General features: G+C 48.7%; 6 protein-coding genes and 1 long non-coding RNA gene across 19 annotated transcripts in view; 5 read left to right on the forward strand and 2 right to left on the reverse strand.

Annotated features, from left to right (window-relative positions):
- Positions 1-464: 464 nt before the first annotated feature.
- Positions 465-2005, forward strand: LOC122363790 (the record flags this gene model as incomplete). The annotated part of the gene is made up of 4 exons (XM_043333439.1): positions 465-575; positions 968-1105; positions 1343-1516; positions 1970-2005. Coding segments are annotated over 4 exons (459 nt in total), but the record flags the coding sequence as incomplete, so codon positions are not given.
- On the forward strand, positions 1987-5792 carry LOC122363764 (metalloendopeptidase OMA1, mitochondrial-like). The gene is made up of 5 exons (XM_043333384.1): positions 1987-2076; positions 2392-2594; positions 2947-3123; positions 4983-5107; positions 5717-5792. The coding sequence occupies exons 2-5, from the start codon at positions 2511-2513 to the stop codon at positions 5727-5729; spliced, it is 399 nt and encodes a 132-aa protein (XP_043189319.1). The 5' UTR covers positions 1987-2076; positions 2392-2510; the 3' UTR covers positions 5730-5792.
- Positions 5793-6770: 978 nt separating this feature from the next.
- LOC122363766 (transcriptional adapter 3-B-like) lies at positions 6771-15811 on the reverse strand. Its single transcript, XM_043333386.1, has 10 exons — positions 15805-15811; positions 14391-14553; positions 13613-13776; positions 12876-13004; positions 12505-12657; positions 11976-12142; positions 11580-11683; positions 11179-11327; positions 10738-10884; positions 6771-8021 (listed from the first exon to the last, which is right to left on the reverse strand). Exons 2-10 carry the CDS (start codon positions 14548-14550, stop codon positions 7890-7892), a joined length of 1305 nt encoding a protein of 434 aa, XP_043189321.1. The 5' UTR covers positions 14551-14553; positions 15805-15811; the 3' UTR covers positions 6771-7889.
- A 922-nt stretch (positions 15812-16733) lies between these two features.
- On the forward strand, positions 16734-41607 carry LOC122363767 (transmembrane protein 258-like). 3 transcript variants are annotated; one of them, XM_043333387.1, is made up of 4 exons: positions 16734-16889; positions 18715-18834; positions 40646-40771; positions 41425-41607. In XM_043333387.1, the coding sequence occupies exons 1-3, from the start codon at positions 16887-16889 to the stop codon at positions 40763-40765; spliced, it is 243 nt and encodes an 80-aa protein (XP_043189322.1). In that variant the 5' UTR covers positions 16734-16886; the 3' UTR covers positions 40766-40771; positions 41425-41607. The 3 variants fall into 3 exon arrangements, with proteins under 3 accessions (XP_043189322.1, XP_043189324.1, XP_043189323.1); XM_043333389.1 differs by lacking the exon at positions 16734-16889 and adding an exon at positions 16909-16914; XM_043333388.1 differs by lacking the exon at positions 16734-16889 and adding an exon at positions 18302-18358.
- Positions 21512-38871, forward strand: LOC122363769. Of its 6 annotated transcripts, none has more exons than XR_006253420.1 (3): positions 21512-21581; positions 35264-35843; positions 38376-38871. It is a non-coding gene; the product is annotated as an uncharacterized LOC122363769 (long non-coding RNA). The 6 variants fall into 6 exon arrangements; XR_006253419.1 differs by having other exon boundaries at positions 21517-21581; positions 35267-35843; XR_006253423.1 differs by lacking the exon at positions 21512-21581 and adding an exon at positions 21605-21627.
- A 157-nt stretch (positions 41608-41764) lies between the features above and the next one.
- LOC122363770 (ganglioside GM2 activator-like) lies at positions 41765-44903 on the reverse strand. Its single transcript, XM_043333392.1, has 4 exons — positions 44398-44903; positions 43233-43394; positions 42521-42700; positions 41765-42204 (listed from the first exon to the last, which is right to left on the reverse strand). Exons 1-4 carry the CDS (start codon positions 44566-44568, stop codon positions 42049-42051), a joined length of 669 nt encoding a protein of 222 aa, XP_043189327.1. The 5' UTR covers positions 44569-44903; the 3' UTR covers positions 41765-42048.
- A 9875-nt stretch (positions 44904-54778) lies between these two features.
- LOC122363771 (zinc finger X-linked protein ZXDB-like) overlaps positions 54779-69041 on the forward strand; it is an 18552-nt gene continuing 4289 nt past the window's right edge. The window contains exons 1-13 of one of the 6 annotated variants that reach the window (XM_043333393.1): positions 54779-54875; positions 56134-56965; positions 57133-57323; positions 57435-57521; positions 57801-57973; positions 58258-58441; positions 58678-58855; positions 59237-59406; positions 60900-61023; positions 62423-62547; positions 63246-63359; positions 63691-63886; positions 69027-69041. The exon at positions 69027-69041 is cut by the window's right edge and continues 47 nt beyond it. In XM_043333393.1, coding sequence (XP_043189328.1) covers positions 56155-56965; positions 57133-57323; positions 57435-57521; positions 57801-57973; positions 58258-58441; positions 58678-58855; positions 59237-59406; positions 60900-61023; positions 62423-62547; positions 63246-63359; positions 63691-63886; positions 69027-69041 — 2368 coding nt within the window. In that variant the 5' untranslated portion in view covers positions 54779-54875; positions 56134-56154. Of the gene's footprint in view, positions 54876-56133; positions 56967-57132; positions 57324-57434; positions 57522-57800; positions 57974-58257; positions 58442-58677; positions 58856-59236; positions 59407-60899; positions 61024-62422; positions 62548-63245; positions 63360-63690; positions 63887-69026 lie in introns of all 6 variants that reach the window. The other 5 variants (XM_043333398.1, XM_043333394.1, XM_043333395.1 and 2 more) reach the window with 5 other exon arrangements.

Here is a 69041-nt window from a genome sequence, read left to right on the forward strand (position 1 = left end):
CCATCCAACCTTTTCTCTTTACATAGACTGAGACCAGCATCATGGATTCCTTTGATTGCCATTGACTGAGTGATATGAGACAATAGACACATCATGATATCCTTATGTGTTGTGAATCTGGACTTCTGGAGAGTGTTTTCTATATTGTGCAATAGCCAGTAACATATTATACCGCTACTTTGTAAGTCATGACGTACAGTTTGAATGAATTACACTAGCTTCTACAACACCTATGTGTTACAGGTCCTTATTTTCCAGCGGCTCAGTCCCGTTCATCAGCACTCAGTATGCTGAGTGTGGCCCGGGGCCTGGCGGCGCGGACCGGTCGGCTGACGGCCTGCAGCGGCGACCGGTGCGTGCTCGGGCGGCCGGGCGGTGCCAGAGGGCGGCCGCGCTGCGCACCTCGGCACCCCGGCCGGCGCCGCTGCCGCCGGCGTGTGTGGTGTGCTGCGACCCATCCCAAGCTGGCGCCGTGCTCTTCGGCAGGGCGTACCGAAAGTGGTGGCAGGCGCTGCCCAAGAACAAGCGGGCCGTGTTTATGGCCAGTGTGCGCAGAAATCGCCGCAAAATCGCCGGTGAGCACTGACTGGACGTTTATGTTCACCAACTCTCGTTTTATTAGCAACTGGAATGTATGAAGTATTTGACGTTTCTATCTGACGGTATATGTGCTACTCCTAACTGTCCTAATCCTAACTACCTACTGTGTATAACATACGCCGAGCACTTTGAGTAACCGATGTCAGACCGCCAGAAATACGAGAAGAAATCGTGACACAACACGCCCTTTTCCGAGAGCCCGCCGTCCGGTTTCGCGTGTATCCCAAGGTCGTGCTCTTGCGGCACCGGCTTATGCCTCGTCGTTCGCGGTCGCCGGACCGTTTAACACGGCTGCCAAGGTGACGCGACCGACCACCAAGGTGACACGGTCTACCCGGCCCGGTGTGACCCCGGCTTTACCCGACAGCCGCGTCGGCGCTGGTGGGAGACTGTCGCTCAACTACTACTACTCGCACCTTCAGACCACGCCCGTCCGGGACGTACCCGATTCGTAGCCTTCACGCCCGAGCAAATCGTGAAAATCTCGCAGGAAGGCTTTGAAATGGTGCGTACTGCAATAGGCAATGTGCTGGGCATTTGCTGTACGATGTATCATTTGCATATCGTGAATGATGATGTATGGTGCCTAAATGTCGTCAAATCTCGATTTTTCTCCTGGTAAATGCTGCATTCACAATCTTAATATTTCCGTCGTCAAGCTGCTCGTCGGCCTCTGCTTCCTGTTCGAACTGTGTTCCCCTCCCAGTGCACAACGCTCACTCTGTCCCCTCCACCCTCTCAGATGATCGAGGAGCACGCGATGGACACCCTACCTCCGGACCACGGCTTTTACCGGACCGTGGTACGCGTGGCGAACCGTCTCCTGTCTGCCAACAGAGACCTGGCAGAGATGCAGCGGGACTGGGCCGTCACTGTGGTGGCAGACGACGCGCACGTCAACGCCTATGCCATGGAGGTGAGCGGCCCCCCGAGATAAAGATAACTTAACTTACTCCTATATGACTTAACTTTGGCTCAGCGTGGACCAGAGGACATAGCGCAGAGATTGAGAAATCAGGCATAACAGAACGTCCTGCGGTAATAAGATGGTTGAGGTGTAATTTGAGACTGTTTCTGAGCTCCAGCGTGGTCTCGTTTATGTGCGCTTCTATGTGTGAGTTATAGTGCTGCTTTATATTTTAATGGTGGCTGCCAGCCAGTCTCAAATATTAAGCTGGTATTGCCTCACTTCATGTCTATTGTCTATCCCACCACTTGCACCCATCATTTCATCTCAAAGATTACCTGTGGTAACCTGAGCTGATTGTGTCGTTGGTTTGCAATAGGTGTAATGATCGCTGTATCGTGTTAAATAGCTGCGATTTCACAACATCTTGATGCCTGTGGATAATCGATATGTTTGTTGCAGTGTGGCAACATAGTTTGTTTACGGGAATGCTGCTGATGTGCGACAATGACGATCAGCTGGGCTGTGTTTTGGGCCACGAGATGGCGCACACCGTCCTGGGGCACTCGGTAAGCTATGCTCCTGAAGCCGCACCACTCCCCAAACGCAATCGATGTCCAGTCAGCTGTCGAACAATTAAGCTGTCGAAAATTAACAAACAGTCGAACAATTAAGAGTTCGACTGTTTGCATTGAGCCAGCTGGTTTAGTTATAACTATTTAAATGAAAATAACAATGTATGGTATTTGCTAAGATATTATTTATATAAGTAATATTTTGTCTGGTCCGCTCGCCTGAAGGTGGCTCTCGCTTCTCAGTGACTTCATACCAAGGTATTGCACCAATTCTGACCCCCTGTACTTACGTCTTGGCCTCCGTTTCAGGGTGAGCGTTTGAGCAAGGCGCACCTGCTGGACCTGTTGATATCCTGCCGCTGGCCGCCATCTGGGCCTTCCTGCCCAACGACGGCATCAGCGTGTTCGCGCACTGGTTCTTCCGGCAGATGGTCACACTGCTGGGCGACCTGCCGCACAGTCGCGCTCTGGAGACGGAGGCGGACGAAGTCGGCCTTCATCTGGCTGCTAGGGAGTGGGAGAAGTGGGGGAGGGTACTTTAGAGGGCGTGGCTCAGAAGTGAAGGGATTGGAGTAACCCTGATGGTGTTTCAGTGCAAATGAGGCAGACGGGGCTAGACGCATGCTTTAGTGAGGTGTGCCCTAGACGACGCAAGGGAAGGGTGGGAAGGGTGGGTGCCAACAGCGGTGATGTTGGACTTCAGCTGTGAAATGCGATAATAGATGTTTTGTTATGTGTGCGGGAGGATTTTACACTTCACTTTATTTTTGGCGTTTGCACTGGGACACTGGAGCAAAAGCACTGCCCAGAGCCCCGCCCGAACCATATGTAATTGACGTTAGAGTATCCTCATCCCTACGTCAGGCGTGTTTTGACGTGCGAGAGGCGAGTGCGTTCTGGGCCAAGATGTCGATGAAGAAGGAGCTGGCCGGAGAGGCGGACGTGCTGGATTGGCTCTCCACGCATCCCGCCGACGCCTCGCGACGGGAGGGGATCGACCAGCGGATACCGGAGCTGGAGCGGGTCCGGGCGCTCTGCCGGGTGAGATATGTGACTGGGCGCAGAGTACGGAGATTGGAACATCGTGTTATTTTATTTCTCACTCTCTGGCCTTGTTCAAGCCACGTGTCATCTTGAGCCACAGGGACTGGCCAGTGAAAATCGGTTTCATTTTCCTTGCTTTCCTACCTAAAGGTGGAGACAAAAGTGCTCCAAGTAATTATCGACCGATTAGTCTGACATCGGTTCCCTGCAAGATCCTAGAGGGATTCGTGAAAAGTAATATCATACCACATGATGATTAATAATTTGTTTTGTGACAACCAACATGGCTTTGTCCCAGGGAGGTCATGTACAACACAGCTTATGGAAACTTTGGAAGAATGGACACTATTGTTGGATGAAGGAGGAGCAGTCGACGTAGCCTACATGGATTTTCGTAAAGCATTTGATTGTGTCCCTCATAAGAGACTGCTCAACAAACTCAAAGCTTATGGCATCAAGGGAGATTTACTGAAGTGGATTGAGAATTTTTTGACTGATAGAAGGCAACGAGTTGTGGTGAATGATAAGAAATCATCTTGGTGTACTATCTTAAGTGGGATTCCCCAAGGCTCGGTACTGGGTCCGGTACTTTTTGTGTTGTTTATAAATGACTTACCAGAAGAACTAGATTCAAATGTGAAGATCTACGCAGATGACACAAAGATATACCGACGTGTTAACTCTGAGACCGATCATGATGCAATGCAGGCTGACTTAAACAAGGTCAAAGAATGGTCCGAGAAGTGGCAACTTCATTTCAATGAGAAAAATGTAAAATCATGCATCTTGGTAAGCAAAAGGAGTTGCAACCTTATACGCTAGGACAATCAGCCATGGCTGTTACGGAAGAAGAAAAGGATCTGGGTGTTATAATGGACAAAGAATTGAAATTTCACTCTCACACTGCAAAAGTGGCGAAGAAGGCCAATCAAGTTCTGGGGTTGATAAAAAAGGCATTTTCAGCCAGAAATAAAACAATGATTTTGCCACTATATAAAACATTGGTGCGGCCGCTCCTAGAATACGGAAATGTGATCTGGGGCCCTACATATGAAACCGACAAAGCAAAAAGAGAAAGTGCAAAGAAGGGCAACCCGCCTGGTTACTGAGGTGAAACATCTGTCGTATGAAGAAAGACTGCATGCGCTAAATATTCCGTCATTGAGTCATCGGCGGTACCGGGGGATATGATACAGGTGTTCAAAATTATGAAAGGAATGGAACGGGTGAGAGTCGAACACTTCTTCCATGACTACAGATACACGAACCCGCGGCCATAGTCATAAAGTGAAGAAACCAAGGGCAAGACTAGCAACCAGACAGCACTTTTTCTCAAGCAGGACGGTCAACAGTTGGAATGCCCTGCCACAATCCTTGGTAGACTCTCAAAATGTAAACCAATTTAAGAATAGGTTTGACGAAATTCAAACAAACAGCTCACTGTACTCAACTAGTAGCCAGTAAAGTTATGGCACGAGAGTGGACCAGTTGGGTTCACTTATAAAGTCAAGAGCAGGACCAACAGGGCTTATTAGTCCTCTTTACCTGAACATCAAGTACATCAAGTACATCAAGTACCTCCAACCGTGTTCTTCAATGCGGCCTTCATCTCGCCGATGAAGGTATGATTGCTGTGATCCTAAGTGTTCCACTAATTGAGAACGATAAAATCTCGGTTATCTCGTTCATGACGACGGCCTCTACACTATCCCGCTATCCGCATGCTGGCTTACTCCCAAGTGACCTTGACCTAACCCTTCGTCTTCACCCGAATTTGAAGAAATTTTCCTTTGACCTTTGGTGACCCTTGCTCGCATGACCTTGTGACCTGACGTGCCCCGATGGTCTGTTTCCAGTGTCACCCGATGCCGGAGCGGGACCCGAGAGCTGTTGTGGAGGAATTCCGTAAAATGCTGCTGGAGCAGGCCGCAGCCAGACGACCGCACCCGAAGAGCGTGCCTCTTGAACTACCTCGCGCCGGGTGGGTGTCCCCGATTTAGTGATCACTTTCATCCGATCAGCGGTCACTTTCAGTTATCTGATAAGGATTGTGCAATGTGCATCTCTAAAATTAGCTCATCAGCTCATCGCCTTCTCATCAATCGTTCCTTTCACTCCCTACCAATCACTTGTTAATGCCAACTATCCATTAATGAGGTTGGTATTTTCTTCAATAAACACGTTTTATGTAACCCCCCAGTTATGAGTGTTCGTTTTTCAACGAATGGATGGGTGGGAGATTTATCTGAGTCGGATTATGATCGGTTCGTCCAGCAGCCGAGCTTTTGGAGAAAGTGACAAGGGAAACCCGAACGAAAAACTAGTGTGAGGACGCAGCTCGTGTCAGGTGTTGCTAGGATCAAGTATCAGTTGTCAGGGCCAACGGCACAGCTGTGACTAGTGGTCCAGAATTTATCCTTGTGCTGCCTGTCGCATGTCGTTTACGTTAATGTGGCGACTATGCCGTACTGCATTTATGATTTTCATTCAGATCTTGTTTCGAACGAGGGCTGTGGGGAAGTAAGGATTGCGATAGCCTCCGTGCGGTACTTTCCGCGTGGACAATAATTTGACTTGGTTTCTGTTTCAGCTCCGGTGGATAGCTAACTACAATTATGACTGTGTTCAACCGAAACATACCCTGCACCTGCCAGCAAGCGCAGAGGAACTCGGTCACTGCCTTACTTTGTGAGTACGAGACGAAGAGAATCAGGTTGGAAAAGCGGCTTGCCACGGAGTTCCTATGATTCGGCTTCCCGTACGAATACATACCTCCAATATCGCTGGGCTCAAATTTCACGCTGCACGAGTCTGTGGCGCGTCGAAAACTGCATTTAATTCGACCGTACTGTGCTCATTGTTCTCCCTCGAAACTACCATCCAGAGTAGCTCAGGACATATAATGCCACGACTGAGTGTCGCCAGTCCTTTCGCAGATGTGATAGTGCAATCTGGTGCGTGTAGTAGATGGTGATTGGTGCAGCTGCTGGACTGTGCTTTGTTGGTGATTGGATGAACCTGGTGATAACGTTTTAGTCTATTTTATAGACGTGGTGTGACGCTTTAAGAAGTGAGTGCGGTTATAGTGAATTTGAGGTAATGAAGGTCGTTGTTAAAGTTGTTGAGACCGAGATTTACTGTTTGTTGAAGACCCTGTGCGAAACACGTATTGTGAGTGCGATTCTAACTAGGTTGACTGGTCACAACCACTCCATGAACGGATGAATTGTGTGCTATTTAACGTTTGATTTGGAATGAATTATTTTAGCCTGTTTGAATAAACCGTGTAAGAATCTTGCATTCTGTCGAACTCGAGCCTGCTACCGAGCCCAGATTTCCTCTGAATCCATCGTCCCAGATTCTTCGATTCATCTCAGCCCTAAAAAATGATGGCTCTATCAGGTGGATTCTCTGATTAAGACTTGGGATGCTTGGGCAGTTAATCTTGACTCTTTTAAGAAGGCTGAAACACATCGTGAGCATTGCTCTTACGTCCTTTTAAACTGGCATGATAAATTGTCAAAAAATATATATGATGAATGATGATAGTGCTTCACGTTCAAACGAAAAATATCTTGAATAGAGAGAACAACAAGGTATGATGGCAGCCAGGTTCAGGATGATCAGAAAGGAGATGACCAAAAACATTTCCATACAATGTATTCAGAAATTACATATTCGTACAAATAACTAAAAAACGACGAGCTATGCAAACAAAGAACCGAATACAAACGTTCGGACAGAACCATGAATACAACCAGCAAAACTTACTCCCAAAGTATGAACACTGGACATGGAAGAGGAAATTCGAATTGCACACAGCTTTCCACCGCGAGCAGTTTTCCATTTACACTTGTACACCAGCTTCCATCAACCTAAACATTAGGCGAGTCAACCGTTTAGCGAAGTAATGAGATCAAAACTGTAAGGGTTCTGATATGGTACCGCTGATTGTTAGTGATGACGAAACAGCGGGCGACGTTGCTAGATTAACGTCAGGCGACTCGTGTTCCAAAGGCGAGGTTCCGTGCCGTGGTGGCTATGAAAGAACAAAGCTTGCATGTCAAGTCAAAGAAGCGAGCGATGGCGACGCTCCAGACATGGTATCGCTCTCTGTGTGTGGCGAGGAAGACCAGAGAGGCATTATGTGGCAGAGACAAGCTGCCACCGTCATCCAAGCCAAGTACCGTGCTCTTCTGGCCATAGATCGGCCCTTTTGGCCTTTTGACCGCCGAGAGGAGTCCCAGCGTCAAAAGCAAGCAGCAGTCGTTATTCAGAACCGTTTCAGAAATCTGAGCGGTGTTGACCATGCGAGACACACGTGAGGCCTTCCTACTGCAGAAACAGGCGGCCGGGTCACTCTGCAAACTCGAGATGCCTATATCTTCTTAACATGTTTTTAAATAAAAGATACTCATGTAAAGAAGAGAAATATGTGAGGATATTTACAGACCGCCACAGATGCTGAACCGGTTCGCCAGAGCAACATAAAAAAACGGTACAAAAATACTGTCCGGTATAGAAGAACGTGTAGTCTTGGTCAATCAGTTTTGTCTTGATTTGCGCCAGACCGTCATGCCGCGCTCTGCGCTATGGACGCCTAACAATAACCTATCGTACAACCTTGGTTAGAGTACTTCACATTGTCTGCGTGGCGGCTGGAGACTGCTGCCGCCAGTGGCTAGCCTTTCCACCCGCACAGATTCGGACCTGGCCGGATTTATGCGGGTCCCGTGATGAGTAGAAACGCCCTAGCTGCACGTTTACAGCGCGTCCATCATTTTTATGATGGCGTCTCGCTCTTTGAGCGCCTTCCAGGCCGCCTCCCGCTCCTTCTTTGAGGGTGACTTCTTGCGCTGTCGAGCGGCCGCCACTGCTTGGTACGCCTCCTGCACCTGAAGAAGAGTAAAAAGGGAGATGGTGAGCGCGGGGGAATGTGGGGAGCTGGGGACGAAAAGGCTGGGAAGGTGGGGAAATGCGCAAGGGGGCGGTCCGGTGGGGGCAGAATATGGGAGGGCGCCCAGAACTATTGGAGATAAACTGAACAGGGGAGGAAGAGGCGATGGGGGAAGAATGCGACGATAGATTTATTACTATGGGTCAATCAGCACGCAATAGCGAGGGTGCTGGTGTGGTTACAAATAGTCACTGGTAGCACAAGAAATGACGTAAGTTGCACAGTGTAACTGTTTATAAAAAATCAAACTGGAATCCGGACGCATTACGGATATACCGCACATGGTACATCATAGCTACATGACGCGTTGTTACTTCAATCGCTAAAACAACGGTTCGGCGCTACAGTTCTCTCAACACCATCAAATCTCAGAACTGAAACAACCACAATCAACCACAGGACACGGGGCAAATCCCCTTCAAATCTCTCCTCCCTTCCGACCCCATCCCAACTCCCAGCCTCCCTCCCTAAGTTTCTCAGCTCCAAAAACCGAAACCGGACCACACCGCATCCTTTCGACCGGTCTCACCAGACCACGAGGGTAGGGACGGGGCCAATGGGGGCGCACGTGACTAATCCTCCGACCTGCACGTGTGCAGGTGGTTACCAGCATCGGACGCGTCACCGCTGCCTGAGCGGCGCTGGGTGAACGCGAGCGAGAGCGAGAACCGGGCTAGCGGAGCAGGTGATAGCGGGTTGTTGCCTGCCAGTGAGATGGACAGTTATGCCCGCGATGACAAGAAATGTTTGTGTATTAGCCATGCAATATGAACCTATGATATGAAGCGACTAGAAAGAGGCTGCAGTGAGTCGGGGAATTTATTTCACACCGCGGGTTCCTTCATGTTTAAAATGTAACTGGAAATATTGTGCAATGCACTGATAATGAGTTTCGCACTACGTTCGAAAAATTCGAAAACTGTTCAGTGTTCAACACCTACATCGAAATTCATGAATGGATTACTTTTCGAAATTTCTGATTTCTTGGCATGGTATCGATTTAATCATTTAAATCTGCAATTAAAATAAATCAGGGTTAATTCTATTTGCGTTAAAAAGCGCACAGGGGATTCAACTATTGGCGCTTGGGGCTCGCACACATCACAAATTATCCTTAATCCCACAATTCCATGCCGCTTGTTTATCTAAGAGGCATTACGTAAGTGCCTGCTACAGAGTAAGTCAACATTTGGGCTTAGTGCGATAAGCGATTATAGGTATTAGTGTTTATCCTGTAAAAAAAGCTGCAAGGGTACCGCCAGGCTTAGCGATCTTAGTCCAGTCTTAGCAATAAACCTCTCTCTTCTGGTGTAACATGTTTTGCTACACCACATATTTTAGTGACACTTAAATACAACTATTAATTTCAATGTTTACATAAGAGCAACATGAAGTGCCTTGCTTAACCTCTCAAATGTCTGTCGCGAAATCTAGGAGAAAGAACGATATCGATTTTATTCGTCCTTCCCTCCAACGGGCTTATGTAGCCCATCGGGGGGCGGGGGGGGGGGGGGGGCTCCTGCTCCTTCTCCTACCCAATGAGTTTTTCCTAATACCTCGTAGCTTAAAATTACTGGAATACGAAAACTGCCGAGACAAAACCAAGACTTTTCCATGGTAATGGCATGAATATTGAATAAGCGACCATGAAAGAATAAAACACGCCTTTCAAGCGCTAAGCCAAAACGCAAAGCACCTGAGATCCAATCCATTGGAAGATGGCACAAGCCAAATCCTATCTTATCAACAGTGGAAGGCAGGTGAGGAAATCCCGAAACCAAATCCGGTTGAACAAGCTTTCAGAAGGCGTCAATCCACCGATCTCCTCTTTTTACAGCAGAGAATAAAATTGAATGGTCGCCTGACTTAGTAAAGAAAGGCAAAAGTAAAACTAGCGATATAGGTATCCGTATTAGGCGGTAGATGGACCACTGCACTATCTCCTTACAACCGTCATAAGCAACATGACTTCGCTAGCATGGATGCGTCACCAATCGTTGCAGCAGATGGAACCATATTTTACCGGTTTCAGCATTTGTCCAATCCGTAATCAAACCCTTTTAGCCTGACCAACTTTTAGGTCCTCTGCGCGCCCAATATCTAACCATATCTTACAAGAATGAATGTCAAATGAAATAGTCAAGTGCCAATATTGACCACTCAATGATGCAGCAAATGCCATCCAGTCCGGCTCAAAACCAGCATAACCTCCGAATTAGGCTGGCTGAGAGCTCCGGAAAGACCGGCACATCGCCGAGCCCAGTGTTGATGTGGTCGGTATGCGGTGTAGCGAGCTCCTGTAGTAAATACCCCAGCTGGTGCTACCATCTAACGACGAGAGGTGGAAACTGCATTTCAGACACCGCGACCGACATTCCAGAAGGCGAAAATCTCGTCACCAGACTTCGCAAATCGAAGTTCAAGCCCAGCTCGTTTCTGTTCCGCAATACATGTGCCTCCTCCTCCCCTTATGAAACGTTCTCATTTGCGCCAACGGTTTCTTTTCATCTCTTACTCGTGTTTTAGATGCCCGCTCCCCAGGTCTCACGTCCTGAACATCCCCTCCCCCTCCTGCAGCCACCCATGTAATTATCAGAGGCCGCTCTCCTTCCACAGGTCACTCCTCCCACTTCTCAACACTCTCTCTCCCCCACCTGTGCATCAGTGGCCGCCAGCTTCTCCCGCAGCTCCTGTCGCTGAAGTTCCGCTTTCGCCAGTCGCAGCAGCCGCTCCAGCTGACTGGCGTTATGGGCTGAGAGGGTTCGCAGGCGCGCCTGACACCGCTCCAGTTCAGCCAGCACCTGGGATAGCGGGAGGGGACGGTTAGATGGCGACACTGGAGCCTTATGTCGCACCAGTTCAGCTAGAACCTAGTAACGGGAGGGACGATCAGATGGCGCCACTAGAGCCGGAAATTACTATAATCAAGTAGATGAGACGCAGCAATACAACAGAATAATATTGGTAATTCGTTAAATGGCTTCAAATTATTTATCTAGCCCAACCACACAACTCTATACCTAGCTAATTCACACGCCACTCCACCAACTAGCAGCAGCACCGCTCGGCACTCGCTCGGCGGCCCCCTCCCTCACCTGATCATCAGCGACGGCGCTGGGCCCGTCGGAGTCATCCACCAAGCCCTGGTTCTGTAGCTCCTTACGTAGCCGTCGCTCCAGCTGACCGGGAGTGCTGAGCTGCACGGAGGACGATAGGCCCGGCCGCGCCACCACCGAATCCGTCTCTGGGGAGGGTAAAACGTCAGAATATGACTGTATAAGAAACCTTTGGACAGTCAAATAGGAAAATATAGCGTTCAGGAGCCAACAACGAACTAACTGATTACTGAAGTGAAACTGAAACAACGAAACGAAATGCGAACTAACAAGGCCAAAACTAACTGATTTCAGAAGCATTGTCATTTAAACTCCACTACACGAACAGCATCATCACCCAAATTATTACCGTAGGGGCATTACATAGGAAAGATTCTCACCTTTGCCTTCAGTCTCGGTGGCATCCTCAGCGTTGGAGTTCTCCTCTACGAGACCGGAGACCAGGCGCTGGGTGAGGGCGCCCAGTCCGGCCGCCTCGTCATCACTGTGGGTTAGAGGTGAATGAGTGGGTCAAAGCAGTCACCATTACCAGTACTGACATCACTCAGAGGGATCGTTGTCACAGACCCGAATGATGAGAAGTCTGAACGTAAATTTCACCAGTGTTTCCGAAAAAAAAAACTGAGCGGATAAGCTACAGCATACAAGAATCGCACAATCTAACACGCTCAAAAGACGCGAAAGACAAAAGACTCGAATTAACAACACGGAAACAGACCATATCTGTCGACCACCATGGAATAAGGATCAACCCAGCCAGACCCACCACTGCTCACCCTTTTCCCTTCGCCTTCGCTCCGCTCTGCGAGTCGGTGTCGTCTCCCGACTCGCCGTCGGCCGTGCCGTCCTCCTCTGCCCAGCGCAGGGTGTAGTGTTTGCCCAGCGGAGGAGCGCTGAGGTATTCCTCCATGTCCTCCTCCTCGGCACTGAGACGCTCCAGCATCTGAGCAGGAGCGGCGAACAGTCAGACCGCTGGGGATCGTCACAACGGGAGCGGACTACCGAAACTCTACGGTCGTACGGAGATCACTCAGTATGAAAATTTGAATGAACAAAGTTATGTTATCGTTAAGTTATATGTTAAATTGTATTGTCAAGTTAGGTAGAAATAATGTCTTGGTATCACCTCTTCAAAAGGTTGGGACTAAATTTTGAAAAAGTGACGATAATTTGGGCTCCCGGCTTTAAATGCGCATGTGTCCAAAATTTATTGATTTTTGATGTCTTTAACATGATGGGTAGCTATTGAAAAGTTGAGCAACAAACTTTCCGTCGTTTTCAAAGAAAAAAATCGCAGACAGTTACCTCCACGTCTTTGGCAGTGATGGGTCCGCAGTACTGCTCCATCGCCGCCCAGAACTTGTTGGGCACGTCATTCTTGACGGGCGGCGAGGGCAGGCACGGGTCGGCCTTGATTTGCGGCAGGATGTCTGCACTGTGTTCCGGAGGATGACTCGGCTGTGGAAACCAGCAAGGACACGGTTCGGTTAGCGATGCTTATTTTTTGTTCACCAGCTGATCAATAAGTGTAAGCGCATTTGCCAGGGACTACAAACATCACTTTAAGATAAACTTTGTTGAAACGCATAGCTTAAACGTATCAAGATTTGATGTGAGTTGTCGATAGCACATAAGAAGGACACGGACAGAACAATGACAGCTGTTTTCGTACATACCCCGGATGAGATGCGGATTTTGGTCGGTTTCAGCGGTGTGGCGTCCTTGGCGCGGCCCAGCGAGTCCTTGAACTTCTTCGCGGGCCGGTCCACGCTCCTACTGAGCTTCCCAGGAGAGCTGGGCGCCACCTGAAACAACTCACGTGAGCTGGCTATCGAAGGGCTAATACTAGGTAGGTAACTTACAGGATATATGGTTGCTTGCAGCCCCCGTTCACGAGCTCCAGAATTCCTTTACCGTGACGTCACCACGGCGGCAGAATCTCCATTACCCATAGGCATGCATGCAAATTTCATCATTTTTCGGGCGAGTTGGAGAAAAGATCAAGGCTTATATGTCATCAAAAGATGTACCAATGTAACAATGAATTCGCCTCATTACGATAAATGGGACTGAAACTAAAAAGTAGGACCATATCGAGCCAAAATCTGCAACTCAAATGACCCATTCATTTGAATGTGAAGGATTTCCTCTGATTACGTCACCACGGCGCCTTTATTTCCCTAGTGAACCAACCTGAGTAGTAAAGGAATCTTGGTTGCTTGTACCTACTAGGTGCAGTAGTCAGTAGGTAATCACACCGCCTTTTGTCCCTTATGGTAATGAAGCATAAAATTAAAGTTTCGTAATAAAAAACAATATTGCTGAATCAATAACCACCAACGAATTGAAACACCAGGAATGATCGCACTGTATCGAAAATCATCGCACCGAACTAGAAAAAATGGCACCGTACCGTGGTGATGGGCCTGCTGCGTCTCTTGTCGAGGCTGTTGATGAGTTTTATTTCGGCGCTGAGAGTCTTGCGTCTGATGGTGGCCGCAGAGAGCAGGGCCTCCAGCTCGAGCTGAATCCGATCCACGTCCTCCATCGAAATGGAGCCGTCGGGACGCGACACCACTGGACAGAAAATACACACTCAATAAGATAGCTAGCAGTGGTGTCGAAGTGGAATGTGTGAGAGCTGTCAGGATATGACACCGTATTTATCGTATTTGACACCTCATACCCGTATTTACGCAGTACGCACATTACCGTGACCACGTGATTACATGGAAGCAAGATGGATGCCCGATACATATGCTATTAACCCTCGCACTTAATGGACCCCTTCCCTCGTTTTTTTTTTCGCGAATACTCGCGCAAAAAGCGGCCGATCACGACGAAACTTTCAGTACCCTCGATTTAATCAATTTTACTCCTACCCTAAAAATTTCATGATCCTGACCCAAATGACCTTTGACCTGTTTCTCGAGAGCTAGGCGTATGTCAGTCAGCTCGCATTATCCGCACGTTTCGTCTTTTTGTGGTTGTAAACGTTCAAACATGTGTAATGATGTTGGTCCCATGTATTATGGTGGATGTCAAAGGTCACATGAAGGTCAGGTCAGTCATTGACCTTTGATAACCTTGGTTAACTTTTCCGAATTTTAAATGTTCCCAGGGTAGTTTTTGCACCTGATTTCGAATTTCGCACCCATCTGGACATCCACTAAGTCAAAATGTTGGCTTACCAGCTGTGTATTTTGGGAGTGAGAACTCATGGTCTATGGCCAGCACTTCTGGAAAGTTCAAAGCACAGTGATCAAGCTTAATGGGAACTTCATTTTCATCTTTTGACTTGCTGTGTTCCTTTCCTTTTGAAGTCTTCTGGTGTTTTGGTTTTGGAGCCATTTTCTGAAAAAGTAGATTTCACGATTGTGAGACTCAGATAGAAACCACTAAATGGGACTTAAATATTAGGTACCTAGGTATAGGTACCCAACCTGTTCTAGAGGATAACAACTTAATTCCCGAACAAAGTTTCCCACAAACATAAGCCCAAATTATCATCACAACTGATTATCAGTTCAGTTGGGGAAACTACGAGGCGAATGTCAAAAAATGGATTGGTCAATAAATGGACTTTTGATGACCATATATGGGCATAAATGCAGCCCCCGCTACTAAGGGTGAAAAACGGTATAACAAGCCGGTATTTGTGGTATCGCGTCCACTTATTGGAGAGAAAAGGCTTCCATTTTTCACTAGGAATTAGTGTGATTTGATTAAATTCGGCGAATTGACTCGAAAATGGCGATAGGAAAACGGTTTTTTTTGCAGGTTCTGGGCGTCACAATCAGCTGGCCATTCAATAAATGGATTGGTTTTATGAAGGAAAATTGTTAAAGGATTTAATTTAATTACAATAAACAAAAATATTAATTCTAAAATAATAACTAAACTACAATTAGAAAAACCATAAACAAATAATAAAAATAATGACATTTTTAAACCACGGTACTGCTTACATTTTTGGCGCGTCTGTTTCAATCCGCCATATTTGCCAATCACGGTTTGACCTTGCGTTGTAACTCTGCGATTTAGAGCCGCCAGTTAATTATGCACCGGGTGAGTGTAGGTCTTGTGTGGTTAAAAAACATTCTTATGCCTTATTTTTTCATTTGAATGCTAAAATTCATTGAAAAGATGAAGTTGTCTGATTTTATGACCATATATGGTCATCGCCCCGCCCACTCCAGCCGCTGATTGGCTAATCCATTTTTTTTTGGCTCCTCGTAGTTTCCCCAACTGAGTTGGGAATGTAGTGATGCATCATAGCCAGCTTGCAGGTCAGAGAACTTCAAAGTCCTATCCAGGGATCCTGCATTACAGACAAAAGTTAAAACATTTTGGTGAGATTTCTTATTGAATGGACAGTGGTTCTGACCAACCATATTTGTTAAGATTTCTAAATTTAAATACCTTATCAGTATTTGCTCAGGGTCAGGCGACTCCCGACTGTCAAGCCAACCATGTCATACCCACTGCCCAGAAATCCAGCCTCTTCTCAATTTTTGGGTAGATGTGAAGATGAAGTCTGAGTACCTAGATAAAAGACAATCTAACCTGACCACCTGACCTCACCTTACCTACTAACCTACTAACCAAGGTATATAAACCAGCCTTCGACCTATCACCCAGTAAATGAAAGGTCAGGAAGGCGTTCTGGAGAGGTAAATAGAGGGCACGTACTTAAGACCGCAACACGAATTTTGGCACTTTTAATAAATATTTCAAATTCTTGCAGATTTTAAATAATTAGATAATTATGTAAGCCAAACGTACGTTTTTAACTTGTATTGGTATTTTTTGTAATTCAAGGGCGCTCACAACTGCATGCCCCACGGCCACCTCTCCCGATCGGCGACCAAATTAAGTACCGTTAAATGTTGATATTTATTAGCTATAGTCGAGCCTTATGTGTCAAACCTAATGACTCTCCACGCCTATTTCAATATTTATAAGGCGATAGATAAATACCGTTGTATTCATTCCTCTTCCATGGTCATCGTAATTGGCGCGTTTGAGACAATATGTGAATTTTTTAGGTTTAATATTGATTGCGTCAAGAATTAATTTTAGCTTTAACGCAATTTGTTTTTGTTGTATGGTATAAAATGAAAATGAATTATGCATCGATGACAACAAAATATTAAATAAATATATAAATGGTAAAATTTGGTTATTGATTTTAATAATCGTCATCAAAATAGATTTCTCTTTTTCCAAATTTCAGCCATTTAAAACATAAATCCTTAAACAATACGCAAAAGAATAAAGTTTAATAAGAATTGACGTCATAAGATTAATGACGTCAATTTGTTAAAATTTGAATCAAAAATGGAGGAAGTTGTGTGATATTTGCTCATAAAAGTTTCTTTTACGTGCAAATGAAAATGCTATAATAAAAATTAGGAAAACCATCCAAAAAAAGGATAAAACGGCGTACTATGATACAATATGTTAAAAGCTCTTAATCCATTGGACAATTAATATGACGTCACAAAGCCGCAGTGGGATGGTAGCTCAAAATCGTTTCCCAAGCCGGCAGGCTGCCTACGTGTGATTTTTTGTTGATTCTTTGGAACCAAACAAGCCACGGGGCGGTCACCGCGTGTGAAGAGCATATATTTTATTAATATTGCTGCTTATTGCAATTGAAGAACTTGAGCTGAATAGAGTGAACCATGGTATGTATGTTATGTTTTTCTTAGGGTTCGGGTCGTTGAATGCCTAATGCTTAAATTTTGTCTCGCCTACTATAAACTGATGTAAACTAAATAAGCTTCATGTAGGTGTATGGTGGTTTTCATTTAAAGAACATCATGCCATTGGATAACTTAATTTAGAGATTGCTTATGTATATGCCAGTTAAACGCCTTTGGGGCGAAGAACGAGGAGCAAGATATTGAGCCCTGGATTGCGGAAGGGTGAGAGGGTACTTCCATCCGGCGCTCAAAGCACCCTTCTAATAGGTCACTAGTGGTGTGCCGAATTTGGACTCAATCGGCCCAGCAATTAATGAGATCTGGAAGCGGCATTCTGCATGTGCGCATGTTCCAATGAATGGGGTCCAAAGTGGCTTATGCACTGTACCCTATTAACCGGTCCCCAACTGTGTACCAAATTTGAGCGCAATCAGCCCAGCCATTCTCAAGATCTGGAAGCGCCCCCTGTGCTTGCACATGTGCAGTAGCACCCTAGCTGCAACACATGGACATGCATCGCCTGGTAGGTGCCTGCCTGTATGCCAAGTTTAAGTGAAATCGCCCCAGTAATTACCGAGTTATTGAAATGGGAACAAATTGGGGTCACTCACAGAGCTCAGGAGTATCCGACTTAGGTGAAGGGATGCAGCTACCCTACAAAAATTACTGCAAGATAATCGCCCAAGCAGCTGCGGATATATGAGCCTCTCAAGATCACTACTTTTGCAAACAGCTTAACTCACCTGTTTAACTCACCTGTTGGGTTTCCTCAGCCTTGCTCTTAGGAGAGGAGTGAGAAGGAGGGAAACCCAAGTCGTTCAGAGATGCGCCAATTCCAAAGAATGTAGTTGGACACAAGCTGGGGCCAGTGGGTGGGCCTTGAGTCAGGGAACTGGTGTTGGCGTCTGCATGTGAATTGTTGTGGAAACTCGACAAGTCTACCCTAGTTGGTGCTAATGCTTCACAAAGAAAGAAAGAGAAACGGTTGTGAATGCAAATGCTGCAATGCAAATGCTGTCTCATCCGCAAACAAAATGGGTGAATGACATGTTTGAACACCCTTGACTTTTCACGTGGCACATGCCACGACGTTCCCCTGAAATGTATCAAGAGTAGTCAATTACGGGGTAGAAGGAATAGGACTTTCCAACAAAAAGACCGCAGGACAATGGGTCCAGCAGTTGTTAGCAGCAGTTATTGAGATATAACGGTTACTGAGATATAATGCCTCTCCAAAGCGTTACAGGCTGGGTCGGGCCGCTCATACTGAGAATTTTCCGTAATATTGAAAAGAATTCGCTTCGCTCGCTCGTACTAACATAGGGGGAGCGTTCTGGTCTAGGGTTAGTTCCTCGCCTCTAAATTCAGCCATCTGGGTTTGATTCCCAGGCAATGCATTGCCACTGTCTGACCGCTTGGAAGTTGGAACAGCGTGGGAGTTCCGGAATCCGGTTAGTACCTTGGACCGGATATGGTACTTAACCCAAACCAACCAACTAGCATATAACATAGGCATACCCCATGTGTGTACATTTGCATTATGTATGTAACCTGTGTAATATGCACTATCTAATTTCATAGCCAACATTGGAACATGGGGTTTTCTGTGAACATGCTTGGTGCGGTGGACAACGGAGGACTGGCCTTGTGAAGCTATGTGTCCTACCCCAAGACTAGACAAGACAAAATTTTGTGAACATAGTTGTGCTGCACATTAGACCTGTATCACACATTCCGCAATCCCAAGTGTATCAGAAACCACTCGGATGCTGTTTAATTCTGAAGTTTTTGTTCTTTTTTGTTTCAGCTGGACATTGAGCAGATGAGCCGTTTTGTTTCGCCGGTGAACCCCTCCATCTTCCCGCATCTCACAACCCTGCTTCTGGGAATAGGCATCTTCTACACTGCCTGGTTCTTTGTGTATGAGGTGAGTAGCAAGGTGGCTTGCAGCTGGAGCTCTTTCCAACTGCATAGCATTATGTTGTTTTTATCTCTGTTTACACACAAAGTAAAAGCTACATTAAGAAGGATAATTACTTTCATTCATTAGGTCTATGATTTAGCACTGTATGAAAATATGGTAGTTCAGAATACAGTGTATGGTCAGTCCACAGCAGAAGTAATGCGGTTTCAGCCATGGGTATGTTCTGCTTCTGAAGCTTAGGAAGGATTAGCCAGACTACATTAAACTTTGAATGTAGCTTACGTGCATTGTCACCTTTGCAGCTGCAGCTTTATCTATTGACTTCTTCTTTTCGATCGCTCCGCATTAAAAAATCGCCAGTCAAAGCCATCCGTTGAGATTGGTAAAACCACACATTACTATAGCGGTGGGCTGTACCTGTATGGCGTAAGGAAGGGTTGATATACATTCCCTAATCCCTAGTATGGTGTATGCATGATATATAGTAGGTAGTATCGTTGTACGGTAGTCCGGTAGTAAGGCAGTACGGAAGTACGGTACCTAGTACTGAGTTTGGTAATGCGGTGTACGATAGTGCTTTGTGCGGTGCGGTAGTACGGTGTATGTAGTACTGTGTACGGTAAGGCGTACGGAAGTACAGTTTATGGGAGATCGGTGTACGGACATGAGGGCGATTTGTCGCGGTACGGTGTACGCAAGTATGCTGTACGGTAGAGCGGTGTACGGTGTACGGCAGTACGGTAGTACGGTACTATGGTACACGGTAGTACGGTGCAAGGTAGTACGGTGCACAGTAGTGCGATGTGCGGTAGTACGGTGCACGGTAGTACGTTGTACGATAGTGCGGTATACGGCAGTACGGTGCACGGTAGTGCGGTGTGCGGTATACGGTAGTACGGTGCATGGTAGTGCGGTGTACGGCAGTACGGGGCAGGATAGTGCGGTATACGGTAGTACGGTGTACGGCAGTACGGTACACGATAGTGCGGTATACGGTAGTACGGTGCACGGTAGGACATTGTACGGTTGCGCAGGGTACCGTCGCCAATTTGTTTTCGAAACGCCGTTAAAAGCATACCTATCATCGTAGCAGCACGTTGCACATGTTTTATTTCATATTTGTTAGGGGCATGCTATCAGGCAACGGTTTGCTATATGTTTGATGTTGTTTGCATTTTTGCAGCTTCATTTATTTATATTGACTTCTATTGGATTCGGTGTTGTATATTTTGCAGTTTGTTTTTCCCCATATAATCTTATTGTCCTCTGTCGCAATAATGTTCCTGGCCATTTTCTGCTGTCATTATTGCAGGGTGTTACAGGTCCAGCCACAAACTATTCTCCTAAGAAGAGTCGTGACGCTCACGTAATTTATTTTTTGTTTGAAATTCGCCTTACGCCTTGCATTATCTATTTGCTTTGCATGTGTGTGTGTGTGTGTGTGTGTGTGTGTGTGTGTGTGTGTGTGTGTGTGTGTGTGTGTGTGTGTGTGTGTGTGTGTGTGTGTGTGTGTGTGTGTGTGTGTGTGTGTGTGTGTGTGTGTGTGTGTGTGTGTGTGTGTGTGTGTGTGTGTGTGTGTGTGTGTGTGTGTGTGTGTGGTGTGTGTGTGTGTGGTGTGTGTGTGTGTGTGTGTGTGTGTGTGTGGTGTGTGTGTGTGTGGTGTGTGTGTGTGTGTGTGTGTGTGTGTGTGTGTGTGTGTGTGTGTGTGTGTGTGTGTGTGTGTGTGTGTGTGTGTGTGTGTGTGTGTGTGTGTGTGTGTGTGTGTGTGTGTGTGTGTGTGTGTGGTGTGTGTGTGTGTGTGTGTGTGTGTGTGTGTGTGTGTGGTGTGTGTGTGTGTGTGTGTGTGTGTGTGTGTGTGTGTGTGTGTGTGTGTGTGTGTGTGTGTGTGTGTGTGTGTGTGTGTGTGTGTGTGTGTGTGTGTGGTGTGTGTGTGTGTGTGTGTGTGTGTGTGTGTGTGTGTGTGTGTGTGTGTGTGTGTGTGTGTGTGTGTGTGTGTGTGTGTGTGGTGTGTGTGTGTGTGTGTGTGTGTGTGTGTGTGTGTGGTGTGTGTGTGTGTGTGTGTGTGTGTGTGTGTGTGTGTGTGTGTGTGTGTGGTGTGTGTGTGGTGTGTGTGTGTGTGTGTGTGTGTGTGTGTGTGTGTGTGTGGTGTGTGTGGTGTGTGTGTGTGTGTGTGTGTGTGTGTGTGTGTGTGTGGTGTGTGTGTGTGTTGTGTGGTGTGGTGTGGTGTGTGTTGGGTGCGTTTGTAAGACCAGCGTAGTGGTGCCCTTTGTCCGATACACCTACGCGAAGTGGTGCCCGTTTGCATAGTGGTGCCCGAAAATCGGGCACCACTATGCTGAGCATCACAACGCCTTCCTTATGTCGTAATATAACGTCTGTATAAATATCAGATGGGCCCCTTTTTACTGGATTTTGCCATAAAGAGTGTGACTCAAGGTCACGTGACTTCCCTCGCGTTCACACAAATCCGCCGGGCATTTCAGCTTTCTGCTGTGCCATATTGATGACGTATGAAAGAGATGGTACTTTGTGATGGAATGGGTAGGTATTTTGCATGTACAATTGCAAATATTTTGATGTTTTCGGTTTTGGGTGGCAGGTAGATTAAATAACAAATTCATACCTAGCGTTTTTAAATAGGTAGTAAATAGGCACCTTCAAATGACAACACGCCCATCCAGAAGTACTGGTGTCCAGCTCTATCAACTACCAGTCCGCCATTCGCGCGCTGGGCGGCTTCGATTTCGACGGTAAGATCTAGGCAATTGTCTATCAATAAAAATGCTAATTTGAATTGTTTTGAGTGTTAAATGTGCAGATGCCTTGTACTTAAAACCATTTATGTCTATCTCATGACTCAAAATGACGTTATCCCCACGGTTTCTTTGTTGCCCGCGTCGCTTTGGTCTCGGCAGTTGCTAAATACCTATAAAATGCCTGAAAATGCCTACCTATCGGCTTGAATGTTTTACTTATCATAAAAAGGTAACATCGAAAATATTTATTTGAATATTTATCTGGATGATATGAATATTACAAGAAAATAGTAAAACAAGAACTTAATATAAATACAATTGTCTTTTTACTCGTAAGAATGACTATTCTTCAAAAATGAGCCAAATGGCTGTTCCATTTTTTTGCAATTTGTTAAATCCTGGCGCAATTCATGTATTTTCTTTAGTAGTAGGTATTGTATCCAGATTTAGTGCCTGCTAACGTTTGAATCCAGCCTCAGGATTACATTTGTAAATTACCTAATATCTAGGTGAAATGCTTGGTGTTTGATATTGCACAAACGTTAGTCGCAAAGCAGGCGTCACACTCCTTTTTGCAACCGAGGAGAGGCGCTATACCCAGAGAGCTTTCTTATCAAGCCTAACCAAACCAAAAATAACTAAACCTAACCTAACCTTATCTACAACCTACAACCTAAAATCTACCACCTACAACCTGAAACCCACAACCTACATCCTAACCTACAGCACCTCCCCTTGGTTGCAAAAAAAACAAGCATGATGCCTGTTATACCTACTACCAGTGGTGGATCCAGGGAGGGGGGGGGCAAAATGGGCATTTTCCCCTCCCAAATGGCATAACTTTAACATTACGCCTATGGACGAGGCATGGAAAGAATCAATAAATTGTTATGGTTTGCCCCCCCCCAAAAAAAAAAACTGAGCTGGATCCACCACTGTATACTACTACCGCACAAACTTGCTTTTTTGGTCTTGGGCCAAAAGTAAGTTCTTGACCCACCAGTAGGTAAGTCACTTGGGCTTAGCGACAAGGACAAAAATGAACTTTGCTTTTGAGCATGGAAAAAGGTCACTTGGATTTTGGGGTCAAAAGCAGCCAGCCTTTGAACTTTGCGACAGGCTTTTATGGACTTGGGCAATTGTCGCCTTTGAACTTAGCAACAAGTCAGTTTTGGGGTTAGTGTCAAAATTTGCTTTTGGGCATAACGGAAAAGTCGCTTTTGGATTTTAGGGATTGAAGCAGCTTTTTGGCTTAGCGGCAAATAATTTTTTGACTTTATTTAGCAAATGTCATTTTTGAGTTCGCGAGAAGTTACATTTGGGTTTAGGGTCAAAAGTCGCTTTTGGATTTTAGGGTCTAAGGCAGTTTTTTGACTTAGCGACAAATAATTTCTTTACTTTGGATAAATTTCGCTGTTGAGCTTAGCGACTACTCGCTTTTGGGTTTTGAGTCAAATTTGCTCTTGGGCATAGCAGAAAAATAGCTGATGGGTTTTAGGGGCTGAAGCGGCTTTTCAGCTTAGCAAAAAAAATTGACTGTGGAAATGCCGCTTTTTGGCATAGCGACAAGTTACTTTTGAGTTTAGGATCAAAACTTGCTTTTGGACATAGAGGAAAAATAGCTTTGGATTTTAGTGACTAAAGCAGCTTGTGGGCTTAGCGACAAATAATTTTTGAACTCGGGACAAATTTCTCTTTTGACCTTACCTTAGTGAGAAGTCGCTTTTGGGGTTGGTGACAAGATTTGCTTTTACGCACAATGAGTCTTTTGGGTTTGGGGGGCAAAAACCCAACTTTTGGCTTTGAACGGGGTCTTTGTACATGGAAGATAATGTTCAGTGAAATGAATACCTATCTATGGTTTTTGTGTGAATAATGTAGGTCAGTTTTTACCAAAATATAAAATCTCCTCCAAAATAATCCAAAATAAGAAAATAAAGTACCTTGTTTATCACCCAAGTTTAACTGTGAGTCTGTGTTGCCAAGCCAAGTGCCATTGTATAGGTACCTGTTTACAAGGGCAGTTCCTAACTTGAATTTTTTTTTTTACTGATTCTGAATTGCATAGAACATATATCTTATCTTTTTTCTCCATCTTCAGAAGGTAATATTCTCAGTGCTAAGGCACCCATTGCCTATAGCATTTGTGTTGTGTGTAATTCACAGGTAATTATTGTGAAATAAATCTTGCAGACTGACTGTGTAGAACTTCAGTGGACTGGAACCAATCAGGACTCTGCTTTACCAAATTATTACAATTGCGAGTTGCAACTGATTCTGCTTCAGACCCCTAAAGTACATTCTTTTCTGGGCGCTGGTGTCTGATGCCAGAGGCTGGCCAATATCTACCTTTTTATGATATTAGCAAAAACTAACTGGCGGATGCAGCTGTCCATTATGGGAAGGGGGGGGGGCACTTGGGACAAGGACGATTTTCATGCTCAAAAAGATGTTGAGTGGAGGGATGTGCATTCCGCAGTTTGCAGGCCACTTGCCGCAGTGGGCGTTAGCTGGTGCTTGTTCGGCCGGCTCGGCGCACCGGTAATCGCGGCAGCGCCTGGGCCAGCGGCTTGACACGGCCATCTTTGGTGACAACCAGCATCACGTGTTGTACTACCTGCGCGGCCGCTGCAGCGTGCTCGACGCGAACGCACTCTCGCTCCGGCCGCAACTGGTGGGTGCCGAGCCTCTGAACCCGTGGGCGGACGGTGAGGCGCTCCAATATCGGCAGGTTGGCCACCGGGCCGAGCGCAGTAGCGTCGCCGACAGCTGCAGCTGCCAGACGCGCTGCAACTTGCAGCCGCGTTCTCTGGACGACCTGAGCTGCGTGCAGGCTAACCTGTGTGGAGTGTGGCGGTCTTGTTATGGTGGCCGCTGCGGTCCCGTACCGCCACGGTTATCGCTGGCTGTGGGCCGCTGTGTCAGCAGCCGCGCGACCCGTGCCGACTGGGCGCGCCCTGCGGACCGCAGGAAGGGCACCTACAGGCGCAGCGCCGCCACCCGGCCCAGCTACAGCTGCCACTGCGAGCTGCGGCCCGGTTACACGGCCGCCGACCCGCGCTGCGTCCTGGACGACGCCTGTCTGGCCCAAGCACCCTGTCTGCACGGCGACTCGTGCACGCCCGGCTGGGCCGATAACACAGCGTTGCAGAGTTCGTTTTGGCTCGGTTTCGAGCTCAGCTTCTCGTTTGGTAATCGGGTCTACCGTCTAGATACTCGTGGTTGTCGGCTATAGCTATATTCGTTCGATGCCGGGGAGAGAACTTCGGTCGGGTCGTCTCCCCAGCGACACTCTGGTGACAACTGAAACGGGCAGTGGCGCATAGGCGTAGGAACGTTTTCGAAAGTGGGGGGGGGCAAGGTCCCAGAGGTCCAAAACCTAACCTACCCCCAAAATCCGATTTCTCCTCGGATTTCGGCCACTTCGTTTTCGCAAACATGATCAGAGTTTAAAAAAATCGAGACAAAAACAAAAACAAAATTGGTTAAAATTTCAGGGAGACTCCCGTCCATAAACTCAAACTGATGGACGCGTTCCCCTGTCCTCCGCAGCCGTTGGCACCCATGCAAATTCCAGAGGCATCCAGCAACTTTTTCATTACGAGCAAGCGTGAAACGTGCAAAGCGAGTCTTTTCAATATACCTATAAAAATCAGCATGAACGGCCTAGCTAGGCTCAGCCAGACCTATAACGTTTTTAAGAGGTTTTATATCAGCGACCACTGCAACTGGGCTGATTGACTATCAGAGACCGGTGTGGGACTTTTAGAGGTCGGTCTGGGCCATCAGAGGCCAGTTTAACCCTCGTCGGACCGGACCTATAGGTTTTCTACATACGCGCCGGCCGAGGGGGCGGTGGGCGGGTACGACCCCCCTCGCCGTTGCGCCCCAGGTTGAGCTAGCGCGTCGCGGAAAAACGAGCGTGTGCGCCGTTACAAGACGCAGAGATCGATACCCGATTTTAAGGTTCTAGGTCAACCGGTGACCTCTGAGGTCAGGTCAAGTGCCTCAAGGCACGGTTCCGTTTTTGGTGAATAACTTCGCAAAAAAACGGCCGCAGAGCCGCAATTTTGCCAGCATCGTGTTCGCCTCTCCCAGGCGCGTCGAATGATGTACTTTTTGTTTGGGTGAGGTAAACTGAGGGTGTTGACCACGGGTCACGGTCAGGTCAGCGCCCTTAGGTCACGAAATTGGTCGAAGGAGGTCATGTCGCATATCATTCGATGCGGCAGGTCTTCCTGAGTCCATTGATGGCTTCCCCGACTCGCTAGCTCAATTTGATCGGTAGTTATTGACGACAAACTTATATGACCCTTATAACTTCATAAATGACGTCGCGCAAGGTCAACATTGCAAAAGTGACGCATCGAACCTTGCAAGGAGTGCATGAAAGATTCAGTGTGCTTGAGATAGTTGAAGATCGTTTACAGCGCCAGAAAAAGTTTTCAGTTTATCCCCATTGACTTACACCTAATGGTGAGGTCACGAAAATGACCTTAGGAAAAATCCGAGATGTACAAGTTGTCAAACTCCAAATAGATACTAGGTCCTCCAAGGTTCATTTCCCTGTGAAATCTCCTCTGGCAGTGAGGGCGTTGCGAAGTTGCGACATCTGAAGACCGTGCAGAGGTTCACTTATGACCTCATGGGTCAGTGACCTGATCTGACCCGAAAATGCGGCTGGCGTCAAAAGATCCGGCTTGATTCAAAGCTCAGGTATGCAAAGCTTCAGCTCTCTATCACCGGCGTGTTCGGAGCTATCGCGAAAAAAAAACTATGGAGGGGCGGCACCCGCCCCCCCCCCATCGGCCGGTGAGGGTTGAGGCCCTCAGAGACCAGTACAGGGCCTGCAAAGGGCAGGATGAGACATTTAGATGCCGACTTGGGCCATCAGAGGCTAATGTGGGCCCTTACAGGCCAGCATGGGCCCTCAGAGGTCAGTGTGGGACCCTAAAATGCCGGCATGGGCCGGTGTTGGACCCCAGAGGCCAGCAGAAGGCCCTCAAAAACAAAGATGGGCCTCAGAGGCCAGCATCGGGTCTTCAGAATCCAGTGCAAGGCCCTCAGAGGCTAATGCGGGTCCTTACAGGCCAGCATGGGCCCTTAGAGGTCAGTGTGGGGCCGTAACAGACCGGCATGGGCGGGACCTGGAACCTAAAGACCAGCGGAAGGCCCTCAAAGGCCAAGGTGGGCCCTCAGAGGCCGATGCGGACACTTAGAGACCGGCATAGGATCTTCAGAATCTAGTGCGGGGCCCTTAGAGGTCAATGTGGGACCCTAAAATACCAGCATGGGCCGGTGTTGGACCCCAGAGACCAGCAGAAGACCCTCAAAAACAAAGATGGGCCTCAGAGGCCGGCATCAGGTCTTCAGAATCCCGTACAATGCCCTCATAGGCTAATGACGGGTCCTTACAGGCCAGCATGGGCCCTTAGAGGTCAGTGTGGGGCCCTAAAAGACCGGCATGTGCCGGCGTTGGACCTCTAAGGCCAAGATTGACCCTCAGAGGCCGATGCGGACCTTAGAGGCCGGCATCGGGTCTTCAGAAATCAGAATTCAGTGCAGGACCCTCAGAGGCACCTAAAGGTTAGTCTTGGGACCCCAGAGACAGAAATGAGGCCACCAGAGGCCGGTGTGAGGCCCTCAGACGCCGACTGGACCCTTGAGGCCGGTTTAGGGGCCCTCAAATGAGGTCAATGTGGGTTCTCAGCGGTCAATGTCGGCGCTTGACCGCCACTGAAGTGCCCTCCAATATCAGTGTAGGACCCTCAAAGACTGGCTTGGGAGCTGTTAATAGCTAGCGTGGGATTCTTGAGCCTCGTGACAATCGAATAAGGGCCAGAGCCCCATACGCCCATGGGGGCCCATTGGTTGTTTGGGGGGGGGGGCGGCAAATGATATGATGGCCCCCTGATTAGCCTTTGGAGGGGGGAAGGGCATGGCCCTGATCCCCCCCTCTGCGACCGCCACTGCACTGAAAGTGGAAGGGAAGGGGCAGATACAGACATTGCTGGCCCCCAGCCTGTTTGAGCCGAGGCGGGGGCATGGTCACCCTGGCACCCAGCTAGTACGCCTTTGACGAACTATGCCGACCCCAAGCAGATCCGGTCAAGCGTTGGTCGTTTGTATACGCATTCTCCTGCACCGTGCTAGTATTGTCTTATACCTTTTCCGTGCTCGCTGTCCCGTGCCTCGTATTCAACAAAATGCTGTCACCAGGACCCACAGTCTTGTCTCTGATATGGTTTCCGTCATTGAGTGAAGGAAATTGCGGTCAATAACGCTGTAGAAACAAAAGGGAATCTTTGTTTTTGTTTGTTTGTAATCTTCATTAAAGGGCAAGCTGAATTGTTGTCAAGTTACCGGGTGGTAGCACTGGTACCTAGGTACAGACATGAGACAGACACTTAAGTCAGCAAAAAGTGGGGGGGGGCAGTTAACATTGCTGGCCCCCCCACCTCCGAAAGTGGGGGGCCATGGCCCCCCGGCCCCCCTGTTCCTACGCCTATGCAGTGGCGGCGGAACACCTTCAATTAAGGGGGGGGGCACTGTCGACTTTTGGTCCCATTCTTTCCATGCAACGCCCATAGGGCTAATGTTAAAATGTCAAAATCAAAGGGGGGCACTGTGCCCCGGTGCCCTCCCCGTTCCGCCGCCTATGCAAACGGGGTCGGAAGTATGCACCACGGTCAGGGCCACACATGGGCTGGGCCCCACATGGACTGGACTGCCGCGCCCTGCAGACGGAAACGGACGGAGAGAGTTAAACAACACCGACGTTAAAATACCATCAGACAGCGAATAAGAGGGAGAAACAGGTGATAATCAAGAAGGTCACAGTAATGCCGGCATTTTGAAGAACATAGGAAAATCGCGACAGGCTTGTACGGAACACACAGCTTTACGTGAACGACAGTCTGGTCGGGTGCACGGTTGAGGTGCCTCACGAATACGATCCCTGTGGCTGCGTTCAGGAGCCGGATGTGGAGCCGGATATGAACCTGCGACGTCGGAAGCGGCTGCTTGCGCGACCCCAGCTCAGCCCCGAAAGTACTATCTGGGCTTGGGTGCCAGTGGGAAAATGTAAAATTCTGCTGCCAAACGGACCATGCGAGTGGAAAGTTCAGGCCTGTGAAATTATACTAAATAGAAAATTCATATATTTTTTAAAGCAAATGCGCTAAACGTATTTATATATATATATATATATATATATATATATATATATATATATATATATATATATATATATATATATATATATATATATATATCATTATTATTATGGGATAAACAATGGGAACTATTTTTAATTATATTTTCTTCTGAATGGCTACACGTGTTTCGACAAAAAATGCATTTTTCAAGCCTTAATATCCAAATGACAAAAATTAAAACATTGGGCCAAATACTCATCATGCAAGTGAATAAAGTGACATAACAGACAGTAAATTCGTTCGAAGAAACATGTCGCATTCTATGTCGCACCCCTGTTCGCCAGATCCCTTACCGAGTAGCTGAGCCGTGTACCTACCTACTACCTACTGAGTTTCACTTTACCAACATTGCCATTGAAAGTTAAAAACGGAGAAATGAATACTGCCTCTAAAGCCTGTCTATGTTTCTTTTGCAACCCTTTACACAAAATTGAAGTTCCATTCCTGTCTGGAAGGTGACCTGCCTCGTCGACATGGTGTACAGTATGTAACGTACCCAAGGGGGGCCACGGGGGCCATGTCCCCCCCCCCTGAGCGCCGAAGGCGCGAGGGGGCCCCTGCGGTCCAGGGATAACTCTGGTGAACCTGCACGCCGAAGGCGTGCTGGATCCCCGTGCCTTAATTCCAATACTAGACAGAACGTCTTTTACTCGAAAGAAAAAAATATCAAAGAGGGATTCCGTCACAGTGACGAGCCCACAGCACCCCATCCTAACTGAGGGCCACTGGTTACCTGAGGGGTCCCCTGGTCACCTCAGGGGCCCTTGGGCCATCTGAGGGGCCCTGGTCACCTCAGGGGCCCCTTGGTCACTTGAGGGGCCCCTGGTTACCTTACTGGTCACCTGAGAGGCCCCCTGGTCAACTGATTGACTCCTAACCACCTGAGGCCCCCTTGGTCACCTGAGGAGCCCCCTGGTCATCTGAGGGGTCCCTGACCACCTGAGGGGCCTCCTTGTCACCTGAGGGGCCCCTGGTCACTTGAGGGACCTCTGGTCACCTGAGGGGCCCCCTAATTACATCACTGGATCACCTGAGGGGCTCCCTGGTCATCTGAGCGGCCCTTGATCATCTGAGGGACCTTTTGGTCACCTGAGAGGCCCCCTAGTTACCTGATGAGCCCCTGATCTCCTGAGGGGCCCCCTAGTTACCTCACTGGTCACCTGAGAACCCCCTGGTCATCTGAGCGGATCCTGACCATCTGAGGGCCCCCTGGTCACCTGAGGGCCCCCTGTTCATCTGAGGGCCTCTGTCCACCTGAAGAGCCTCTTGGTCGCATTAGGGCCCCCTGGTCACATATATGGTGCCCCTGGCTGGCTATCTGAGGGGCCCTTGTCACCTGAGGGGCCCCTGGTTACCTGATGGGCCTCTTGGTCAGCTGAGGGACCTCCTGGTCACCTGAGGGGCCACCTGGCCACATAGGGCCCCTGAATATGAGGGGCTCCTGGCTATCTGAGGGGTACCTGGTTATTTGACGGGCCCCTGATTATATGATGATTCCTACTTACTTGAGGGGCCTCTGATCACCTGGTTGGCCACTGGGCAGTGGTCTGAAGTAACCCTGGTCGGTCACCTGATGGATCGTGTTTAACCGGGAAGTGTCTGGTTATCTGCAAGGCCCCTGCAGCCATATGAAGGCCCTTAGTTACCCGAGGTGCCCCTGATGTAACTGGCCCCTGTTGATAAGAGGGTTCCCTGGTCACTTAGTGGGATCTGGCCAATTGAAAGTCCCCTAGTCACCTGAGACGCCCCTGATTAAGGGGGTCCCTGATCACTTGGATTCAGTGGCATAGCCAGGGGGCTAGTGGGCATGTGCCCGTTATCGGGTTTAGGTTCCATCGGGCCCGAGGGGCCCTATGGTGCCAATTGGCGGCAGAGGGTCCACGCTGACCATCCTTCAATTGAAAAGGACGCGGCAGGGCTTGAGAGAGCAACTCGTGGGCTCTAATGTAGCCACACTTATCTCCAGAAGGGCCCCACACTCGCTTCTGAGGAACCTTTGCCGGCCTCCGATGGCCTAGCTGGCCAATGAGGGATCAGTAAGAGCCCCACATCCGTATGTTATGGCCTCACGACCCACACCAGTGCTTCTGAGTGCCCTCATAACGGCGCCTGCGAAGGCCCTCACCGCCACCTCTAAAGGTCGCCGTCCATTGGTTAGGAGCGTATTTTGCGCATAATCATCCATGCCTAGTGCGCACTGAAAACTTGAAGTAGTTTAAGTCGTCAGGAGAAGTAAAGTAATCTTGAGTCGTCAGCGCATGATTCGACGCTCAACAGCCGGTAAATAATCAGCTGAATCGCGCTTTCGGCGCTGAACGGCATTCGGCGCGCAGCTCATAGACCCCAACGTTAAATTCAGCGCATATTCAAGCAGTGGACGGCGGCCTTTAGCGCCCCACACCAATGCCTCTTGAAGGCCCGCATTTGCGGTTCTAAGAGCCCCCACACCGGCGCCTTTGAGAGCCCTCCGGTAGCGCATCTGACGGCATTTACCAGCGACTCTGGCCGGATTCTGAGTGTCCCTTGTCGGCCTATGAAGAGCCACCAGTAACTTTCAGCCCAGGTCCCCACAGGCACAGTACCACACATGCCTATGATGGCCCCCACCAGTGTCTCTAAGCCCTAAGGCCCCCACAACGGCGCCTGTGAGGACCCCACACCATTGCATCTGATGGTCTTTCACTGGCACCTCTGAGCGCCCCAGACCAGTGCGAGGGACCTACACCGGCGACTCTGAGGCGTTCGCTCGCTACGCTCGCTCATAAGATTATGTGCATATTATGCATACCTTTCAGGCAAAATGACGTTTTCGACTTCCAATTTTCCACATTTTCTTAGGACTAAGACCGTTACAGATGGGCCCGTCTGCAAGGGACGACTGGGCCCACTGTACCCAGCCCCCCATGAAAGGTTCTGGGCACGCCCCCTGCCATAGGCGGCGGAACGGGGGGCACCGTGCCACCCTTGATTATGGCATTTTAACATTAGCCCTGTGGGCGTTGCATGGAAAGAATGGAACCAAAAGTCGGCAGTGCCCCCCCCCCCCTTAATTGAAGGTGTTCCGCCGCCACTGCCCCTGTCTGAGTTGGCAGGGGTCCCCCGGATGACCAGTGGGCCCTTTGAGAGCAGGTGGCCCCTTCTGGGCAAAATCATGGGTATGTGCCTGATGCTGTACAAATGCATTAGACAATCTATGATGCCTAAGATCGCTCTTGTGCCATCTATGCCTCTAAATGTTTCACCTATGAAACTTTTATCGCATGCACCACACGGAATTTGTAAATCACACTGCCCTAGCTCTCGGTGGCTTTCTTCTTTCTTGACTGAACTAGGTTCTTGGTCGGCAGACCGGCTGGAGATGAAATATTGAATGATCATTTCACAAATCTTCCTATAACTTCAGCTTCCTTTGATGCCGGTACCGAGAGGTAGTTTTTTTGCCGTTTCTTCTTTCTCTTGCCCTTCTTCGAATTTTTATCACTTTCTTCTCTAAACTATATAGGAGGCCTGGTGGTACTTGAGCTTAATAAATACTTTCTTGTTCTATAAACTGTTAAGAGCAAATACGAAAGGCCCGTAGATAGAAGCCCAATTACCACTTCTGTTTTCGTTCGGCTTCTGTGGGCTGAGTAGAAGTGAATTAGGTCATTTTTTGTTGGTCGGCTTTCTGTGAACTGAGAACGCCGCCTTTTTACTACGGTTCCAGATACGCGTGTCCAAAAATGCTAGCGTACCGTTATCTTCCTCTTCGCAGGTAAATTGTATCTTTGGTTGAACGTTGTTGATCTGGCCAAGCAAAGACATCAAATCCTTGTCGTTGTTTGTGATGATCAAGATGTCGTCGACATACCGGAACCAGGTAGTATCGGTTCCGGCTATGCGTAGAAAGTGATCTGCTTCTAATATTTCCTAAATATGCAGGCGAGTACCGGGTTCAAAGGTGACCCCATCGCCAGTCCGTCAATCTGCTTGAATTCAGCGCCTTCGAACTCTAGGGCGCCGAACTCCACACAGAGACGTACTAGCCGAATGGAATCAGCTTTGGGCACTGGCAGAATGATGTCTGGGTTCTGGTCCAGTGCCCTTGATCGCCCCAGCTATAGGCACGTTGGTAAACAACGCCTTGACATCAAAACTTGCGAGCTTCTTGTCTTTGAGATCTTTGCGGTTTAGAAAAGAAGGCGATCAAAATTCGAAGAAGGGCAGGAGAAAGAAACGACAAAAATAACTACCTCTTGATACTGGCGTCAAAGGAAGCTGAAGTTATAGGAAGATTTGTGGAAGGATCATTCAATATTTCATCTGCAGTCGGTCTGACAGTCAAGAACCTCGTTCAGTCAAGAAAGAAGAAAGCCACCGAGAACCAGGGCAGTGTGATTTACAAAATTCCGTGTGGTGCATGCGATAAAAGTTACATAGGTGAAACATTTAGAGGCAAAGATACGCGGACAAAAGAGCACAAGAGCGATCTTAGGCATCACTAGGGTTACCCGCGTGCTCCGCAACGCGAAGAAGGGTTATTTTTGACCCGAGGGTATTGGGTTGGTCTGTGTCGATTTGGTTGGTATCCCTTTCGTTCGATTGCTTTTTGACTTGGTAAGAAAACATAAAGATACATTGCATCGAGGTGCCCGTGTCGTATTATCATGCGTTCTACTTTAGAATGATTCGAAAACTGGCGTGAAGTCTTTTGAGGGCCATCGATGAATTTCGCTAAAAAATGACAATGTAATGGTTTGGAACATTTACATTTTTAAGGATACTGTTGCTAATCATGCAAAAAATGAAGAGTGAATATTGGACAGAATTGAATGCTCTATCCAATGGTATCATATTCAATTGCCAAAGGTATCAGGTTATGCAGCAAACCCCGTGTGATTAATAAAGTGGCACAAAATTGACAAACACCATTTTCTCCTGTGATTTGCACCACCTTGATTTGGATCAATCAGCTTTTCACAATTTTTATATGAGAGGCGGTACCTTTCTCTTGCAAATAGGCGTTGATTCAACTCGCTCCATTTAACGGTCACCTAAAAATAAAATTAATTCCAAAATCCCTCAAAAACCGCAATTTTTCAAATAAAAGTGCCCTCTCCGGTGCACGTGGCGCGTGCTATCCTCTGCATTGCACACCATTCAATAGCCCGTTCAATTCTGTACCCGATGCTGTTTTCCCCGTGCCGGTCGGACCCCTGGTCACCAAGATATTGCACGGGAACTGGACCCGTGTCGGCCAAAATTAGCCGTTTTCGCCCGATTTCGCACGCCGATTTATACATGTAAAGTCTATGACGCGAATTTGCACTTTTTGAGCACGCGCCACGCGCTCCCTATCAATCCGATCGAGCTGAGACCCCTCAAAGGCACGTCGCGCATCCTTGATCTATAAGTTGTGCAAATTTCATCGGGCTAGGTGCAACGGTCTGGCCTGTAGTCCACGCAAAGCACCACCAAGTCGGGACCTCGGTAACGGACAGACGCACCCTCCTCAAATAGTAATATAGATAGACTGTCTAATGCATTTGTATTTTGTACAACATGTCGACGTGGCAGGTCACCTTCCAGACTGGAACGGAGCTTCAATTTTGTGTAAAGAGTTCCAAAAGAAACATAGACAGGATTTAGAGGCAGCATTCATTTCTACACTTTCAACTTTGAACGGCAGTGTTAGTAAAGTGAAACTCAGTAGGTACGCGGCTCAGCTACTTGAAAGGGATCTGGCGTACAGGGGTGCGACATAGAATGCGACATGTTTCTTCGAAGGAATTTACTATCAGTTATGTCACTTTATTGACTTGCATGATGTGTATTTAGGCCAATGTTTAAATAATGTCATTTGGATATTAAGGCTTGAAAAATATTTTTTTTTGTCGAAACACGTGTAGCCATTCTAAAAGAATATAATTAAAAATAGTTCCCATTGTTCATCCCATGACAATACTACTTGTCATCAGATCTTATTAATAGATACCATTCATGATTGGATTGAAAATAACGCAAGCAAAGGTCTTAGCACCAAAGCGAACTTACGAGTATAATTTGACCACATGTGCTACCTGGAAGTAACATCACATGCACTTTTTGTGGGTGGCTTCTTGTGCGACTGCAAGCGACGGCGTCCTCGCACGGCTCGGCTAGCTGCGCCGTGCGAGGACGACCCACGCTGCCTCGTGTACGATGTGTGCTTGGCCGGGCCGCCGTGCGCCGCCGGAGCCCGGTGTCTCTCACTGGTGTCTTCCAACGATGCATCCCTCCCCCCACAACTCACTTCACACAAACACATTTTGTGTCACTATTTTACCAAGTTTCACCTCCGTCCTGTTGCGGTGCCCTTCACTCAGCGACAGATTGTATTCTATCCCGTGAGGACGCCGTTCTGACTACGTACAGCGCCTTTTTTCGGCTGCGAAGTCAACCCTCTGACCAATAATGATGATTTTGTTTGGCCTGTTCCAGCAGACAATCCCAGGTCGATGTCCGTACTCTCACGTCCGTCCGCGAGTTGTCGCGCGGTCCACCAGGGAGAGGTGGCAAGCAGACTGTCCAACTGGCTGGTACTGCATCGTTATAGGGGACCGCTGGTCCGAGCCGCTACCAGGGAGGAGGCTGTTGACACTCATCAGCTCTGGTCGGGCCACTGGGGATGATCGGAGCAGTATCTTCACCGGATTGAGAGATCAATGTCCGAGTTCGCCTAATGTAACGACAATGAATGCCAAGCTGGCCGCTGCTTGGTCTGCGGTGAAGCAGTGGACACCTAAGCGCACGTGTTGCCGGAGTGTCCGTGCTTTTACGGGCCTCGGCTGTGTGCGCTATGGAACATCGTCGGCGCGGCCCTCGATGTCAAGCGCGACGACGTGGTGGTGACCTTAGCCGCCGGCTACGAGGCCCGCAAGAGGCTTGTATTGGCTACGGCGGTAGCTGTGGGGACACAGCAACAACGACATCAACAGCTGGCGGCGGAAGTGGCCCCGGAGCTACGCACCTGCGGACAGAGCTACCGCTGATCCACATCTCAGCTGATGATGCTCAACAGGTGGGTACTGTGTGTGTGGGGGGGGAGGGGGGAGGGTACCGAAGGAAGCTAGGTCATGTTCGCCCAGATGTGTATGTTGAAATGGCTCGGCTGATAGTTGGTGCATCTGTTGTGGGGCTAGTGGGGAAATCTCGAGCCTCGTATAGCAGTTGTGCGACAATTGTGTACCGTACCATGTACCGCCAGCGAAGTTGGGTAATTACAGGGTGTCCCAAAAGTTTTTATGCTCCTATTTTTTTTTTTCAAATTACTGGTCATTAAAGAAAATGCTTCACTTTTAACATGGGGTTTCGACTGGAATAGCAGTTCCATAGCTTGAGCTGAGAAAAGCACAAATCAGGAGCTTTTACGCCCCAACGATCACCCTAGGCAAAGAGATTCCATTTCTCGTCCTGAAAAAAAGCCTTTATGAGGAAAGTGTGCCTCAATTGAAGAAATAGGTACCTTAGAATGCAGCCAGTTAAGCGTCAGCCAATCAGCCTGCTGCGTACAGCCAATGGGTTTGAACCAATTGGGTTGATGCAACCCCCTAGTGTTTTTCGCGAACAACACAAAAACGGCAGCGCGTTGCGCTGCTAAATTTTGCATGCCGTCTGAGGCAACCTTTTCGCACCTTCCCTGATAATTTCAGGTCTATCATTTTAGGTCAGGTCACCAGGTCACCGAAACCGGTACAATGCAGGGTAAAATTTGACTATATAAGCGGCAACGGAATCGCTAAGTTTATCGTTCATATCGTAAGAACCGCAGGACTTAGCGCCACCAAATTTCAAACTCAACTTGGAGCAGCCATTTGACACGTGTCCTGGGAGTTTTGTGTTCCAGTGGCTTCAGGTCAGGTCACAAGGTCACAAAAACCGGTAGGTACATGGTCAAAATGGCACTGAAAATACGTTTTTTTTTTTGTCAATGAAATCTCGAGTTGTCCATCAATTTGATTCAAACTGGCAGGGTATGCACAGCTTACCGAGTTGTATAACGTACATCCAGGTTTGTGAAGTTCGGTTGACTTTAGGTCATCTAGAGGTCACGACAAATTCTAAGAAAGTTTGTCCTAATAGCTCCAATTGTAAAAAATATGCTCCATTTTAGCGCTTTTGTATTGTAATCCCTCAGTTTAGCTCAATTGAGGATGAAATTGGTGTTTGTTTGCTAAAAAAAAAAAACACCGGTCGGGTCGTCTGAGGTCAAATAAGGTCAAACTACGTTTTTGCTAATAATTTAGCACACAATGAGGCTAGAGCTTCAAAAAGGCGTTATTGTGTTCTTTCGAATCAGCCGAAACGAATGATATGCGACATGATGCAATGTGGTTAATTGCGTCATGTCGTTAATAAATTAATTTAGATTCTCTTCTAAATTAGAAAGTTTTAGACACTGGTAACCGCTTCTATTGCGCTCCGTGTTTGAAAGGGCGTTCATTATGGAAAAGTGTAAGCTACGGCAGAGCTTTATGAAACGAGGCCCAGAACAAAAAAGTTGTGAGTGCCAGCCCCCCTCTCCCAACTCAAGCAAAGTTGGGGTGCCCGGCCCCTGCTGGCTCCCCCGGTGGCGACGCCCGTGATGGTATAGCGTTATGTCAAATGTCTTGCGATTTAATAATTGATTCAGTTATAATTCTAGACAAGTTATCTATCACTTTTGAGTTTTAAATATGGGTGAATACGAGCTGTAAATCTGCAGGAAATGGGCGCCAGTTAGGAATCATTTTAGATGAAGTTGATCGTCTATGAAATAAGTGTGCGCCAACTAGTTTTTCAGTAATTCAGTAAGCGATTCTCGTGCTCTGTTCAAAATACAGTGAGGGTCGAACTAAAAAAACGAACTATAATATCAGTTCCCTTCTGTTTTGACTCCTGCGGTGACTGACTCTCCAGCATTCCCTGTTCGGCTGTCGAGTAACAACCTTTGCGTTGAAAGCTCGGTATTCGCCCCAGCCCCCTTCATGTATCCACTGTGGGGAGCAACTCGCAGTGGCCCATGTTCTGCTGACTGACGTGCCGCCGGCTCTCCCGGATGCGGTCACACCACCTCGGGCATCCTGTGCCCACAGTGACTCTCTTAAATTTTATCTCGACAACTCGCGCTGGATCCATAACGATGGCTTATTTTCCTTTATCCGCGCAGCCAACTTCCCCGTTACTTTCATTTCCTAAGCATCAAACATAAATTAGTAAGTAACTTAAGACGCATTTAAAATCTCCGTTATGGGCGCAAAATGACCTTGCAGTCGGCGCGCCCCTAACCCCCAACAAACAAACAAATAAACAGCCCTCTCCTTCGTGTCAGGTCGGTATTTGACCTAACTACTTACACGTGTCATCTCGGTGTTCGACCTAGCCTCTCTTCTGTGTCAGCTTGTTCTTTCACCCAGCCCCCTCTCCTTGTCAGGTCGGTATTTGACCCAGCCCCCACCCCTTGTCAGCTCGATGTTCGACCCAGCCGCCTCCCTCGTGTCAAGTCGGTATTTGACTTAACTACTCCCCTGTGCCAGCCTGTATTATAACACAGCCCACCCCTGTGTGATACCAGACGGAGAGACTGAGGCGCTGGACAGCGAGTCTGTCTGTGGTTGTGCTGAAGACGGCGTCGGACGACCATCAGTTCCGGCTGGCGAATCTAGCCAGCTCCGACCCCGTCCAGCTGCCCGACGAGTGCTTACCAAAACAGCCGCTCGCTGCTGCCGTGCGCCAAGATGGCCGTCCACCGCCACCGATGCCGCCACTCGCTCGCCAAGACGCCCGTCCATTGGTGCCACCGCCCCACGCCCACTTGCGCTCTGCCACCGTTGACTGCGGCTAGCCGAGATTCAGGTTCAAGGTTTAGGCATACCTACATTAATGTTAATTGCCTATATTCATCGAAGCGAAGGTGTGGTGACAAAGATGCCTATGGTGGTGAAATACGGTGTACGCAGCTCCTGGTGATGTTTTTATTGCCCTTAGCTTGCCATCCAATACCTATCATCATTTGATCATGTATGCTGACTTGAGTGGCTGATATTTGATAATATATAGCATGAAGTGTTGCAAAGTATTTTGATAAGAAATCGAGGTGCTGGGTGTGACCTTGGCTTCTACTTTTGATGAAATTCGTAGCTCTAATATGTATGTATATAATTGTGTATTGTCATACCCAGCGAAGTGGGGACCGATGTATGACGTCATTAATACGTCATACAGCCCGGGCCCCACTAAGCTGCGTTTTTAACATCGTCCAATTTCACATTGATCCCGTTAAGAAGTATGCAATCTGAATCGGTAACCCAAGGGAAGCATGACCATGTAACCAAATTTATTCTAGCACAACAAATAAAAAATTAAAGTCGGACCCCACTCCGCTGTAAATCAACATGGGCACCACTATGCCGCACCTTACAAACATGTGTGTGTGTGTGTGTGTGTGTGTGTGTGTGTGTGTGTGTGTGTGTGTGTGTGTGTGTGTGTGTGTGTGTGTGTGTGTGTGTGTGTGTGTGTGTGTGTGTGTGTGTGTGTGTGTGTGTGTGTGTGTGTGTGTGTGTGTGTGTGTGTGTGTGTGTGTGTGTGTGTGTGTGTGTGTGTGTGTGTGTGTGTGTGTGTGTGTGTGTGTGTGTGTGTGTGTGTGTGTGTGTGTGTGTGTGTGTGTGTGTGTGTGTGTGTGTGTGTGTGTGTGTGTGTGTGTGTGTGTGTGTGTGTGTGTGTGTGTGTGTGTGTGTGTGTGTGTGTGTGTGTGTGTGTGTGTGTGTGTGTGTGTGTGTGTGTGTGTGTGTGTGTGTGTGTGTGTGTGTGTGTGTGTGTGTGTGTGTGTGTGTGTGTGTGTGTGTGTGTGTGTGTGTGTGTGTGTGTGTGTGTGTGTGTGTGTGTGTGTGTGTGTGTGTGTGTGTGTGTGTGTGTGTGTGTGTGTGTGTGTGTGTGTGTGTGTGTGTGTGTGTGTGTGTGTGTGTGTGTGTGTGTGTGTGTGTGTGTGTGTGTGTGTGTGTGTGTGTGTGTGTGTGTGTGTGTGTGTGTGTGTGTGTGTGTGTGTGTGTGTGTGTGTGTGTGTGTGTGTGTGTGTGTGTGTGTGTGTGTGTGTGTGTGTGTGTGTGTGTGTGTGTGTGTGTGTGTGTGTGTGTGTGTGTGTGTGTGTGTGTGTGTGTGTGTGTGTGTGTGTGTGTGTGTGTGTGTGTGTGTGTGTGTGTGTGTGTGTGTGTGTGTGTGTGTGTGTGTGTGTGTGTGTGTGTGTGTGTGTGTGTGTGTGTGTGTGTGTGTGTGTGTGTGTGTGTGTGTGTGTGTGTGTGTCCCCTATTGGTTAAATGCTTTTAGATCGATTGGGATTTACAGTGTATTCACCGATATTGTTAGTATGCGCACCACAACGCTCCTCAAAAGACGGAGTCGCTAAGCTTCCTGGGCAGTGGGCTGGTTGATGGTCGCACCAGCACCACTTCAGTGCTTGCACTCAGCACCTGAGTCTCACCGAGCCCGAGCTTGTACTGGTGGGATGAGCTCCTATCACTTTTATCGTTCGTGAGTGGGTGTATCACCCGCGCCAGTATAAGTGTTTCTACCTCTGTTTAAGTTTATTTAGTGCTATAATCCATCCCTTTTAGAAAAATGATAAGAAAAAAGCATGTTAACATTTGTTAGTACGAGTATGCGGAGGCGTTGGCGAAAACAATCACCTCTGAAGGACTTCTAGGAACTTACAGGACGACAATTTTTCTGCGCTTCTCATTCCTGTACAAAGTCAAATTTTCAATTAATGTCCATAACAGAACGATAAATAATGCGATAGGAAACAGAAGTGAAGTCCGCGGCTATGACCTTGACCTGTGTGACCTGCAGGTGACCAGCACCAAGGTGACCCGGGAGCTGGTCAAGGAGCTGGCGCTGGCAGTGATGGCCGCCATCTTCATGGGGGCCGGCACCGTGTTCCTGGCGCTCACAGTCGGCATATATGTCTAGCGGCAGGTGAGTTAAACAGATTACAGGAAACAATCGGTATATGTGTCTAGGGGTAGGTATGTGAGTTTCACAGAAACAGTCGGGATATACGTCTAGCGGCAGGTGAGTTATACAGAAAACAGTCGACATACTCGTATATTTCTAGGGGTAGGTGAGTTCTGTAGAAAGCAGTCGGCACATACAGGTATGTTAGGTGAGCCTGAGCGGTACAGCAAAAAAAAAATCAAATTATGTGTGTAGGTAGGGGTTGGTAAGTTGCACATAGAACAGATGCGCTTTTGTCATTAACAGCAACAGGGTTTCTAGTGTTATTATAGCGGTTTATTTCTAGCATTTTGATGTTTTAGATGACCATTTTTCTACTTTGTTTTAAAAATTGAATTGCTTATACAGAAAGTTAAGTTTTGAAGAGAAGTTGCGAATTAATTACGTCAAGAATTAACATCTAAGCACAGTTCTGTCATTAATCACGCCGTCTATGTTGATTGGCGATTGCACACCTACCTCTTGCTCCCATAGGTCAGCTATGAAATCGGAGATAAATTATTTTAAAATGGCGCATAATGTATAGTTGAAAGTACATTTCATGTGATAAAATATAACAAAAGAGCAACTATAAGTAATTTAAGAATGTCAAGACAATATTTGTTTCTTTTCAGGCTTGGAGGGGGTGAAAAGGTTTCTTTTTCAAGTGCACATCAACACGGCACCCTGGGTGAAGTGAATTGTTTGGCACCATCGCCGACTGCTGTGAGGGCAACACTGAAGTCAAGTCAGGCATTCCATGTGATTTTCATGTCTGCAACCTATGGTTCATGTCTCAAATATATCTCGATTCGGTATTCATTCTTTGCCAGAATTGCTCATACACCTTCTGTAGCGGGTTGGTTTTTGAACGGACGCGCTTACGTTTACCCGTTTTCACTTATCGTTACCCAGGTTTTAGCATGCTGACGCAGATATCCAGTGATATTTCATATTTGTTCCAAATAGCTGAAGTTTTCTTTCTACAGTTTATTGGCATGTTATCGTAATATCTAAATAGCCACGAATATCATATTTCATTCACATATCAAGGTAGGTGACTAGGTACATCGATAATTCCTATATTCTAAAACAGTCCGCTGATCCTAAAACAATCCACCTTTGAGTATTTGCTAACTCGTATTTGCTAAAATGCTTCACCTTCGATCATCCGCAACCTCGGCAGTATAGTCCAGTCATATCCTTCCTTCTTCCTTCCACTCGTCCGTGACGTGCAGGATGGCAAGTGGCGGCGTCTGTCAGTGCAATTTGAGGTCGATGTCGAAGCAGCCCATCAGTTCCTCGGTGGTGCCGTCGGTGATGGTGGTCTTGAGCCGGTAGGAGCCGGAGGCCACCTCCTCAGGAATATTCACCGAGCCGGGGTTCACGGGCACGTCATCAGCCTTGATATTTCCCTGCGGGCACACGGGGGAGGGGTGTGTAAGCTGAGGTGTCGGTGTGTGGTGGAAATGCCAGCTTCTGGGCGTCAACTTCTGCTCACTGCTGACTGTAATTTTAAGAAGTCGTAGGAAAATTAGGGAAGGCGTGATAATTTTGTAGGGAAGATGAAAAACACTGGGACCCCGGTCACCGGTGTGACGTGGCTTTCACAGGTCCGTTTGTGTTCTGAAAGATAGTGGAAGGCTCTGCCTACCGTTCCAAGTGGGCAACCGCACGGCAGAGTGGGTAGGGAGATGAGTAGAAAAGGGTAGGGTAGGGAAGCTTACTCACCGGTCCGGCGGGACAGCCACACGGCAGGTCGTGATCCGTGAACACGGGCGGACAGGTGTGGTTGCCCTGCCCGGGCAGCAGGCTGCAGAGGTCGTTGAACGTGCACGTGCCGAACACGCCCTCAATGCACGGCACCGTCACCCACCAGAGCAGGAAGTAGCGCTGCACCTTCAGAGCCACCTGGGGAAGAAGGAGAACGTGTCAAACACTCCCTCAGAGACACCACACAGTCGTGAGGGCGGACCTCGTCTGAACCTCAGACAGTCAGTGATATATGTGCGTAAATTAATTGGAGATCGGCTTACCAAAGACAAACAGAGGTTGCTCGGATTTCATTACCAACCATCCAGTCCACACAGCAAAACCGCGGTAGCATTTCTTCAAAATGTGAATGCAACTGTTCAGAAGGGAGCGGAATGATGCATGCTTGCTTTCATAAGCGATAAGTTAGATGCTTTACTCCCGCGTATCAAATTTTACTGAATAGGGTACGGAAAGGAAAACTGAGCTCGTTAAGCTCCGGTTTCCTTTTATCACATGTTCTGTTTATCTTAAAGTATTTACATAACCCCTGGGATGGATCAAGCTCCCGGTCAAAGCCTGCCGGCGGTATTGGTTTCGTCTGAGCCCGTGGTATGGCTGATGTCTCGGCGACTGTCTGGGCGGGCCAGTGACTGAGGCGGTTCGATGGCTACTGAGGGAGAGTCCTTACCTTCAGCGGGGCCTTCAGCTGCAGGCGGAGCTCGGCGTCGATGCTGAAGTTGAAGGAGGCCTTCAGGTCGATGACGCCGGGAAGTGTCAGTGTGTTGAGCTGGATGGGGTCGTGGTCTGTGCCGCAGTTCTTCACAGAACTGACACTGAGTAGCGGCAGTGCCTGGTGGCGAACAACAGATGGGAGTCGTCAAATTGTGGGGTTTGAGGCTATGTTTAAAGACTTGAATGGCTTTCGAACTTAAATTATGGGAAACCGATCTTGCGATACGATTGCTGGCAAATTTGTGTATCACGTTTGAAAGCTTCAACAATGTAAAGAAACGTTTGCGGGGTCCATTCAAAATATTAAACTCGGATAGTTGGATGGGTTCAGCGATTACGAGGGGCATTGGTCAAGGGGGGGGGGGTTAGTCTATTCAATGGGCACTGGTTAGGGGTCAGTCGCTGAATTAATTAGTACAGGCTACAGATGTTTACCGGTTAGCTAGTCGCACTTATTATTCGGCACAGTAGACCGGACATTTCACGTTTGATGCGCCTTTGAGTGCGGACTGGAGACTGGAGAGGACACTGGCCAGTGTCCAGCCTCGCCAGTGTGTAACGGTCATCGCTTTTGTGTCTGAACATTTGCCCTCTTCATTTACTTTTTTGAGGCGCACTGGCTTGTGAGCTGTGTAAATGAGGCCATAATTGCTAATGCGCCAATCGTGGCGTTGTAAATTCCACGACGACTGCTTTCCGTCTGTTTAATGTTATGACAAATGTCCTATCGCGTGTCTGTTTACCGTCAGCAGACGGAACGTACGCCTACTGCGAGGACAAGAAGCGGTGGCGAATAGGGCTCGTTACTGTAAATAATGTGTCGGGGTCCCGACCGGAATCTCCTTCGACTGAGTAATATTCAGTCAATTTTAAACATGCGGATTGCGATAGGCTGGTCGTGTGTATTCATTTGAACCTTATCCGGCATGATCAGTTCGGGAATGTAATTAGGTTTCGTCTTACACGCATGCGTCTGGTGGGGCCAGAGCCCTAAACATAATTGCGGTATTTTAATAATGAAATTTGAACCGTGCTTATTGGACCCTTGGCATTGCATGGTAAGAATTGCTCTGGGTCTGGTATCATTGAATTGCCTGTCTTCTGTGTGGTTTCAATCTCACCTCAATACGTTTGGTGCTTTTCTCCCTGAGGCTGGTGCGAGGCAGTTCGTTCATCCGCCGGTCCTGAGGACTGGGCAGCTCTGGGTAGGTGCGTTTGAAGCTGGACTGCTTCCCCTGACCTGCCACGGCCAACAGCAATACGACTGTGCAGACTGAGTGGAGTTGGCTCATCGCTGCTCGAGTCTGGTAGACGCTGACGCTGCGGTGCTGTCAAACGATGACGCGAGTAGAACAGAGCTGATGACAGCTAATGACGAATGACGCTGATGACGGTTGACGTTGATGACTGATGACGATCTCCGGAGATCACTAGCGATGTCTTCCGATGACGGCAGAACGCGAGGAACGACGTCACCCAGCAGCGTGCCGGTCACCCTCGACTGACCAGCGGACAGTGTGTGAAGCGACCTCCAGCAGCCAGCGTCCGGCGGTCACTGCGACTACCGGCGGTACGCGGCGGCACTGAGCGGTGGGGTCTCTGTCCGTTCCGGTCCCCCGCTCGGCGCTGTTTGCGGCGCAGGCTCGGATATCGCCCGTGGCAGCGGCCAGGCGCCCCACCGTACGTCTCTGCGGCCACTCCGCCCGCGGCGTACCCGACGGCGGCGGCTGACCGTGTGCGTGACGTCGGTGTATAGGGCCTTGGTGAAGTCGGCGATTATGGGACAGTCCACAATGTGTCCACACAATGCACAGCGAAGATAAATCATTATGGTATGTTCGTGCTATTCGTGTTTAGTTGCCATGTTGTTATGCTTTGCACACCTGACCAAATGCTTTCCAATAACACTAGATATGATTGATGGGCTTAGACCCTGACAGGCCTACGTAGTACGTAAAGCGATATGATTCCATGATTCCCTCCCCTCCAGGCTCCATTGTCTGTTTTAGTCACCTCAGTTGCACCAGTGATCACTGACAGTAACTGTGGTATTGTGTGTTATTTGTGTGTTATGGTATGAGGCACACAGAAAACCGAAAAAGAGAAACTCATCCTGTAGTGGAGAGCAGGGCTGCGGCCAGTCTGAGGCGGAATCGGACTCAGAGCCGGTCGGAGTCGATATTTCTGCCTGGAGTCGGAGTCGGAGTCGCCAAAAGCTTGCAGACTCCCCGCTGGCGGTCCTGGATTTCTACGCCCCTGGCCCCTGGACCCCCCCCCCCCCTTCTAACGCGGCTCCTGAGTCACGTAACGATGCAGGGAAGGCGGCGTTCGAAAGAGCGTAAAAAATAATGACGAGATTACTTCGGTCACTTTTTGGTCAGGTCAGGTCACCAGAGGTCAATGAAGGCCAAATTTCACCGATTTTGAGGTCGAGTCTCGACAATTTGCAGCAAGCCGACGCATAGCTGATAGCTCGGAAACTAATAGAGCTAGAACGCTGCGGGGAAAACGCATTTGATAGCCCCTATTACCGCTCTTTCTGGAGGCGATAGCACTCGGCGCCGCCGTATGGCGACTGCTCCTGGCGCTCACGGACGGAGGACGCCGAGTCTTCATGCAGTGGATCCCAGCGCACTGCGGAATACCCGGCAACGAGAGAGCGGACGTGCTGGCTAAAGAGGCATCCAGCCTGTCGCAAGACGGCTCGATCGTGAAGGCCGTCGGCCGCTCCGCCACCAAGGCATGGCGTCGCAGCTGGCCAGACAGCTTCTTCAAAACCATCATGGGAGACCGGATGCCGATGCCGGTGCTCCTGGAGTCTCGCGACGAGGCGGTCAACGTCCACCAGCTGCGGGGGGGGGGACACTGGAGCCGCTCGCAGGGCTACCTGCACAGAATTGGACGCCGCCCCGAGCGCGACTGCCCACAGTGCACTGTGCAGCGACCTGGCCTGCCGGGCGGCGTGCTGCCTGGTGTGTCGCGAGGGCCCGGACACGCCAGAGCACGATACTGCTGAGGTGTCCGTGCTTGGCTGGCGCGAGGCTCCGCCTACTCGGCAATATCAGACCGGACCCTACGCAGCTTCGGGACGGCGGGGCCGTGGCGGCCTTGAGCCGCGGCTACCTTAGTCACCAAGAGCCGTTGGGCTACGGTCGGCCGTGAGCGGACCCGAGGAGACCAACAACAACAACAACAACAACAACAACAACAACAACAACAACAACAACAACCCGAGCCGTGCCTCCGGGCTCGGCCCTCACCGCTGCGCTGACGTCATAGGCGGCCCACATCACCTTCCAGCCACCGACCCAGACCAGTGTCATACGGTGTGGGTAGCAGAAGCGGCGGAACACATTCAATTAAGGGGGGCACTGACGACTTTTGGTCCCATTCTTTCTATGCAACGCACATAGCCCATAGGGCTAATTAAAATGCCAAAATCAAAGGGGGCACGGTGCCCCGGTGCCCTCCCCGTTCCGCCGCCTATGGTGGGTAGGCTGTGCCGCTTGGCAAGCAAGTGAAGCGGCACATTCTACCGGTACCAGGTGGCTTCTGGGGCATTCCACGATAGATCGTACCACTTTTTTCCAATTTGACACCCTCATCTCTCGGAATTTGACGAGAATTGGTCTCAGGGGTAATCAGGGGCTCTGAATCCACCTGTAACAATTTCAGGCTTATCAGATAAGTATTTTTTGAGTTATAGTGTATAACATTTTTTGGATCTTGCTTTGCAACGCTAAGTTCGGCGGGCTGTAACTCTAAGACGGATTATTCAAATGCCAAATGTTATATAACATTGAACTGGCAATGAAACAGAGATTAATATGCATTTTTGAAATTTCAAAAAATACGCTATTTTTGATATATGACATATCGAGTTTTCTTACATTTGTATTTTTTGGACTTTGGGACCAAATTTTTTTGAATTTTTATTTCTTTAAAAAAATATTTGGCTCATTGTTAAGAAATATGCAAAAAATTAGGAAGGTGTTCTTTCTATAAATGTATTTATTTTACGTCACGATAACGGTTTCCAATAGTGATTTCGGGAGGGGAGCTTACAAATGGCGTGGTAAAGCTGCCTAATGACATCACGGGTTACTGAAATTTCAATTGAAGTCTGAGTCATCTGAAAAAAGTGAAAAGAGGGTTCATCCAACCCTCTTTCTTATAAGCGCGAGGGTGAAAAAGGCTGTTTGGTTCTGACATTGTTTTGGACGCCAATGACCATAGCTGTCCGAGATGAAAGTTACAGGACGCATACATGGTGTCCTCCAGAGGTCTCACAACCTGTATATCTGGGAATTTTTTAAGGTTACATGAGGTCAGGTCGGTCACGTGACATCACTGTTATAAATCAATGGGGAAATATAAAAAAACCGTTATTTTGGCGCCGAGAATAACCTAAAACTATCTCACGTACATGTTATCGTGATTTCATGCAATCCTTGCAAAGACCGATGCTTCATTTTTGCATTGTTAACCTTGCGTGACGTCATTTATGACGTCATTAGGGTCGTACTAGTTTTTCGTCAATAACTCCCGATCAAATGGAGCTAGAGAGTCGGGAAAGCCACCAATGGACTCGGGAAGACCTTCCGAATCGAATGATATGCCATATGATACCCTTTGCCCAGCTTCGTGACCTGAGGGGCTCTGACCTGACCTTGACCCGAGGTCAACTACTTAAGTTGACCTCACCCTAGCAAAAAGTATACCATTCGATGCACGTGAGCTAGGCGAACACAATGATGCAGGGCCTCGGCTAACATGTTAACTGGTGGGCCAAATGGCCCACCAGTGACCCGAAATGGCCCACCAGCTTCAAAGATTTGGCCCACCGGCCACCAGTAAATTTCCGAAAAATCTAAGTTTTCACATTTTTCACATTTCAAATTGAATTAGCAGATCTTATCCCATCGTACATTTTCCGGCTGTAAAGTACCCATCGCACAGTGGCCCTTTTTCAGAATTAGCACGCATAAATTCAAAATATTTTTTCTCTTCTTTTGAGTAAAAAGCAGTCTAATCGTGTGCAAAACATTCCAAACTATCCGATGGTGCCATTTTTACCTCCTGAAAAATAATTATCTTTGGTAAAACTGACCGCAAAATCGAAGTTTGTCGAGAGGCGCGCGGACACCACCGGCGGACCCTAAAAAGTAGGGTGAGATGAACATCAATTTGTAAGGCTTTCGGTGAGAAAATATTAAAAATTAGTGGCATGGCTGTGAAGCTGAGTCTACGTAGAAGCTTTAGAAACCACAATTTCCATTGTATAAACTTAAATTGACCACTTTTGCCGAATATTGTGAACACAATAACAGGACAATTATTAACTGGAGATGGCGGCATACATATGAAGCTTTATGTTAAGTAGCACACTCTGGGACATATCGTATTATACATCGTTCGAATCGCCGATCTCTTCTGACCATGTCCACCAAAGGGGATCGCGCCATTTTGCGCCATTTTGCTTCTACGGTGGATAACGTGAGCCCGTTCAGTCCGCGAGCGGCTGTGGCTCCTGTTCGATACGACTAAGCTCATTGACCTGGCTCGAAGCTGGTGTCACCTGGTGTGCGCCTAAATGTGGCTTGGCTTTTGCCTAAGATGTGCATATTGAAATGTCATTTAGGCATAACGCTGTGCTCAAGAAAAACTGTCCGATTTCTTGTCGCGTTTGATGTCCAAGCCGTACAAGTCCCGTGGTCGGCTTAAGATCTAACGTCAAAAGCGCCTATGTGTTTGTATTGTTCGCGTCGCGCTGACCTTAGTTGCTGCCCGGCCGGGGCCGACTAACGGTGGCTGGCACTAGCTGTAGATGCGGTCACGTGACGCCCTGGGGCGTCCTGGCGGTCAGTGCAGCGCGGTCGGCTGGCGGGCTCGCCACACTTGCGTTCGGAGCGGCCAAGGCCGGCGGGCGAGCCGTGGGAACGTGCGCCAAATCTTGGGCCGAGCGGCCTGTCGCTGTTGGGCAGAATCTCCTTGGGCAGTTCGTTTCGTTTCTTCTCTTTGCATTGGCAGGAAATACGTCCTTGATCACGTGGTGATGTCTTGCACCACTTGCAGGTAATGTGGGAATTAATGCGTGCTAATTCTGAAAAAGGGCCACTGTGCATCGGTGAAACATATTGTTGTGGAAAAAAATTCAACCTATTGTTTGCAATATCCTCTTGGGGTAAAAAGTGGACTATAGTGGAGTGGACCCGCAACTTAAAAAAAAAAAATCCACCAGCTACGTCTTTGCTGTATGTCCGGTGTGCTCAACCGGACACCACCGGACATGGAACGGATATTAACGGATAACAAACGGACGTCCAACGGAAACGAACGGACATCACCGGACGCTGACAGTTCCAGGGGCGGAGCTTCCTATACAGTTGATAGGGCGGCTGCCCCACCAATAAGCGTTTTGCCCCACCAACTTAAGCTGATTTCTAAGACTTTGTTGCTTTGCAAATTAATCTTTTTTCGCATTGAATAGCTTTGGAATGTCTGTTTGATGCAAAATAATATGTCTGTAATGATTGGAATTGATTCAGTGTGGCATTTTATTCAACTTTATAATCGGACATTGTGGGTTTGACGACTTTTTGCCCCACCAACTTCCCTGGAAAAGCTCCACCCATGGACAGTTCTCGTCCGTTTCTCGTCCGTTGGTCCAATCCGGTGAAGTGTGACCGAGGCTTTAAATTTTATGCAATAATCGTGAAAGACGTCTGCCTCTGTCAATGACAGATAGCGGCTTCCAGGCGATCGAGGTCTGCGAGTGAGTTCTTGCAAGCTTTCCGCTCGATCGAGTGGTTGCAGTCACATAAGCATCTGCCGCAGACCAGTCGGTTACAAGAAAAACTACGAATAAAGAACAGACCAGTTCAGACGGTCGGGGATAAGCCTGCGTGCGATCTCAGACGGCTCGCCGATAGACACGATATAAGCCAGAGTCAAACTAAAGGTAGTGTCGGTGACTTCCAGCCGATTGAAGTCTGCAAGCGATATTTAAACCGTTCACAGTCAGCGTTCCAAAAATTTCTCATTTGGGCTGAAGATGACACTCAAGAATAAGAATGGATAATTTTCCACTCTCAAAATTTTGGGTGGCTAGAATTTTCCACACAGACACCCAAGAGAAATCTGAAGTTTGGGACACTGTTCACCACAAGTGTACATAACTTTTTTTAAAGAAAATATTAGGGTTGCGGCGGTTGCGCACTGCGCAGTGCGCTAGGGCTTTGGAGTGAATTATTTTCCATGCGACACGCAATAGGCTTAATGATCATTTTCAGAGATGTTGGGGTTGCTGCTACAACCCCCTTTTGGGGTTCCTGCTACAACCCACTTTATATATAAAGTTGCACTCGTGCTGTTCATAATTCCTCCCGATCCACCCGACAACGCCCGGTCCCGTCCGACCGCTTCCGAATCTCCGACTAGTCGGCGAGCGATCCACTCAGGGCTCGCTGATTTTTAACATCCGACCGGCCGTAAGTTATCGTCCAAAGTTAAATAATATGCGTCAATATTTTGTGCATACTTATGCGATTTTATGTGCATCGCCGGAGTATCACCACTTAGAGGGTTGTGGGTCACTGCTCTCCATAGACCCGAACAGGACAGGGGGGGGCAGCGGGGGCGCTTGCCCCCCCAACTTGGGAGCCGAGGGGGCGGCGCCCCCTCAACATTGAGGCAGCGAGAAAAGATCTTTCTTCCCTTTTCCGGACTTCTTTCCTTCTTGTTTCCTTTATACATCTACACATCAACATGCGGCATTTCCTTGCCATCCGAATGGTTTCTGCTGATACAGTATCGATTTGACAACATCTGCTATTGTCATCCCGCTTTGATTTGGGCCTGACCTTGGGCGTAAGTTTGGCAGGCCAGATTTTATACTGCACCAGCTTGAGTCAACTTTGAGAAATACATAACGTATGTACAACGGTGGTAAAATCGTTGCTATAGGTATAACACAGTTTACCCGCTCCGGGTGTGATGGAGGGGTGTGGGGCAGCCAATGAGTGCACTGACGTGGCGCCCTCGGAAGGCCGATATGGGATTAAAGCTCAGCGACACTAAGGGCTTGTGTGGTGCCTTCGGTTATCGGGTGCACCCTCAGAATCACCGGCGTAGGGCCCTCAGAGCCGCCGGTAAGGGGCCTTTAGAGGCACCGGTGTGGGACCGCCATGCAGGTGCCGGTGTGGCGCTCAGAGATGCTAGTGTGATTCTCTCAGAGGCGCCGATGAGGGTCCTTACAGGCGTTGCTGTGGGCCCTCATAGACGCTGATGTGGAGCCGTTACAGACGGGTGTGGGGCCTTTAGAGCTGCTGATGCGAACTCTCTACAAGCCGGCAGGGGGTCTCAGTGACTGGCAAGGGGTCCTTAACCCGGCAGTTGCTGGGGTATTTCGCCACCCACCGTTTGCTGGGGGGGGGGGCGTTAAACGCCCCCAGCCGATAACTCGAGAACCAATAGGCGCAGCGAAACGCACGAGGCGGCAAACGAAAGAGCGCGACGAGACGCTTCATATGAGTACTTTAAAGTTGAATTTTGAGGTCACAGGTCGGGTCAAGGTCAGGTCAAACACCTGAAATCGGGCTTCAGGACTTCGCAATGGGCGCCTCTCGCCATAAACTCTGTCAAAACGGTGCACAATCCATCTTATAAGGCCTACAAGAGTGTCAGCTCCATATAGGGGTCAGTCAAGCATAGGTCAGGGTCAAGGTCAGGTCAACCGGGTAGGCACATATCCCCGAAAATCAAAACTGATATTCGCAGCCTGTGACACATGTTTTATAGGTAATTTGGGGCGTAGAACACGATGGTGACATTCATTTTATCATATGTGTACGTGTTTGACTCAAAAAGCTCAATTTAAGAAATTCATGTATCATGGTCGTGAAGTAGTCACGAAAAATTGCCAAGATTCAGTTCAAGATTTTGGAAAATGCGGAACGATAATCAATAATCGAAGATAGCCATTTGATTGACCATGGTATTGGAAGTCTAATGGCGTTTACGGCATGTCTGTATGTCTATTCTGTGATTTTATGATTTTTTGAACATATGCCGTTTTTGGTCGAAAACTCAGAAATCATGACGTCACTAAAACCTCGATATCTCAAAAATTTTCCGACCGATTTTTTGAAACTTTGTCACAATAAACTTCAATCAATTCCCTACAGGTACCCAAAATTTGGCGCGCCTGCGGCGCGCCGTTTTTATGCTATAGCCCGGCGAAAAAAGTGGGGGCGTTTAACGCCCCCCCCCCCCAGAAACTCGCGGGTTAAGCCGACAGAAGAAGTCCTGTGGGGTCCTTAGAGACCGGCATGGTACTGTCAGACGCCGGTGGGGCCCTCAGAGTCACCGGTGTGGGGCCCTCAAAAGTCACCAGTGGGTGGCCTTTATCTATGCGCAGGTGTTGGTTGGGTCCTCAGAGCCGCCGATATAGGACTTTAATAGGCACTGGTGTAGGCACTCAGAGTTGGGGGTGTGAACTGTGAAACCCTCAGAGTCCAGAGACACCGGTGTGGGCCCTCATAGGCGCCGACGAGGGCCCCACAGTTGCCGTTATGGGGCCCTCAGAAAAATAAGTGTGGGACCATCACAGGCGGGAAATGCCCCTAGAACTGGCCCCTCATAGGCCGGTAAGACCTCTCAGAGGCCAGTAACGGGCCTTTAGAGACCACCGAGGTGCCCTTAAAAGCCGCAAGAGGCCCTCAGAAGCCGGCGTGGGACCCTTAGGGAGATCTTAGTGTGGCTATTTAGGGCCCATGAGGTGCTCTAACGAGCCCCATGGGGCCCTTCTGAGTAGAGTATGGCCATCGTTAACCCTCAGCGGTCAAATGGCGCCTTAGGGCCCCTCGGATCCGATGGTCCCTTTAATCCGATGGGGGGGGGGGGTACGTGTCCCCTTAGACGCCTAGCTACGCCACTGTTTCATATGCATTATGTCAGGCATTTTAGGCTCGCCCCCCCAACTTGAAAATCGTTCCCGGGCCCCTGCTGCTCTCTCCTCTCGGCTCTCTCTGAACAGTTGGGGGGGGGGGGTTCGAATCAGTTTTTTTTTTACATTTTTTTGAATGCCATCCTGACGTTTTTTGCAGAATAAAGTGGCCGAAATCTGGGGAGAAATCGAAAATTGGAGGAGGGAGGGCTATGGCTACGAAGGTCAGTCCATGTCGCTGCCCAAGTGGCCCACCAGACAAAATTCCTTAGCCGAGGCCCTGCAATGATGCCAAAATCGCGGCTCTGCGGCCATTTTTTTGCGAAGTTATTTACTAAAAACCGAACCCGTAACTTCAGTCACTTGACCTAACCTCAGACGCTACCGGTTAACCTGAGACCTTAAAATCGGGTACCAATCGCTGCGACTTGTAACGGCACACACGCTCGTTTTTTCCGCGAGGCTCTAGCTCTATTAGAAGCGAAACGGCGTGCTGGGGTCGTATCAACCCCTCCGAAACCCATTTTGTTTGCGGGAAAATGAGGAACTTATAGAAAGAACGCCTTTCTAATTTTTTGCATGTCGATTTGCAATGACATGAAGTTAATTTTGAAAAAATAAAAATGTGAAAAATTTTGGTCCCAAAAGTCATTAGAGGCAAATTAAAAAATATTAAGGTTTTTTCTCAACAATGAAATTTTTTCTTTGGAATTTTTAAATAGTAATATTAATTTTTGATTCATCGCAAGCTTAGTGTTGTTTACTTTTTGTTGGTTGCTTAACCCGTTCTTGAGTTATAGGCCATCAAACTCACCGTTACAAACCGAAGTTAAAAAATGTAATGCAATATAACTCAAAAAGTTTTGATCTGAGAAGTCTGATATTTTGCCAGGCGTCTTTGGGGTCTATGATTACCCCTAGGACCGATTTTCATTAAAATCTGAGAGATGAGGGTGACGGGCCTGGTACGATCTATCGTGGAATGCCCCTTCTGCCAATGCTGAGACATAGGAACCCGGTGGATAAAGAGTTGTAGAACACCAATCTGCCCCCGGGTGTGCATAGGCATACTGTTGCTCTTATCAATCACTGAAAGTTTCAAAGCGATCGGTGACTCGGTGTAGCTATGGCAGACTTTAAAACTCTTTATGAGATGAGGTCACTTGAAATAACCTGGTCACCTGACCTTGGGTGACTTTGGTCTGAAAGTTCATAACATGTGATTTCACCGAAATAATAATTCAGTAGCTGTTTACCTCATTCACATTAGCAAAATATGCCGCAGTGCGCCACGCAAAACTTGTCTGATTTTGTTGGCTCAGCTATTTTCATGGTAAATATGACGTCACGAGTCGTTTTATTGCTCGATGTATCGCATTAAAGTTGAGCACTAAATTGCAAAAAACAAGGTAAGTTCAGTAAAAATATTTATGAATGGCCTCGAAGAAACAAAACGAAAATGATATAAACAAAATGTTTTACTTTCTGTAGCACTGCCGTCCACATCTTCTATGACGTCATGCATCTTTATTGAAAATTCTTTAGGATGTGCTAAAATAAAACATTTCTTGGATTTGTTGGCTGAAGTGGTTTGTGGGCGTTTTTGGAGAGTAAGGGGTAAGAGGGCCTTGGAGAGTAATATAGGTACTGTTGGTGAGTGTTTTTGAATACATATGGTTATGATCACTTTAAATGATTATGCACATAATTACCTGTTTTGGGAACATTTCAGTCTGAGCCATATATTTTGCTACGTCTGGAAAACACTGACGGTCTAGTTTGTTTACATGTGTTGAGTTGGAATAGGAATAGGTGCTTACGATAGGTGAATAGGTGTACAGGTGCATAATAGGAATATAATAAAACTATTAAATTGATGGTGCGGCAGTCAAAAAAGTGTTTTTAATACTTGTATAAATGGACATCGCTTTTGTGGCTCCAGGCCCTTGTATACCTACAAGTACGCAGAGTTGCAGAGCTATGCAATTCAATGTGCTTGTTCATCACACATGAAGAAAATTATGTACACAGGTGCCGTTCTAAGTTTCCCAGCATAAAATAACCTGTCATATGCCCATTCTCAATGGAGAATATATCAAAGAAGGCTTCATTACCAATATTTCCCCCGCGTTTGATGTCTCTCGGACGGCGAAGATTCTACGCCATCCGGCCAATTACGTTCCATAACCGCAGCAGAGCCCCCGTTGACCTTGGATGAGATTGGCCAGATGACGTAGAATCTTCGTCGTCCTAGAGGCATTGAATGCGGGGTTAATGATTAAGCTATCACTTGTCAATTGGCAATCTCCTAGTCAATCACAGTCTGCATTCACTGCAGGCTTGAGTCTTCTGATGATACCTAACCTACTTGAAGGCTTCTATCAGTTACACTTGATTGAAAAATGAGCTTTTAAAATCATTTTTAGCTATTTTCATGCCTTATGAAGATGAACAGCCATGGATAAGCATTGCTATTTAGAAAATATTATTTGAATCAATATGTCAGTCAAACATTGGGCTAGCATTGGCCTTGGATAGATGACAAACCTGCATTATAGGGCTAAGCATTTAGCAATGATTCATATTACCTACAGGCTATAGGACCAAAAGTGCCTAAAAACAGCGAGATATAGCAGAAGGACTGTCTCAGCCTGAAAGCAATAAGCATGGAACAATAACAGAGTAGTGCCATTGCTACTTTATGGAGTATTTCCTCTTACAAGGTTTTGTGTTTTAGGAAAGATTCTTTGTGGAATATGTAGCTGAAATTTATGTATGTAGGACAAGAAATTGCACAGGCTTAATAGACATGCTTATTTCTGAAGGCATTACATGAATTTCTGCAGTGTGGGCCTTTTAGATCTGCCTCATGTCTGATTATTGAACCTGATATGTTACACCCATCCACCAGACAGTACAAATCTCAAACAAGATGGACCCACTCCTGGGGCCTGCTCGTTCAGAGATGGACCAGCTGCCATCAGAATTGGCTGGCTCTGCCAGCTCCGGCGGCACTCAGGCGGCTGATGGCAGTGCGCAGACTATCCTGGACGCCTGGCTGCAGCAGCTGCAGGCAGATCAGACTGAGGAGCCGGTGGTCGAGAGCCGGCTCGACATCGATAGCCTGTTCAGCAGCGAGCTCGAGTTCGATCTTGACTTTCTCACCGAGCTGTCCAGTCTGAAAGGCGCCAGCAGCGGCGACGGCGGCGTCTCGCTGCAGGAGCTCTCGCAGGACCTGGAGCTGGGCTTCCTGTGCCCGCCAGACGCGCCGCTCGAGCCTGACCCTGTCGACCTGAGCGCCCTCGCTGGTGCCGAGCTGTTCGGGGAGCAGCCGCCAGCTCCAGCCGCCCAGCCGCAGCCGTCAGAAGCCGCTGCGGCACCGCCGGAGCCGCCCCGACCGCCTCCCGTGGCCTCCATCTCAGTGGTGACCAACAAACAGCAGGGCAGGACGGTGATCACCATCAGCACACCCCGCGGCCGCCAGTCGTTCGTACTGCCCACTGCCGACCTCACGCAGGCATCGCGAGTGCTGCGCGCCCTCCAGCAGAAGCGGCGGCGGAGTCGAGCCGCTGCTGCTGCCGCCGCTGCCGCTGCCACCACTCCTGTCCCTGAGATTAAGACAGAGGGTGGTCTAGAAGAAGGCGAGGAGAAGTGTGCGACGCTGTCTCCAAAGGGCGCCAGGAAACGGTCAGCCGAGACGGCGCCCGGCAAGAGGAGGAAATCACACTCAGATTCGAAGGATGGTGAGTTGGACTTCAGTATAGATTGGCTTTTCACTACATGGAATTATATCTTTATCTAGCTGTTCACTTTTGGTCAGTTCTTCTTGATCATATCTGCTACCATTTTTGCCTTGTTTTTCTGCGATATGTCCCGTATATTATATCAGATGTACCGTTTGTGCTTCCAGCGGCTGAAGACGACCCTGTGATGAGCGAGGCGATGCGTCATCTCGGCATTGACCTGGCCGCCCTGGAGGCGAGTCGAGACGAAAAGACCAAGGCAATGACGTGTCCGGAGCCCGGCTGTCAGGTGGCTACCGTGAACGTGTTCAAGCTCAAAGTCCACATCTTGCAACACAGAAACTACAAACCCTACAAGGTCGGTTGAACTCTTGTGTCCACAACGATTATATTGCTAGCTGCTAAGTTGGTGTTTGTTGGCTTATTTATACCTTCGTATGACTCCAACCATGTTCCATCTCCTCTGCAGTGCAAAGAAGAGGGCTGCAAATGGGAGTTCTTTGAGCGAGGCAAGCTGAATCGCCACGAGGCTACCCACACGCAGGCTTCTTTGAAGGTCAGTGGGGACGATCTTGCTTGGCGATGATATTCGGCGATATGTGTTTTTAATAGCAAAGTATCGCCGTTAATTTAAATTCCTGCTAGAAAATGCTGTCTGTGAAAATGCGTTTTCTATTTCTTGACTTGCTATGGAGCTACTGATAGTAAACATCAACTTTAATCGAGCCTATGAGATTGAACTGGAGCATACGGTTTCAGCTCGATATAATCGTGTGCTCGCCCCTGGAGTCACTAACCAAAATACTTCCACTGACGTTCTGCGGTATTGTTTCAGTGCGGTGAGCCTGGCTGCCCGGCGGTGTTCCGAACTCGCACTAACCTAATGCGACATCGACTGAGGATACACGACCTGACCTCGCTCCCGCCGCCGCCGACACCCAACCCCGTCGCTGGCTTTACCGATGATGCCGAGCATGACGATCCACCCCCGTCGGTAGCTCTATACAGGTGAGGGAGGATTCTGCTAAGGGCGTGGTAGTGAACGAGTGAGATGGTTGGTTTTGAGGTGATGTTGCCGACGTGTGATAACAGACTGTGATAGTTGTTGGGGGTTGAATATGATGATGGATGGGTTCAATTTCTGGTTCTTGAAAGCTGGGGTAATGCTGGGAAAGGTATTCTTCCGATAGGTATGGGTCCATTAGAGCTGGCGTGATGGTTTGTTTCGCTTTCGATGTCTTAGTCGTCGCACTGGCCATCCTCACGATCTTCCATGTCTCCTCTCGTTGCAGGTGCCCCCACTGTGAGCGCGTGTTTAGAATGGCTGCCGGGTTGAAGCGTCACCTGGATTGGCACGAGAAGCAGTCGGAGAGCGCGTGTACGTACCCGGGCTGCGGGTTCACGGCGCCGGGACTGCAGCAGCTGCGGGCGCACGAGAGGCGTCACGCCGTCAAACAGTACCGATGTACTCACCCGGTGAGTGAGCTGGGCGGGGGAGAGTTCGATGGATCGTAAGGAAGGGAAAGAAGCTGGCTGACCGGCCGGTCTGGGAAGCGTGTGTTGGGTAGCATAAGGCTCAGTATAATTGATCTTTTAACGTCGTTATAAGCGAGGCGTAGGTCGTAGTTCAGAGGTAGCACCGGCAGCTATTTCATATCTCACCCACATCGCTTTGCCTCTTATCAGTCTCTGTAACAGTCTGATCCTTTCAGTCGTGTTCGTGGGCGTTCGAGTCTAACGCCAAGTTGAAGCGCCACCTGTCTCAGCACACGGGGCGGCGAAACTACCGCTGTCCTTATGTGGGCTGTGAGAAGTCGTACCGACGAATGGAGTACCTGAGCGGTCATATACGACTGCACCTCGGCCGATACTACCAGTGCCCGCAGAAAGGTTGGTACAACTGGATCACTGGTTTTCGCAGAATTATCGGTATTTTTTGGAAGAGCTAATGGTGAATAGAAGACATGTATGGTTTACAATTAATTCATCACGACCATTTGAGTGGCATTGGTCCCAGTAATTCATTCGCGGAATCCCTCCATTTTTTTTTCTTTGAGAACGCGAATAGTACTTCTCACGAATTTACCCATATAATTAACACCGACCTATAGAAAAACATGCTTCAAGCTATCCTTGAATCAGTCTGAATGCCTGTTCTTTTAAGCACCCAACACCCATCCTCTCGGCAACTTATAACGCCATTTACCATGACTCATGTCATCGACAGGTCGCGCTGATGTCCGTGCAACCACCCTCCCGTCCCGTTGTCAGGCTGCCAGCTCCGGTTCACCCAGCAGTTCTCCCTGGCGACACACATCCGCTCGGCGCACGACCTGACCGCTCTGGTGGCCGACTCTGCCTCGCCCGGCGCCGCGTTTGTATCGTGCCCCATGTGTGAGGCGCGCTTCAAGTCTGAAATCTACCGGGAGATTCATTTGCAGGTGAGTGACCCGTTGTAGTTGGACAGCTCGAGGCAGCGGCATCTGTGCCTATGGTCGGAAAAAATGATCGGAAAAAGGAACCTGGTATAAATCGGTTTCCTTTTCTGGGCATAGGGTTTATTGCGTTGCATCGAAATTTGACGTTTTTAACCCGCGCCCGGCTGGGGGTCCTGGATTTCCACGCCCTGCTGGGGGGGTGTTTGAACACCCCCCCCCCTTCTAACTCGGCTCCTGGGCCACGTAGCGATACGCGGAAGGCGGCGTGCGAAAGAGCGTCAAAAATAATGAGGAAATCACTTCGGTCAATTTTTTGGTCAGGTCAAAGGTCAGGTCACCAGATGTCATTGAAGGCAAAATTTCGCCGATTTCCAGGTCGAATGTCGACAATTTCCAAGAAGCCAACGCATAACTCGGAAACCAATAGAGCTACAGCGCCGCGGAAAAGCGCATTCGATAGCCCTATTAACGCCCTTTCTGAGTAATTCTCTCAGATTTGACCTAACGTCAACGGTTTTGCCTGCAGGGGGCAAAAACTGAAAAAATAGCCGATTTTTTCGGAAGCAGTTTTTCTGCAATAACTTTTGACCCAAGCCTTGTACGAGCTTACTTTTACCGGCATCGTGTTCCTCTTGTCAAGACGCATCGAATGAACTATAACTTGACCTTGAAAGGTCAACTTGAAAATTTGACCTCAGGTCAAGGTCATGACCTGACCGGAAAGGGTCATGTTGCATATCAGTCGATCCGTATCGTCGAGCTGAACACATCTAAGGCGTTTTCATCGCTCTAGCATGCCTCTATCAAAAGTTATTTGCGAAAAACTGTTAGATACCATTCGTGACCTAAGATGACCTCAGGGCATAAACAGGGGTCACGGACTTCATTTTCATGTTCAGTGTGTCTAAACCACTTGTAATTCAGTGTTTTGGAGTGTTTATAATGTCTTTCGTCCAAAGGAGGCGCATTTCAATTTTCTCCCATTGACTTATAATGGGGAGGTCGCAAAATTGACCTGACCTTAGGTCATCGATATCAAAATTCTGAGATATACATTTTGTACATGCTATTGCTCTTAGCAATCGCTGAGAGTTTCAAAGCGATCGGTCACTCGGTGTAGCTATGACAGACATTGAAACTTTTTATGAGGTGAGGTCACTTCAAGTGACCTGGTGACCTGACCTTGAATGACCTTGGTCTGAAATTTTCACAACATGTGTAGAATTGATGTATGATAAGGTGTACCAAAAACGGCTCGCGAAAAACCGCAAGGGGGGGGGGGGTGTTCAAACCCCCCCCCCCCCCCCAGCAGGGCGCGGGTTAAATGGCCATTGCTGTCTTACAGTGTCATTCCTGTGTCCATATAAGAATGATGTCCAAAAAAGATGCCTATTTTGGTCTGTCAGCCCCCAAACACACCTCCGTTCTGTCATGCCATTACCGCCGTGCTATCGGCCTGCTGGTCCAGTATGTGACTGTGCCTGGCGCTCCCGTAGGACGTGCACGGCACCTCCAGCTCCAAGCTCCTCCAACCCCAGTCCTCGACTAGGGAAGAGGACGAGGCGGATATAAGGAAGAAGAAGTCCAAGTTCAACCCGGAGAGTCTCAACTGGGTGGATGGTGAGCACTAGCAGGTCTAGACCGCACAGGGCCGACCCGCGTGAGTTAGTGCTATTGTGACTCTGACACCATTTTTCGGTGCATTTATATGTGAAGGACAGCGCAGCTTGCGAATGGATGGTCGTCCTTTACCGCGTGTTTCCCTTGATTGACACACCACCAGCTTTTCCTTGATTGTGGAGTAAATTAACCCTTTATCATACCCTTCCACCAAATGGTAGACATTCGTGTTTTACACAGACGCCTATTAATAATAATTTGCATTGATCAACATATATGACCGAATCGTATGATGACAATCGCTGCTTATTACATGGCTCCTGTGTTAATTTGGCATGATATATTTTTTACTATTGCCCGGCATCAGGTTACTGACCTTTCAGTGTCAGGTTACTGACCTTTCTGAAGGTGAGAAGCGGTTGCCATGTCAACGGTCAATAGTAAGTTGCTCGCGCAGTGGTGTTGAACAAAAATTCAAATGTCGTAATTTTATCGTCGTTTTCTCAGACTGTTCAGTTTGATTTCGTGATTGGCTAGTCAAGTCATCAAGAACTGGGCCGTCATTTGAACATGTCCGTTCAAATACCCCGATTTAATTTGTTGGAGCCGCATGAATTGGATGAGCTATTTTCATCGTGCAGGGCTCAGGGCACTAAAAAGGTGATTAAATCAGCAGAAGACGTCTTCATTGAGCTCTTGCAAGTAAAGGGCATATCTGTTGAAAGCTGCATGCACAGCAACGATGTCCTGGACAACGCTGTAAAGGAGTTCTTCATTACTGTAAAACGCAAGGATGGTGAACGCCACAAATCAAAGAGTCTCCACACCAAAAATCGCCAAGATGGTCTCGGACGATCAACTGAGGAATATGAGCAGAACGCTCAGCCTCGTGGGAGATGCAACGACATCCACAGCATCTACATCAGTGGAGCCTCAGACCGGCGGCGGCCAGCTCTTCACAGGCTGCATCTTCAACTTTAACATGTAAAGCAACTAAGTGTGTGCGGTGCCGTAGACATGTGACGTGGCTATGATTGTATATCCAATACATTCAATTGTACCATGATATTTGTGTTTGGATATTTTTTATTACGGGATGAATGAGTACTAAGTAAAGATTCCGAGAGTTGGCCATGTAATAAAACGAATACTGCATGGGGGAGCGGGCAATAGCAAAAATATTGCCCTCTGTGACGCACTGTAGCCCTCGGGTGAAGACCTCCACAAGTGCTATTGCCCTCGGCTTCGCCTCGGGCAATAGCACTTGTTTCGGTCTTCACCCTCGGGCGACAGTGACGTCACATCGGGCAATATTTTTTGCTATTGCCCGCTCCCCCATGCAGTATTCGTATATTTTCCTCACATTTCAGTTACTAACTAATCTTTCCCCATCCCTCAGAAGGCGAGCCGATACGGGTAGACGGAGACCCAGACGCCGAACAGACCTACACCGTGTATGTGCCGTTCGAGGTGGAAACCGACTCCGGACCCTCGGAGGTCCTCGTCAAGTGTGACGTCACAGAGGTCAGTGAGGTCGCAGTGAGGCTAATGAAGGCACAGTAAGCCTGGTGAAGTCACGTGGGTCGTTGACGTCACAAACAGGCAACATTGAGTTGAATGTGGCTCAGGCCTCGAGCTTTGCACTGGCTTCTGAAATATTTATTGAGAGTAAATATCACTGACTTTGCAATGTCTGATGTTATGCCATTAGGCATTGAATTTCACTAAATAAACCCAGATGCGCTAGTTATCTAAATGCTGCAATATGGGATTCGATATGAGGTATCCAGTGTCTGATTGATGGACCACAGCCGCAGCGACTGCTAGCAGTAACTATCCGTCGTTCGTAGTCCCCGCGTTTGGCGCTAGACGAGTCTCGCCCGTCGCTCAGTCCCATGTCTATCGCGGGACTAGCGTCTCCTTTGGTGCAGAATATCTCCCGTTATGCTCTCCCTCCTTCCCCGTGTCTGTGGCCCGTCTTAGGACTAGCGTTGCCTGTGGGCAGGACGAGCTTCCCCGTCGCTCTGGAATGTCCTTATTCTGTCACAGGATGAGTGTCGTCAGTTATTTGTGGAAGAATGCCGCCCGTCGCTCCCAGCTCTCGTATGTTCTCTGGGCAGGACGAGTTTCGCCTATCGCTCTGAATTCCCCTAAGAGTGTCCTCAGTTATTTGTGGAAGAATACCGCCCGTCGCTCTCATCTCTCGTGTGTTCTCTCGACAGGACGAGTGTCGCCGCCTGGGTATTGAGCTGTCGTCAGAGACAGGCACAGGCACCGATCAGTCGCCCGCCGCCTACGACCACGTCTTGGCAGAGACCAACACGGCCAAAGACACGGTTAGTCGCCGCCCCCGTAGTTAGCGAGTTGTCGGTTATCTGCAGACTGGTCTGATTCTGGGGACAGAGTATTAATGTTCACGAGCTTGGAGGCCCGAGTCGGTACAGTGTACAGTTGGTTCCCCAATTTTTTTGAATTGGCATGCTAATTTAAAGACATGCAACACTATTCAATGACTTTACAGCTAAGTGTTGTGGACATCCGTTAGCCGCATCCGGCTGTCAGCCGCTCCCAGTGAGACCCGCCCAGCCCTCTGCGCAGCCGGCTATACCCGCCCGTATTGCTATCCTATCCCGTCTGACCCTGTTTGTCCCTCCCTGCCCCCACCAGGCCCGTGAGCTGCGCCGTATGGGTGTGGGCGTGCTGTCAGCCGGCCTGCGGCGGACCGCCCAGTCGGGCTGCGCGCGGACCGATATCACCAGCTGCCACCTGACGGTCCGCCGGTCCCGACCCCGACCGCGCAGACCGCCCGCCGGCCGACAGCGCCGCCCTGGCGGCTACTCGCGGATACTGGGCACGGTGGCAGGTAAGGGACGCGCGGCAGGTGGCGCCGTCTGGCGTGGGGAGGTCGGGGACTGGGCCTGGTCTCTGAGGCCTGTTTGTTCAGGCCGGGGATAGTGAGGGTGCTCTTCGGTTACCTGTTTAAAACGCAGCCTCTCATTTCTCTTCTGTAATGAGACATTAGGCTGTTCCTGTTTTGCATTTGCACTCCCGTTCCAAAATTTACGAATATTTTGCGACTTTGCGACTGCGTAATATTGTTAATTGTTACATATCGTTATCCAATCAGAGCGCCTGGTTCCGTGTAACACTTGTAGCAGATGTCTGCCCGGGATCCGTAAAATGAGACGGACCGAACCCGTGTCTGCGTTTCTGGTAACATCCTATCCCGAGCACGCCGGTCGGCTGATCACGTGATTCAATACCATATAAGCGTGGAGGCCTGCACGCCCCCTCCCCTCCCCCATCCCGCCCCGTTCGTGCGGCTATCAGTGCGGTCTCGGTCACGTGATCAGATGGCACGGGTCACCGCTGGCCGAACAAGGCCCGTGCGCCGCCGGCCGCCGGAAACTGGCCCTAATAAGTGGCTGGTAGCGCCGGTATGGAACGCGCCGCTGTCAAACGGGGTTTGATGTATGGAGGTCATCAATCAATCATCGACCAATGACACGTCCACTGGAGAAATAGCGATGCTCAAACAGGTCCCGGAATTCGGCTGGTTTGAGTGGCAAACCGCGTTTGGGACCAGCTGGGCTTTTTCTCGTGGCACACCTCTTCTTGACGATAGGTCATCAGATTTGTCTGCAAATTCAAGCTGGCTTTCATGTTTTCTTTTTCTTTTTTAGATGTGCAGCTTACTCATTGCGAATTTTAACGCTTTTCAAAATCATGAGCTGCATCTACATACAGTATAAGTGACTTGAACATGTATAAGTGTTCAATTGCTCGAAACCTGCTGTCATGTAGTTATATGCATGTTCATGGGATATAAAAAATGAGAACGAATCGGCACTACTTCATTCTTAAATGCCCATTTGTCTTTATGAAGGATAGCCCACTGGACTAAACAGCACTTCTGGATAGAAATTTGGATCAAGTGTCTTCTCAAAACAGTCTGCTATTTGCCGCTGTATATTGGCGATTCCGTGGTTTTGATAAGGATATCATCATTCATCAAGTCGTACTCCCGTGTTTTCCTCTTGCTCTGGCCTGTTGCTATGTCGGCGCTGCAGTCGGCTGTGTTCTGGTAATTTGTGAATGGAAACTGGCCTTCGATCGATACTGGGGATCGTGCCGCGTTCCTCGCGCTCCGAACTTGTGGAACCCGTACTTGTATAGGCAGACGCTGGCCCGTGCAGGTTTCTCCGCGGTCGGTGCGGTTGGAGCGTGCGGCGGTTAACTGGGATTGGTGAATGGGCCAGGACCGATTGGCTGCGAGGGAAACGGTTGGCTCCATGTGTTGGCATTGGTGTGAGGGATAGAAATCAGTCAATGCTGGGAATGGGGAGGGTATCAGATGTGTGACGAGAACAGTGACTGGAAGTGGACAGAAGGAGATGGAGAAGTAAAAAAACTACTGACACAGTCTGTGATGTGAAGGATTATTTTAGTCACGCGGTTGTAAATCGTGTGTGTTAATTTGTACGGTCTTCTGGGTAAGTGTCTCCGACAGCGTTCTGATGAAGTTTGTTCATTTGGTCATTGGACATTTTCTTAGGAAGTCTCCAGAAGCAGGAGCCCTAGACAGACCGTCTTTGGCGCTGTGTTTTTGATTGGCTGATAACTACGAACTGACAAGACTGGGACGCTTCTTGGCAAGACAAGCCTCAAGTTTCTATCGTTCCAACTACTCAGGAGTCAGGTGTATCATATTCGTTTTCAGAGTGTACCTACTGTACCTGTACCTTTCAGGTGTTCTGGTGTAGTCTCGTTAGTGGAGCGGCTATAACCGATGTACCAAGTAATAAGCATGTTCAATATCCACGCGTGACGCGGACAATATCCTTTCTGCCTTCTCGTGCTCTGGTGTCGCCCTCTTCATTCATATCCTGCAGTGAACGTAATCCATCGACGCAGTAGTTTGCTCTACGCAGGACAGGTATGTGAATTCTGCGACCTGGCACCTCAGTACGCTATAATCGGCTCAGTGATGTCATGTGGTCATTTAGTGGGGCCACGGAGAGCCGTGCACGAAGGGGTTTCCTGGGCCTCTTCAGTCCCACCCACCCCTCACGGGCCCCATTCATATGTTGCGCAGGTCCGTTGCGCGGAAATGTACCGGGATGCTGACAGCGCTACTGCATGCTCGTCACGTTATACCGCGGTCAGCACTGAAGCCGATAGTTGAAGCCCTGGTTGTATCTGTGCTGCGGTACTGTCTGTCGGTGTACGGCTCGTGTGGTGAGGTGCAGTTAGGACGGCTGCAAAAAGTTATAAACTTTTGTGCACGCGTTGTGTCCGGTCGGCGACGACGTGATAGCGTGGCGGCTGTCATCAAGCAACTGAAGTGGTTGACTGCCAAGGATTTGGTAACATACCACACAGTGAGTGCTGTCGAGCGTATCTTTGTGTCGGAGCAGCCGGAGTACCTCAAAGGTACGCTGGGGCAGCGGGCTAGCCAGCGGCACCGGCACAACACTAGGCAGGCCAGCTACCTCACCCTCCCCTTCATTCGAACGGAGTCGGGAAGACGTAGATTGTGCTACCGAGGTGTGACTCGTATGAACGAACTTGGAGTAGAACCAGGGACATTGTCGTACCGGGCGAACATCCGAAAGGTGCTGCTGTCTAAGCAACAGACATGAGCAATAGCATGTATGGGTGCGTGTGTGGGAATTATGCGTGCTGCACACTGTTCCTCGTTTTGTATCACACTATCATGACGTGGACATGTGAAAAGCCTCACTATTGAGAGGACCTTGTCTGAATATATCTGTAATCTGTAATCTGTAATCTGTTCCCGCTAAACTAGTGAATGGTGGGAGAAAGATTTTTAGTGGCGTGATGCGTAGGAGAACAGGCTCCCTGTTTTACCTTTTCCGTTAATTGACATTGATGGAACATAGCATTAACATTGATCGTTTATGAAGGCACTACTCGCATGCTATTCGCTTGCGTGGGCGTGCGTTTGCTCTGAGCTTTATATACGTGGACATTAGTCCAATTGTCTCGTCTGATCCGCTCTCTGAGTTTGCTGAGTGGCGATTCACGCAGCTCAGTAGCCGGACACATTCGGCCGAAGTCTCGCCGCCCGCCGATAGCGTCGTATCGTGCGTCGGGGACGGCATGCGAGCCCCGGCCGGGGCCGGTCTTCCCCGAACGCCGGCTACGCTGTTTTACTGGAACCCAGTCGGGAACACGTGAAGCGGCCCGATCTGGTCGGTGATATGCCCGCTCGGGCCGACCGGGTCCGGCGCGATTTGCCCCGAGATCAGCCATTGACTGCACGGCAGCACTCCGGCGCGACGGGCACCCGATGGACGACGAATACATTACCGACTGGTGACCGGACGGACCTCGAATGTCCATTGGGGGGTCTGGGATGGCCCGTGAGTGTCCCGGAATCAGAGGGTGCCCAGACGGACCACAGACTTCTAGGGTTTGTGGGGTGCCCCGTGAGTGTCCCAGAACCGTGGGGCGGCCGGACGCACCTCAGACCTCCAGTGGGTGGCTCTAAAATCTGGACCTCGAGGCTCGAACCCCTTGTGGGTCTGGGGTGCCCCGTGAGTGTCCCGGAATCGGAGGGCACCCTGACGGTCCTCAGATGTCTGGTGTGTCTGGGATGTCCCTTGAGAGTCCTGGAACCGGAGGGCGCTCTCACGCACCTCAGGTGCCTGCTTGGCGTCTGGGGTGCCCCGTGAGTGTCCCGGAACTGGAGAGCGCCCGGGAGGGGACGGATCAGACCGTCTGCGGCGGTGTCTGCGGTGTCGGCACAGCTGGGTGTCTGAGCTCCGTGGCGGCAGGATCAGACGCCGACCGGCTGTGTGGCCGCCGCCGCCGGAACTGCTGACCTTTGCCGCTCCCAGGAAACGCTCCGATCGAAAGCCTATTTCTGGGCCGGTGGCGTGGAGCCTCCCGACGGACCTGGGGCGTGGCAGGCGCTCGCCAACCCGTCCAGCTCAACAGGGCGGGGCTTTCGAGGGGAGACCGACGAGCCAGCTGAAGGGGTCTATCACAATCCAAGTATGAGTTTCTATTGTATTAACCGATTCCCAGCTTCGCATACAAAATACAAAGTTTTGTGCCAATGGAGATAAGATATAACATGACAGAGAAAAGTTAGAATATAAGTCTTTTCTGACCGTTAAATTTTTGTTTACAACCACGAGCCTTGCCAGGTGGCTTCTCTGCTATGTTGTTTTCGTGCATCTGGCCATCGACAGATGTGTTTGTGGTTATCTATGTTTGTGGTTCGTATTTATTGTTTACAGCTGAGTGGATGGTTTTCTATGTTTGTGGTTCGTATTTGTTGTTGACAGCTGAGTGGATTCAATGATATGACGCTGGTAGCTCTATATGGCGCTGTTTGCGCCAAGTTACCAGTGGAGATGTGATGGCGATGCTCAAAGCTCCACAGTTCTGGGATATAGATACTGAGCTGGAACGGACCAGCAACGTCAAACTTTCCAAGCTACCAGCATATTTGTAACTGGCTTTATCTTGTTTGTCTTTGCCGACAAACTTCTGCGTCATTTGCCCAGAGAATTGTAACAGGTGGCTGGTTCCCTTTGGCATGTTTTACTCGCTTCTGTTGTGTGTGTGTGTGTGTTTTTTTTTTTTAGACCCGTGTGTATAGTCGACTACAGAATGTTGTTCCACTCCTCAGAAACTATCAGTTGACCGGAGCGCTAAGTTGTGCCGTTTATCACGCAATTAAGCGTGTCGATTGTGAGCATTGGGACAAAGCTATAATTTGTGAACTCAGCCCGAGTGATGCGGCACAGCCTACCACTCCAGGCAAATAATTGCCTATGAAAAGTGGAACATCATTCTGTAGTCGACTAGACGCATTCTGTAGACGCTTGCCGTTCACAGGTGCAGCACCGCCTTACGTCTGGCCCTGCTGACCTGTTCTGTATTCCCAAGTCTCATGTGTGATCCTCTTCCGGTATGTATGTAATTTTCATCGTATTTGCTGACTGTCCTTATCTACTTCTTTCCGGCAGATCCGTCCGAGGCCT

Source organism: Amphibalanus amphitrite, unplaced genomic scaffold, assembly GCF_019059575.1.
Source record: "Amphibalanus amphitrite isolate SeventyFive unplaced genomic scaffold, NRLGWU_Aamphi_draft 000639F_arrow, whole genome shotgun sequence".
Classification (NCBI taxonomy): Eukaryota; Metazoa; Arthropoda; class Thecostraca; order Balanomorpha; family Balanidae; genus Amphibalanus; species Amphibalanus amphitrite.

Bases quoted from the DNA above. Each gene is read 5' to 3' on its own strand.
- LOC122363767 (XM_043333387.1), top strand. The intron at 18,835-40,645 runs GTGAGTAGCAAG...TGTGACCTGCAG, and splicing joins CCTGGTTCTTTGTGTATGAG to GTGACCAGCACCAAGGTGAC.
- LOC122363766 (XM_043333386.1), bottom strand. From the start codon at position 14,550: ATGGCTCCAAAACCAAAACACCAGAAGACTTCAAAAGGAAAGGAACAC. The intron at 11,684-11,975 runs GTGAGCAGTGGT...TCTAACCCACAG, and splicing joins GCGAAGGCGAAGGGAAAAGG to TGATGACGAGGCGGCCGGAC. The intron at 11,328-11,579 runs GTGAGAATCTTT...TACCCTCCCCAG, and splicing joins CACCGAGACTGAAGGCAAAG to AGACGGATTCGGTGGTGGCG.
- LOC122363770 (XM_043333392.1), bottom strand. From the start codon at position 44,568: ATGAGCCAACTCCACTCAGTCTGCACAGTCGTATTGCTGTTGGCCGTG. The intron at 43,395-44,397 runs GTGAGATTGAAA...GTTCGCCACCAG, and splicing joins AAAGCACCAAACGTATTGAG to GCACTGCCGCTACTCAGTGT. The intron at 42,701-43,232 runs GTAAGGACTCTC...CTTCTTCCCCAG, and splicing joins AGCTGAAGGCCCCGCTGAAG to GTGGCTCTGAAGGTGCAGCG.
- LOC122363764 (XM_043333384.1), top strand. From the start codon at position 2,511: ATGGTCACACTGCTGGGCGACCTGCCGCACAGTCGCGCTCTGGAGACG. The intron at 2,595-2,946 runs GAGTGGGAGAAG...TCCCTACGTCAG, and splicing joins GCCTTCATCTGGCTGCTAGG to GCGTGTTTTGACGTGCGAGA. The intron at 3,124-4,982 runs GTGAGATATGTG...GTCTGTTTCCAG, and splicing joins GGGTCCGGGCGCTCTGCCGG to TGTCACCCGATGCCGGAGCG.